General features: G+C 56.3%; 3 protein-coding genes across 12 annotated transcripts in view; all 3 read left to right on the forward strand.

Annotated features, from left to right (window-relative positions):
• The window catches only part of TMEM59L (transmembrane protein 59 like), a 13,515-nt gene extending 2,867 nt beyond the window's left edge, over positions 1 to 10,648 (forward strand). Inside the window, exons 1-11 of one of the 7 annotated variants that reach the window (XM_046672277.1) lie at positions 1 to 21; positions 3,431 to 3,647; positions 4,987 to 5,411; positions 6,244 to 6,403; positions 6,484 to 6,581; positions 7,706 to 7,858; positions 8,029 to 8,043; positions 8,446 to 8,548; positions 9,514 to 9,631; positions 9,732 to 9,849; positions 10,089 to 10,648. The exon at positions 1 to 21 is cut by the window's left edge and continues 184 nt beyond it. In XM_046672277.1, coding sequence (XP_046528233.1) covers positions 5,250 to 5,411; positions 6,244 to 6,403; positions 6,484 to 6,581; positions 7,706 to 7,858; positions 8,029 to 8,043; positions 8,446 to 8,548; positions 9,514 to 9,631; positions 9,732 to 9,849; positions 10,089 to 10,217 — 1,056 coding nt within the window. In that variant the 5' untranslated portion in view covers positions 1 to 21; positions 3,431 to 3,647; positions 4,987 to 5,249 and the 3' untranslated portion in view covers positions 10,218 to 10,648. Of the gene's footprint in view, positions 146 to 1,662; positions 2,849 to 2,884; positions 3,648 to 4,986; positions 5,412 to 6,243; positions 6,404 to 6,483; positions 6,582 to 7,705; positions 7,859 to 8,028; positions 8,044 to 8,445; positions 8,549 to 9,513; positions 9,632 to 9,731; positions 9,850 to 10,088 lie in introns of those variants that run through there. The other 6 variants (XM_046672279.1, XM_046672278.1, XM_046672280.1 and 3 more) reach the window with 6 other exon arrangements.
• Positions 10,649 to 25,078: 14,430 nt separating this feature from the next.
• KLHL26 (kelch like family member 26) lies at positions 25,079 to 53,061 on the forward strand. 3 transcript variants are annotated; one of them, XM_046671498.1, is made up of 4 exons: positions 25,079 to 25,188; positions 26,158 to 26,237; positions 47,738 to 47,920; positions 50,120 to 53,060. In XM_046671498.1, the coding sequence occupies exons 2-4, from the start codon at positions 26,218 to 26,220 to the stop codon at positions 51,699 to 51,701; spliced, it is 1,785 nt and encodes a 594-aa protein (XP_046527454.1). In that variant the 5' UTR covers positions 25,079 to 25,188; positions 26,158 to 26,217; the 3' UTR covers positions 51,702 to 53,060. The 3 variants fall into 3 exon arrangements, with proteins under 3 accessions (XP_046527454.1, XP_046527453.1, XP_046527456.1); XM_046671497.1 differs by lacking the exon at positions 26,158 to 26,237 and having other exon boundaries at positions 25,086 to 25,188; positions 50,120 to 53,058; XM_046671500.1 differs by lacking the exons at positions 26,158 to 26,237; positions 47,738 to 47,920 and having other exon boundaries at positions 25,111 to 25,188; positions 50,120 to 53,061.
• A 7,840-nt stretch (positions 53,062 to 60,901) lies between these two features.
• Positions 60,902 to 68,335, forward strand: part of CRTC1 (CREB regulated transcription coactivator 1) — a 67,757-nt gene continuing 60,323 nt past the window's right edge. The window contains exon 1 of one of the 2 annotated variants that reach the window (XM_046671495.1): positions 60,902 to 61,112. In XM_046671495.1, the coding sequence (XP_046527451.1) occupies positions 60,987 to 61,112 (126 nt within the window). In that variant the 5' untranslated portion in view covers positions 60,902 to 60,986. The remainder of the gene's footprint in view (positions 61,113 to 68,335) is intronic. The other variant, XM_046671496.1, reaches the window with a different exon arrangement.

Genomic DNA, 68,335 nt, shown 5'->3' on the forward strand with positions numbered 1-68,335 from the left:
GGAGGGATTCTCAGGAGAGCGGTAAGGAGGCCCCCACTCCGCACTCACTGACACCCCCCCACGGAAAAATCCGCTCAGCGGCCCGCGGGTGGGGTGCGCCACGCAGTGAGTAATTGCTCCGGCGGCCGCCGCCCGCCGACTCCAGGTAACGCCGGCTGCCCCGAGCGACGCATAGTTTATCTTCCTTTTCTTGCGCAGGGATCCTTCTCCATGTTATTATTTTTGGCCACTGCTTGGCTTTCGGGACCCCTCCCGGCCCGGACGCTTCATCTCCCTCCTCTCGGGCCCCCACCCGATTCAGGCGCCCGCGATAAAAGGACGCCTGGCCTCCCAGGCTGAGGTGGAGGGGGCCTGAAATGAGAGTTCCGGGGCGCCTTCTGCCCTGCAGTTTGAGTCCCAGCCCTGCCCCTCGCCGCCAGCCCTGAGAGAGGAAGGGCTCTAACTCCTCCTTCCAGAGATTCCCTTAGAGAACTGCCCCTCCCTCTGTGTCCCTAACCAGCCAAGGGGGAAAGTGGCTGAGGGGCCTCAGGAATGCCCACCTCCTTTGCTCCAGGCTACCCTCCATCGCTGCTACTTGGGTCCCTAACACACACCCGAGACGGTCAGAAAAGCAGCTTGAAGGACCGGATCCTGGGGGCTCTGCGCACCTCCGGCCAGTCTGGACTACAGATGGGTTTGTGAGGGGAGAGTAAAGCCCTGGAGGGGTGTGCAACTTCACCAGGGCCGAGCAGGCCTCTGGGTCGGTTTCCTTCCCGCACAGCGGAGCCAGCTAGGGCTTCTGTGGGAAGATTCAGTGCAGCAGACGGCTCCACAGTCTAAGTGCTTAGTATAGCCCTGGGCACTGGGGGCGTGTTCTTTGGAGCAGAGGTGGTCCCCAGGCCTCAGTTTGTCACCTCTGAAAAATAAGGCCATAGTCCCAGCTGCCAGGTGGTCCAGAGGGTTAAGTTGAGGTGGCAGTTCTTGGCCAGAAGTGTGTTTCCAGGTTATGTGCCATCCTTCCCCACCACCCCTGCCTCGCAACGTCTGACTCCCTCCTGGAGAACTTCAGCCTTCTGGAGCAAAATCTTGATATTTTTCCCCCCAATCTCTTCTCTTCCCCCAGTCACTCCCCAGTCTGGGGAAGAGGCTCCACCATCCACCCAGGTGCTCAGGCCCGGAGACCTGGAGGCACATGTGATATCTGTCTCCCTCGCTCATCCCCCACGTCCAATCCATCAGCAAATTCTGTTGGCTCTGATTCCAAAACACATCCTCATTCTGCGATTCTGACCCCTTCTCCCCGCCCCAGCTGGGTCCAGGCCTCACCACCTCCCCCCGGGAGGCCACCGGCCTCCTCCTGGGCTTCCGTGACAGGGCTCCTGCCCTTGTCTGCACAGCAGGCAGAGGGAGCTTTTAAAAGAAGCAAAGCGGGTCTTCTCTGCCCCCCCCCCCTTCCCTCACCGCTCCAGCCACTGCAGCCCCCTTTCCTCAAACACATCAGACTTGTTACTATCGCTGGGTCTTTGCACATTTGCTGTTCCCTCTGCAGAGAGGCAGTTCCCTCAGATTTGCCCCCCCCCCCCGTTTGCACCTTCTCTTCCATCAGGTCACAGGTCGTGTCACCTTCTCGGAGGACTCCCCCACCCTTCTCATGCATCCTCTAACCCTTTCACTTTTTAAAATTGCCTTTGTAACACAGCTCTTCCAACGTCATCTTTCTTTTGCTACTAATTTTCTTTAGACAGCAAGCACTCTGAGAGCCATTAGGACCCAGTGCTGGGCCCAGTGAGGGCTGCAGGAGAAGAGCTCAATGAACATTTGTAAAAGAAAGGATGGAGAATTCTCAGTCCCCCCCAAATATCAACAAAACAGTCCCAGCGAATCATGCTGCCTGGGGTCCCAACGAGGCCCATGCCCCAGACATGCTGTGTGACTCAAGCTGGTAGCCACCCCTCTCTGGTCCTTATCCATAGAAGGGTATGGATCGTTTGGATTTCCCAGTTCTGCCCAGCCCTTGAGTGTGCCCTCTGTTCTCTGAGTGACCTTTACCCCATACCTTTGACTTTAAAGAAAGAGATTTGACCCCAAAGTGTACCCTTCCCTGCCCCAGGAGCTCCCAGTGGCTTAACCCCTTCCTCTCCGGTCGCACCACCTCTTTGCGCAGGAAGGGTAACCAGCGTTGATGGAACTTATGGCAAATATTGACCCAAGTCCTTGAAGGTGGCTGGGAATGTACCAAGGGGGCAGATGGAGGGAGGGCCCCACTTGTGCTGGGGGAGCGGCTCCTCCTCAGTCTTTCACGCTCTGCGCCTAAGGACTAGGTTGGTGGGAGACGCTCCAGCCCCAGCTCCCTGCGTAATTCCAGAGCACTGACGGGGCAGCAGGCGCAGGGGGGCGGGGAGGGGGACAGTGGGAGGCAGTGGTAACAGCACCTTCAGGGGTCCGTGGGGACACAGAGTCAGTGGGAGTGAGGAGGGCACAGAGCTGCCTCAAGCATGTGGAGACCCCGAGCTCATGGCCCCTCAGGATGGTAGTAGCTGCCTTGTGCCCCGGGCCAGTATTCCTGGGAACTGGAGACAGTGAGGGTCTGGCCGGTACATGGGGCTGTTGGCAGCAGAACCCAGTTTCAGGACCTGTGCACGGGAGAAGGTGGGGCTTTGTCATTTCCACCCTGGAGGCTGAGCCTGGGGACCTGGGATGCCCAGGTCCCAAGCTTTCTGCCTTCCGTACTTAAAAAATTCAGCCCCCATAGGTACTGGAGGTGGGGTCTCAGAAGTGCCCAGCTGCCTAGGTCCGGGTCAGGGCCAGTTGCACCGAGCCGCCGAGACCTCCCTGCACCTCTGCACCCTGCAGAACCCCGGACGTCCAGGTTCCAGGAGGCCCAGTTGTGTTGTGGGGGGTGGGGGGTGACACACAACTGTGCTCCTTGCCCCTCCCCCTCACGGTCAGCAAGCGCCGGCGCCAGGGTGCCGTGCCTCCTCCCCAGCCTGTACCCAGCTTGGGGGTGGGGGTCAGTGGGGTCGTGGTGAGGGCGGCAAGGGACAAAGGGCGCTTGTCCGATGGCCGCCCTGACCTCCGCTGCCGCTTCCCGGACGCCGGGCCCGCCGCTGATTCACACCCAGGCCGGCCGCAGCGCCCCGAGCCTGCCGCCCCCGTCCGGGCCGCCCCGGGGGGTAGGAAGTGGAGGGGGGGCGAGGGGCGGCGCCGAGTCAACTTTCCCTCTTAAGCCCCGAAGGAATGTCGGCGGATTTCCTGAAACCCGACCCCGGCCGCCCGCCGGTCCTCCCGCCCCTCACCTGGACCTGCTCCCTCGGGACCGGCAGGAGGGGCGCGGGGGCTCACCTGGGGGGCTGGGGTCAAGTCCTCCTTCCGCTCCCACCCCTAGCGGCCTCATGGAGCGGAAAGGGGGGTGGGTGGGCGGCAATCAAACCCTCTCACTCCTTCTCTCCAGCGACCTAGGCTAGCGGCCCAACCTCTCGGGCCTCAGTTTCCCGTTCCGCAAAAGGGCGCGGGATGTCCTTCCTTCCTTTTGCGCCTTAAGCGATTCCTCTAATGCCCGACGCCCCCACCGCCAGCCTTCGCAGGAGTCGGCCCGCCTCTCTATTGCTTCTCTAGCTCGTCACCTGAGCCGGCTCTCTTTGCCACCCCGAACCTCAGTTTCCTCACCTGTAAGTTGGAGAACGCTACCAGTGCTTCCTTATAGGGCTGTCGCAAGAAAATCCCTGGGGAGTGTTTTGCTTGGCGTGAACGAAGGACAGTAACTGTGGAAGGCTTAAGCGCGCGGGGATCCGGCATCGGCATGTGTGGGCTTGAATTCTGGCTCAGCCGAGGGGGCCTGAGTTTCCCACCTGTGAAATGGGGGACAGTATTGGTTATAACCAATGGCTGTTTCCCAAGGCGCAGGCCTGGCACGCCGTGGATTAGACGCGGGGTTCCCTCGCACTCGCGCAAACGGCGGGCGGGAGGCCTCGCCACAGGGTCGCGGCGGCCTAGCCCGGGAGGGCGGGGCGGGGCGGGGGAGGGTCTGCGCCGGGATCCAGATGTTCGGGGTCCTCCAGGCACAGCCGCGCCTGATTAAGCCACGTGGGGGCCGGCGGAGGCCGCGGAGATGAAAGAGCGGCGGCCGGCCCGGGAAGGGGGTACGCCAGGCCCCCCCGGGTCCCCTCCTCCTCCGCCGGAACCTGCGGCGCCCTCTGACCATCCGACCCCGCGTGGCTGTCGCCCGGTCTGCAGGGGCGGAGCGATGCAAGATGCGCTGGCGGCGGCGCGGCCTGGGCAGGCACCTGCGCGGGGCACGCCAGCGAGAGGGGGACATCTTTGCAGGGGACTCTGGCTTAGAGGGGCGCCCCCACTCCCACGCCTGACGGAGAGGAGGCTAGGGGGACTTCCTAACTGGAAATTCAAGGGGCTACAGTCTGTCACCTTGGAGTGTGGCAGTTTTGGAAGCCAGAAGTGTCCCTGTTGCCTCAAGTTTTCCCAGGAGAAGGAGAAATTTTAGCAGCACTCGCCTCACCCCTATCTGCACCTCTGTGTCCCCTCCCACTCAGCCTGAGTCGAGGGAACCCCAGTCTTGGGGGGCAGGGGCAGGATACCCCAAGTCTGTGGATCAGGGCTGGGCCAGAGGGAGATGAGGCTCGGGGAGCCCCGGACAGGCGGGGAGGGCTTCCTGAAGGAGGCCAACTGCGCACAAATTACCTGCCCTCTGACTTGGGTATCAAAGGAGAGGATGCCACAGACCTTCCCAAGGCCTTTCGTGACGCAGACGTGCGAACCTCACGACCCTCCATTTCCACTCTCTGGCTGGGCTCCAGCCCTACTGCCCTCCCACCACCTCTTCCAACAAGCTCCTGCCCACCTCAGGGTCCTCGCTGTTCCCCTTGCTTCTATTGCCCTCCCTGCTTGGCCAGCTCAAACATCACCTCCTCCTGGAGGCCCTCCCTGATCCCCCTGGCGAATAGACCCCCCGCCCCCACCTCATCACCCTATTTGTTCCCTTTTGGCCCCTAGATCTGGCTGAGATCTCCTCGCCCGCGGACAAGAGGGAAGTGTCATGGCACCACTGCGATGGGACAGACGGCGGCCCCATTATCCACCTGCCCCGCCCCGCCCGCATCTCCACGGTGCCGCAGCGCCGCTCCCCCGCCCCCCATTCCCAGGCTGCCTCGCTCGGGTGACGTCAGCGACCTGGTCCCCCCCCGCCGCCGCTGCCGCCGCATCCTCTACGCCCGCCAGGAGCCGGCGTCCCCGCGCCCCTCGCGCCCGGCCCGGCCATGGCTTTGGTCGCGTTGATGCCGCTCCTGCTGCTGCTGCTGCAGCCTCCGCCCGCCAACCCCGCGCCGTCCGCCCGCGACCCCTTCGCCCCTCAGCTCGGGGACACGCAGAGCTGCCAGCTGCGGTGTCGCGACCGCTACCCTGGTTCGCAGCCCTCGCAGGTGAAGCGCATGCGGCGCCAGCCGGAGGACCAGTGATCTCTCTGATGGGGGAGGGGCTGGGGATGCGGTTCCCTCCGTTGGGAACGGGAGACAGGGGTTCCACGCGGGGGGAAAGGGTCGGAAATGAGGGTGGCTCCCTCCTGTGGGGGAAGGGTTGGGGTCCCTTCGATGGGTGCGAGCCCAAGGGTCGAGGTTTCCTTCGATGAGGTAGGATTTGTGGATGCGGGTTCTTCCGATGAATGCCGGGTTGGGGGGGCGTCCCCAGGGTGCGGCGGGGACTGAGGCTCCTGATGTCCCCTCGCGGGATCTGGCTGCACTCTGCTGCGCAAGGACCCTCGGGGCGCCCAACCTCCCCCTCCCTCAGGCCTGACCGTCTCCTCCCCCTCCTCTTCCACCCCTGTGGCTTCCTCATCGTCCTTCCTCCCACGTAGCTTAGCAGACCCCACTCATAGCCTCACCCTCGTCTCCCCGCAAGACGAATCCCAGTTTCCCCAGGCCCAAGGGTGACAAACACCTCCTCCTCTGAGCTCCCCCTCCTTCCTCAGGCCTGAGAATTCTCCTCAATCTCCTCCTCCCTGGAGCCTGGGGTGGGGAGTGGCATTTCCCTCCATCCTCCCCAGTTTTCCGACCATTGCCCAAACCTAACATCCTGCAGCATCCGTGCCGCTTCTCAAGCCTCCTCTCCCTCTCTCCTCCTCAGAGTTAAGAGCCCCTACTAATATTCTTAGCCTCCCCACCTCATCCCAATCTCCCCAGATTTGGAGGGGGAGCCAAATCTTCTGCCTCCCCCCCTGAGTGCTTCCCGCCTGAGAACTGTGCATCCTACTCCCAGGCGGAGCTGGAGGAGGAGGAGGACCCCTCGGAGTCCCCGCATGAGTATGACAGGGCCGTCCTGATCAGTGCTTGTGAGCGTGGCTGCCGCCTCTTCTCCATCTGCCGGTTTGTGGCCAGGAGCTCCAAGCCCAACGCCACCCAGGTGGAGTGTGAAGCAGGTGCGCGCTGGCTGGGTGGGTCAGGGGAGGGAGAGGAGGCCCGGGCAGGGCCGCCTGGTCACCCCCTCCTCCCTCCACAGCCTGCGTGGAGGCCTATGTGAAGGAGACGGAGCAGCAGGCCTGCAGCGAGGGCTGCTGGAGCCAGAACCCCGAGCCTGAGCCCGAACAGGAGCAGAAGGTGGGCGCCCTCTCACCCGTGGCCCTGGGCCCATCGCCTGCCCCCTGCGCCCCCGAATCCGTCCGTTGTGCTCCGGGCCTGCTGGGTATCCTCTGTTGAGCCGTATCACATCTCAAGCCTCAGTGTCATCTCTGTGTCGTCGGAAGTGCTCCTCCTGCCACCCCTGCCCCTGCCACCTTTTGGGGAGTAAATGGCAGGAAGCAACCACCATTTATCAGGCATTTGTCCTGGTCCAGGCCTGACCACAGCCTGTCTTAAATTTCTCATGCCACCCGGAGGCACCTGGGACAGTGCCACTCCCATTTCATGCCCGTGGAGCAGCTGCCCAAGGCCACACAGGCGGGCTCTGCAGAGGTGGGATTTAAAGCCAGTGCCCCCAGGGCTTGTGACTGCCCCCCACCTTACTCATCTTCAGTGCCCCAGAGCTGACTTTACTGCACCTACTGCATGCCAGGAACTGCTGGTCTAAGCACTTTCCTTGTGATGAACTGTCATCTGGAGAGTTCAGAACTGAGGTTCAGGGAGGAGCAGCCTCCCAAGCACAAACACAGTACCCCCCGCCCCGCTGAGAGAAATAACTGCTCACCCGCCATAGTCCTTGAGTGCCTCTAGGCAACGCTGCACTAGGGGAAAACACAGGACCCAGCCTCACAGCCGGAGATCCCGGGGCTGGGATCCCCCAGAAAGCTCTTCCCCCCTTCCCCTATTTTCCTCCACCTCCTCCAGGCTTTCACTGTTCATAAAAGCCCACTGCACTATCGTTCCTTCTTGTTCCGAGTTCTCTCCTGACACTGTCAAAATCCTAACGATGATGGTGACGTTTTAAATAATAGCAGCTACTACATATTAGGCACTTATGCTGTACTATTTTCTAGTTGAAATCTCATAGCAACTCCATGAGGGAAGAGAATCATCCCTATTTTAGGGCTCAGAGAGGGCAATTCGCTTCCCCAAGGGCACACAGCCAGCCAAATGCAGCACTGAGGTCTGTGGTCATTGTATGAAGCCATGTTGCCCCAAATCACTTAGTAAATTCTGATCACAGTGAATTCTCCCAGCTCCTCTCCCATTTGTTAATGCCCTACCTTGGTGACATTTCTGTACCTTGGGCCTCCCCTTTGCAGAGAAAAGTCCTGGAAGCTCCAAGCGGGGCCCTCTCGCTCCTGGACTTGTTTTCCACCCTCTGCAATGACCTTGTCAACTCTGCCCAGGGCTTTGTCTCCTCCACTTGGACATACTACCTGCAAACTGACAATGGGAAGGTGGTGGTGTTCCAGGTGAGGAGTTTGGCAGGGGCCACACCAGAGTGGTGGATGGGTGGTCGGGGTAAGATGTTGGGAGGCATTGGTTCTTGGCTGATGGGATGCAAAGTCCATTGATGTGTAAGCTTCAGGCACAGCTGGATCCAGTGTCTCACCTCACCCCTTGACTCTGCTTTCCTTTGTAGTGGCTTCATTCCCAGGCAAGCACTTCCCTCCTGATAGCAGGGTGGATGCTTAAGGCTCTAGATTACGGCCTTTCTGGAGTTTGAACTAGGTTGGGACTAACTGATTGGCCTTGGCTGGGTCAAATGACCACCTCTCAGCCAATCCCTGTGATTCTCCTGGCCTGGCGTGGATCACCTACATTCTTACTTCAGGAGCTGGAGGATCAAGATACGTCAAGGGGCCCACAGTAGCAGGGAACAACATCCCTGACATCGTAGTCCACAGCCCCTTGGGAGGGTGTTCTCCCTATCCCCAGGGGAACTAAGTGCCAGCTGGGCATGGGATGATGGAGCCTGCATGGGGCACAGAGAGGTGCTTCCCAGGGCCAAGTGGTGCCTTTATAAGGGCTTTTCTGTGCTGTCTTGTTCCCGACCTAGACCCAGCCTGTGGTAGAGACCCTAGGGCACGAGGGGGCCCGTCTGCAGCGAGTAGAGGTGACCTGGCGGGGATCTCACCCTGAGGCCTTGGAGGTACACGTAGGTAAGGTCCAAGCCAGGACCAGTGCTCCTTCTAGGGGTGGCTCCACTGTCATAAGGAGTCCTCCTGTCAAATGAACCTTCCAGGACTGGGATTTCTCTCTCAACTCCTGGAGTTCCTGGGTCTCCCAGTATTCTGTGGTCCTTCTCCCGAACTTCCTTGGTCCGTCTCCCAGGATTCCATGGCCCATCAACCAGAGTTCCTTGGTCCATCAACCAGAGTTCCTTGGTCCATCAACCAGAGTTCCTTGGTCCATTAACCAGAGTTCCTTGGTTCATCTCCCAGAGTACCTTGGTTCATATCCCAGGCTTCCTTGGCCTGTCTCCCAGGCTTCCTTGGTCCATTGACTAGGAGTCCTTGGTCCATCTCCCAGGGTTCCTTGGTCTATTTCCCAGGATTCCTTGGTTTGTCTCCCAGGCTTCCTTGGTCCAACTCTGAGGTTCCTTGGTCCAACTCCAGGGTTCCTTGGTCCATCAACCAGGGGTCCTTGGTCCGTCTCCCAGGGTTCCTTCATCTGTCTCCCAGGGTTCCTTGGTCAAACTCCAGGATTCCTTGGTCCGTCTCCCAGGGTTCCTCAGTCCGTCTCCCAGGGTTCCCTGGTCTGTGTCCAGGGTTCCTTGGTCTGTTCCCAGGGTTCCATAGTCCATCTCCCAGGGTTCCATGGTCCGTCTCCAGGGTTTCTTGGTCTGTCTCCAGGGTTTCTTGATCTGTCTCCTGGGTTCCTGGTCTATCTCCCAGGGTTCTGTAGTCCATCTCCAGGGTCCTGTAGTGCGTCTCCAGGGTTTCTTGGTCCATCTCCAGGGTTCCATAGTTCGTCTCCAGGGTTCCGTGGTCCATCTCCAGGGTTCTGATCTATTCCAGGACTCCATGCTCTATTGCCCCAGGTGTTGGCCTTTTTTCTTCTCTCCATGGTTGCTCTGGCTCTTGTGGAAGGCCTGGAGGCCACTGAGAAGTGGCCCGTCTCTCAGATCCTGTAGGTCCCTTGGACAAGGTGAGGAAGGCCAAGATCCGAGTCAAGACTAGCAGCAAGGCCAAGGTGGAGTCCGATGAGCTACAAGACAACGACTTCCTCAGTTGCATGTCCCGGTCGGTGGCAGGACCCTGGGAGTGGGATGGGGGTGGGACTGGAGAGGAGGGTCTCTCTGATCCCACTAGGGCCACTGAGCTTACCTGCTGGGTGGGGCAGGCGCTCGGGGCTTCCTCGCTGGATCCTGGCCTGCTGCCTCTTCCTCTCCGTGCTGGTGATGCTGTGGCTGAGCTGCTCTACCCTGGTGACTGCACCTGGCCAGCATCTCAAGTTCCAGGTGGGCAGGGCCCCGGGGGAGGGGTGGGAGGACAGTGGCTCCGTAGTCCTGGATTGGGCCACCCTCTCTCCCATGGAAGAAGGGAGCCCTGACTTGCTATGTGACACTGGGCAAGTTTCTTCACTCTCCTGTGAAATGGGGGTGAAAACACTCACCCCGAGTAGGGTGACCTGAGATCAGGGGTGGGAAGAAGCCTTGCCTGGGTGCGGGCTCAGAGCCCCCCCTTCCTCCCCCTGCAGCCCCTGACCCTGGAGCAGCACAAAGGCTTCATGGTAGAGCCAGACTGGCCCCTGTACCCTCCCCCATCGCACGCCTTTGGGGACAGCCCCCCACCCTACAAGCTGAAGCTGGATCTCACCAAGCTGTAGGCCTCGGTCCGCCTGGGGAATTGTTCCTCAGGCCTCCTCGCCCTGTGCTCAGGAGTCCAGGCCAGGGTGGGACCATCCTTGGGCTCCTCCACCCACAAAATCCTTCTCTCTACAGGCCTGCCCCTCTCCCCCGGGTCCTGATGTCTCTAGGGGGTGACATCTGGCCTTGCTTCCTCCCTGCCCCCTCCCTAGAGCGTGCTTCTTCCATCTTCTATTGTGTAGCTTCTTGAGTATTTGAACCCCACATTCCTCTTCCTCCTCTCTCCCCTCTCTGGGGGGCTGAGGCCTCAGGGGAGCCGCCTTGTGCTAGGGCTCCCCCCGTCCCCACCCCACCTCTGGAGATCCAGCCCCAGGAGAGGAGGCCCCTTCAAGAGGAGGCTGTGGGCAGCGCTGAGGCTGGGGCCGCAGCTTGGGGGTTGGGAGGAATAAAGTGTGTGTATAAAAGACGTCTGGACTGAGCCTGCCTCTGTTTGTCTTTCTGTCTGCCCTTGAGGGAGTGGCCTGAGCATGGCCATGACCCCTGCCCCCCAGGCCCTTTCTGAGGTGGGGGAAACCCCGGGAACTCCCTGGGGCTCAAGAGGTGCGAACCAGCTGCCACCTGGAAGGACAGCCCCTCTGCTGCCCAGCCCACATCACACTCCTGACTAGGGGTGCCCCTGGAAAAGTGACCTGTGTCACCTGCTTGGCCCGGGTGGGTCAATGCCCCATCCTGCGTCTCTCTGTCTCTCCTGTGAAATGGACAGTCACATCTTGAAGAGGATGCTCGTTAGTTTTGTGGCCATCTGGCTTCCATCCCCCTTTCTTTTGGGGATGGAGCTCTGCCCCTTGGGGGCGATTTCAGGGCACTGACCATGGGTCTTCTCCCTTTCCCTGTCCAGGGGGTCCAGACCTGGCATTCTTACGCTGCACTTTGCATTGCAGATGAATCTTGCAGGACAAGAGCAGCCTGCCCTGGCTCTCCACCCTTCCTGTCCATTCTGCAGAGTCCTTGAGATCCTTCCAGTAAATCTCCTTTTAGCTTAGTCGACTACAGTTGTTTCTGTTGCTGGCAACCAGAGATTCCTGACCGGCGGGGGCCTCATCTCCTGGGGAGAGTTCGGGATGAGGGGCTTGGTGGTCAATGGGGCAGAGGTTTCCAGGAGCTGATGGAGGCCTGTGGGCGACAAGTGGGTGAGGGGGGGAAGGCGAGTTAGAGGGAGCGAAGTGGACCTGGGTATAAGCTCCGCCACCCTCCACCCTGCCCTGTGTCCCTGGAGGTTGCTCCACTTGGGCCCTCTGCCTTCTGACAGAATCAGCCAGGGGTGGGCGTGGGGGGCACCTGCAGGAGGCAGGAGGAAGGAGCAGGAGAAGATGGGGTGTCTCCACCTGCATCCCCCAACCCAAGGCCCCAGCTCCACCAGGCGGCCCCTCCATCTCTCTGGGAGCCTCCATCTGGATGTGGCAACAGCCCCCCACTGTTGCTCACCCTACGTGCTGCACCACCCTGTCAGGTACCCGACCCTGACCACACCTTTGCAAATAGCCTCGTTATTACACCTCTTCTGAATCGTCTCTTCTGAATGGCTCCTGCTTGCTGCCAGGACCTTGAGCATTAGGGTTCAGCACAAAGGTGACATGGGCCCCTGGGTGTCATCCTGGACCCTCTATGGGGTTTCAGGGCAGCCTCTAGAAACATCACCAGGAGTGAGACCTGGGCAGAAGGAAGAAGCCAGAGCAGGCCAGTGCTGCCTGGTAGAACTTTCTGCAATGACAGAAACTGTCTGCACCACCCCCAGCCGCATGGTGTTCTGGAGCCCTTGCCATGTGGCTAGTGTGACTGAAGAAGTGTGTTTCTCATTTTATTTAGTTTGTGTTGGTGTACATTTAAGGTGTTCCTCTATTTTTTTATGGTGATAAAATATATGTATCATATAATACTTGCTATTTTACCCAGTTTTTAAGTGTACAATTCAGTGGCATTAGGTACATCCAGTGTTGTGCAGCCATAGGCACTATCTATCTAAATGGCCATGAGCTGCTCAGCCCAGCCAAAGGGGACCCTGGTCATCCTTTCTCCTGCATCCCTGCCCTAGCCTCCTCAGCTCAATGGCTTGGACACCTGGGTGGTGTCTTGATTCTCCCCTGTCCTCACTCCACCTTGTCCCATCAGTAGGGTCTGTCCCCTTGGCCTCCAGCCTCCATGCTTCTCTTTATCCCCCTGGCAACCTCCCCAAGGTCCAAGCTGCCACCACCTCTCACCCAACGACAGCGCCTGCCTCCTCTCAGGGCTCCCTGCTTCCCCTCCAGTCACCCTCCAGCTCCACGCAGCAGCTGGGGATCTGTCCGTATAAAGCAAATACAATCCAAGACATCACCCTCTTCTGGAACTTACTGCTGCCATGAGGAGCCCAAAGATCCACAGGTTACCAACAAGGCCCCCCATGATCTGGCCCAACTAACATCTACAACCATTTCTACTGAGGCTCTGCCACTCACCCACTATGCTTCAGGCGCACAGGTTCCCTCTGAATTCCTCAAGCTTACTTTGTTCCTTCCAGCCCCAGGGCCTTTGCACTTACATTTCCTTCTGCCAGGAACACCCTGCTCTGCCCAAGTGTTCAACTAAAAGGGCTTTTGCTCAGTAGAAGACATCCCAGCTTCCCCAGTCTGGGCCAGCATCCCCTGTTATATCCATGTTCAGCTCTCTCTCCATCATCCCTGCACTTACCACATTTATAGTTGATTAATAATTATTTGTTTCAACAGTGGCATAACAATTTTATAAGCTCCGTGAAGACAGCTCCCATGGGTCTTGCATGCAATCTGGCATGGAGCAGGTGATCAGAAATTATTTTTGCTTGGGTGTTTCCTCGTTTCCCTCTCAGACCACAGAAGCTGGCTCACCTAGCCAAATCCATTCCCTACATGGAGTCAGATATTGTCCCTCCCTTGCTGACCCCCCATGACTCCCTGTGGCCCTCAGACATCACCTAATTTCCTCTCTTAAAGGGCTTTTAATCCCTGCCACGCTGGCAGCCACCTCTCCTGTTATATCCCTTCCATCTTTTGGTCTGGAGGCAAAATGAGCTCTGTCCTCACTGTTTCCTGCAGTAGCATCAATGGTCCAGCCTCCAGGCTTTTGCTACAACAACTCCTTCTGCTCGGAACGCTGTCATGTACTTGGTGGGAATCTACCTGGTACCCAGCACCCTCTTCTTCCTTCCTAATAGGACTCTAATTTGGTCTGGTCAAACTTATGCGGCTAAGGGCAAGTTGAGCAGTACGATCCGAGCCTTCTCAGATATTGGTGGGATTTATTGGGAGAGAGCCATGTTAACTGCAGTTGCTGAGCCAAGAAGATGTGAGTCTGGAGCTGCTGAAGGCCATTTGTCACCATGACAACAGAGCCTGCCCAAGGGATGGAGAAAGACAGTGTCTTTGTGCCATTGCTGGAAGTCCTGGATCAAGCTCTGCCTGAAGTCCATCCTGTCCCTTGATTTTTGGCTTAAACCAGTTTGTGTTGCGCTTCTTGGAACTGAAAAGTTATCAGTGATCCCTGTCTCTTGGTCCTTTCTCCCCTCTCTCAAGACTGAATCCCAAGGGCAGAGTGTTTTGCTTGTTTGTTTGTCTGTTCGCTGCTGTGTGTCTAGTGCATTAACTCTTGAGGCCCTGGTGACCAGCCCTGGGCTGGGCCCAGAGTAGATGCCTTGTAGACGTGGAATGAATAACATCAGGTGGTGAGGGCAGTAATCATGAGCTACTGTGGGTGTGTGGAGTGGGGAGAGGAGTCCCTTCCAAGCAGGTGGTGAGTGATGGCTGCCTGGAAGAGGTGGCAGCTGACTTGGGCTTATAGGGATGGAAGAATCTGGGGAGAAGGGGGGATCCCAGGGGCATGGGTGTGTGTGTTGGAGGCATGAGTGTGCATTCAGAGAGATGTAATGCCTGCTCACATCACTTGCCTTTCTGTGGGCTTCACGGGAGGAGGGGCCCTGAGTGCCAAGCAAAGGCCTTTGGAGTCCTCCGCCCAGTCACTCCTGGCTCCTTTTGGAGTCTCAGGAGAGAGAGGGCCCTTGGCCTTTTTTTTTTTTTTTTTTTTGAGGAAGATTAGCCCTGAGCTAACTGCTGCCAATCCTCCTCTCTTTGCCAAGGAAGACTGGCCCTCAGCCAACATCCGTGCCCATCTTCCTCTACTTTATATGTGGGACGCCTACCACAGCATGGCGTGCCAAGCGGTGCCATGTCTGCACCCGGGATCTGAACTGGTGAACCCCGGGCCGCCGAAGCGGAACGTGTGCACTTAACCGCTGCGCCCCGGGGCTGGCCCCCTGCCCTTGGCCTTTTTCTGGGGCTCCTCCCTGGGGTGAGGGCCCACAGATGTGACCTTTGGAGGAGCCCTGACTCACCAGAGCTCTCTAAGCCTCAGTTTCCTTGTCTGACCTCCCCTCCGCTCTGGGAAGCATCTGGGAAGCTGCCTCCTCTGCTGCTTCCTCCTGCACCCGGTGAAGACCTGATGGAGGATGGGTGAGTAGCTGGCGTCATGGCAACATGCAGGAGCGCCCATGTGTCCGGGTAGCTCAAGGTTGCCACGGCAACCAGAGGTCTTGGTTCCCTGGCAACAGGCCTGAGTTCTGGGCCCAAGGGTGGTAATCTGCCTAGGAAGGGAGGGAGGGAGCAAGATGTCCCTGGCGACTCTCCGTAAAGTCTTGGAGGGAAGGATGGGGACTCACGTCTTTCCCTTCTGTGGCGGGGAGGTTCCGGCCAGGCCCCAGCTGGAGGCTGCCAAGGTGCCTGCTTGGCGCTGGGCATGAGTCCAACGGGGAAGCTGAGGCTTCCAGGGGTCCTGCATCATGTGACGCTGCCGCCACCCCCTGCGTACCCAGCTCTGCCAGGCTCCACACGGCTCCTGGTACTCTCCCTCCTCAGGGTCCCCAGATAGGCTGTTCCCTCTGCCTGGAAGGCTCTGCTCTCTTCCTGGCCATCTCTTCAGCCTGAATGTCCCTCCCTGACCTCCTGGCTCAGCCCGGCCCCCTAAGTCACTGTGCCCCAACTCAAGCCTCTATCCTGTTGACAATTAAGTTACTGCTTCTTTGCTTGTGTGATGATTGGTTTAATAAATGTTCCCTCTGCCAGACAGGACGCGCTTGCAGTCTCGGTCACAGCTGTGTCCCACACACCGAGGAGCCTGCTCTCAGTGCATCTCTGTTGACACTCTCCTTCCTTACTGCAGGCCTTGCCCACGTTGTCTCAGCCAATATGGTCTCATCTCTGTCCCTCAGGCACTTTCTGGCACCAGGCTTGGGTCCTACACACTGCTTCCACCCGGAATGTTCTGGAATGTCCTGGAACATCCTAGAACATCTTGTTCCCTGCTTTTGTTAAAGCTGGGACACCACCTCCTCAAAGAAGCTCTCCCTAACCTCCTGTCTGAAGCAGGCCATCCCTGCTTGGTCACTCTCAGCACTGTGCCTTCATGGCAGTTGTCGCCATCTGGAAAGGCCTCGGTCATTGCTTGGTTTATGTGTCTCAACTTTGTCTTTCCCATTCGAATACACATTCCAGAATATTCTGGAACATGAGGGCCAGGATCTTGTCTTGTGTGCTTAACAGTCGAATCTCCAGCACCTGGTGCATAGCAGGTGTGTAACAAGTGGAAGTTGGCTGAATGGAGGGGGCAGTGATGAGACGAGGAGGTGGCGGTGAGCTCCAAGGCAGGACAGCTTTGACACTCCCCTGCTGGGACCTCAGGCACGCTACTTACCTCCCTGAGGCCCAGGGTCTTTCTTTTTACTTGAGGCATGCTTTATAAATAGTATTGTGCACCCATTGTCATTGTACAACTCCATGAAAGTTTACACTTGTTTAACCCAGGTGCAGAGCCCCTCGAGCCCCTGGGGCTCCTCATGTCCCCTTCCAGTTGGTCACTCCCCAGAGGTAACCCCAGGTCTGGCCTCTATCACCTTGGCTCCATCTGATCTGTTTTATTTTTGTTTATTTTTTAATAAATCAGCTTTAATGAGGCATAATTGATATCCAGTAATATAATCATTTTGAGTGCCCAGTTCAATGAATTTTTTTTTCCTTCTTCTTCTTTTCCCCAAAGCCCCCCAGTGCATAGTCGCATATTCTAGATGTGGGTCTTTCTAGTTGTGGCATGTGGGACGCTGCCTCAGCATGGCCTGACGACTGGTGCCACGTCCACACCCAGGATCCGAACCGATGACACCCTGGGCTGCCAAAGCAGAGCACGTGAACTTAACCACTTGGCCACAGGGCCGGCCCCTCAATGAGTTTTGACAAATGGAAACCCCTCTGTTGCCCCATAATCAAGATATAGAACATTTTCGTCACCCCAAGACCGAGTGCCCCTTTGTGGTCAATGCCTTTCCTGCCTGATGGTCTGCCCCAGGTGGCTCCTTGCCCAACCTCCATCGCCATAGACCAGTATGGCCAAAGACTACCATAGACTGTTGGTGAACGTCCCCTAAGTGGAATCACAATGTGTGTCCTCTTTATGTCCACTTCTTTCTCTCGATGTCGGGGAGCTCACCTGTGGGATGCAGGTAGCGGCGGGTGATTCTTTTTCCTTGCTGCGTAGTACCCCATTGTGTGAATATGTCCCTGTCTATTTATCTATCAATGGACCTGTTGACGGACCTTTGGGCCGTTTCCAGTTTGGGTCTGTTATGACCATTTATGTTTACATTTTTTTGTGAAACCATGTCCTCTTTCGTGTTGGATAAATACCTGTAGGGGTTGAATGATAGCCTTACTCCCCTCAATTCATGTCTACCTGGAACCTCAGAATGTGACCTTATTTGGAAACAGAGTGTTTGCAGGTGTAATTTAGCTAAGAATCCAGATGAGATCAAACTAGATTAGGGTGGGTCCCAAATCCAATGAGAGTGTCTGAATGAGAGACAGGAAGAGCACACAGAGACACAGAGAAGGCCGTGTGGACGGAGGGAGCGACTGGAGTGATGCAGCCACGTGCACAGGATTGCAGACAACACCGGAAGCTGGGAGAGAGGCATGATTCTCCCGCAGAGCTCCCAGGAGGAACCAACCCTGCCAGCTTCTTAATTTTGGCCTTCTGGCCTCCTGAATCATGAGAGAATAAATTTCTGTTGTTTGAAGCCACTCGGTTTGTGGTCATTTGTTACGGCAGCCGCAGGACGCTCAAACAATGCCCCAGGGTGGAACTCTAGGCCACAGCATGGACATTCTCCTTCAGCAAATGTTGCCAAACGGCTGTCCCAGGCAGTTGCACTGACTGACACTCATGGCAGCTGAGTGTGAGCGCCACAGCTCCTTCGTCTCCGAATGGGGGTTGTAACAACCATTCCCTTCCCATCAGGACTGTGGAGAGAGGACATCAGAACGCACCATTCTGGGCAGTGAAAACATTCCGAGCCAACATTCAAACTCGGCTCCATCTCTCTTCAAACTTGGGTCTTTCTGTTCGTCCCCAGCATGACTCACACACGGGAACTCAGGGGGACCCTTGCCTCCTCCTGGGGTTAGTGGGGGCTGGGTTTTGGGGTGATAGTGGGGACACCGCGGGGCCTGAGAGAGGCTGCAGGGCTGGAAGTGACCAAGGCAAGCCAGAGCAGAGTCAGCAGAGGAAAACCTCATTCATTCATTCACTCATTCACCAATAAATTTGCTGCCAGTTGATGCTGGATGTAGGAGGCTGGGACCCCAGCAAGGCCCCAATCTGGACACAGGCTGTGCAGCCAGGTTGGGCAGAGGGGAAATGGGAGCTCTGCTGGACAACCAGGAAGGCTTCCTGGAGGTGGAGACCTGCAGTGGGTGTAAAGAATGTGGGAGGGTGCACAGGGACCACTCTGATGTTTCTTTCTGCCATACTGAGCATATGAGTTTCTTGTGGCTAAAATAACACATGACCTCAAACTGGGTGGTTTAAACAATAGAAATTCATTCTCTCACTGTCCGGGAGGCCGGAAGTCTGAAATCAAAGGGCTGGCAGACGCTTACTCCGTTTACTCCGTAGGCTCCAGGGGAGGGTCCTTCCTCACCTCATCCAGCTCCGCGAATGCAGGCGCTCCCAGGCTTGTGGCAGCATCACTTCAGTCCCAGCTTCTGTTGTCACGTGACTTGGTCTCACTGTTTGAACTTCCTTCTTCTTATAAGGACACTAGTCATTGGATTTAGGCTCCCCCATCCAGGATGATCTCATCTCGAGATCATCACTTTAATTATATCTGCAAAGACTCTTATTCCCGAAAAGGTCCTATTTTGAGGTTCCAGGTGGACATGTCTTTTGGGGGACACCACTGAACCCAGTGCACTGAGAGTGTTTGTTCACTGTCCTTTCAGCAAGACTGCTCACTGGGGGCAGGGTTGTGTTTGTCTTGTCTGGCACATGTGCCTGGTGGCCACCACAGGGTGTGGTGCTCAGGAGGCTGTCAGTAAATACTCGTGGGGCTGGCCCGGTGGCGTGGTGGTTAAGTTCGTGCACTCCGCTTTGGAGGCTGGGGCTTTGCAAGTTCAGATCCCCCACTCGGACCTACACACCACTCATCAGCCACGCTGTGGCAGCATCCCACATACAAAATAGAGGAAGATTGGCACAGATGTTAGCTCAGCGGCAATCTTCCTCACAAAAACAAAACAAAACAAAAACAACAAAAACTTCTTGAAGGCCTGGATAAAGGAAAGGAGAAAGGGAGTTAGTGCAGGGTGCTGGAGAGGGTGTGAGCCTTGGGGTCAGAGTGGTTGGAGAGCATGGGGGTTCCATTTCCCACTCCTGAGACTTGGCAAGCTGCTTCCACTCTCTGAGCCTCACTTTCCCCACTCTGCGAGGTTGTGAGGACAAAGGCCAAAGTCTTTGGGGGTCACCAAGCATGTGGTAGGACCCTAGGAGCTGTAGCTATGGTCTGGGCAGAGGGTTTGGGAGGGCGCCCCAGGCAGGTAGTGTTCTGGACTACAGGGAAAGTTAGAGAAGGTGGACCCAGTGCAGACCTGACTTCAAGGGGGTGCCGGAGGTGCTGCTGGCTGGGGTGACAGCCAGAGAGCAAGATCAAGGGCCACTGTGTTTATTTGTCCCTGAGCCCTGCTCATGGTTCTGGAAGGAGTGGTCTATATGTCCCCCTTTTTTTTTTTTTTCATTGACGTGAGATTCACATAATGTAAAACTCACCATTTTAAACTGCACAACCCAGTGACATTTAGCACATTCACCTCTATCTAGTTCTAGAACGTTTCCATCGCCCCAAAAGGAAATCCCATCCTTATGAGCAGTCACTCCTTATTCCCCCTCCCCCAGCCCCTGGCAACACTAATCTGCTCTGTGTCTGTGTGGATTTGCCTGTTCTGGACATTTCACGTAAATGGAATCATTCAAAAACTGACCTTGCGGCCGCCCCCATGGCTGAGTGGTTAAGTTCACCTGCTCCGCTTGGGTGGCCCAGGATTTCACGGGTTCGGATCCTGGGCGCGGACATGGCACCATTTGTCAAGCCATGCTGAGGCGGCGTCCCACATAGCACAACCAGAGGCACTCACAACTGGAATATACAACTCTGTACTGGGGGGCTTTGGGGAGAAGAAGAAGAAGAGAAAAAAGATTGGCAACAGGTGTTAGCTCAGGTGCCAATCTTTAAAAAAAAGAGTGACCTTTTGGATGTGGCTTCTTTCACTCAGTATCATATTTTTGAGGTTTATCCACGCTGTGGCGCGTCAGAGCTCCATTCCTTTCTACGGCTGAGTAATACTCCAGGGTGCGGATGGACTGTACTGTGCTCATCCATCGATCAGCTGATGGACGCTTGGGTGGTTTCCACCTTTTGGAGATTGTGACTGGTGCTGCTGTGAACATGGGCGCACATCTATTTGTTTAAACAGTGATTTCGGTTCTCTTGGGTATACACCAATCTTACGGATGAGAAAGCTGAGGCTGGGAGGGGGGTGAGAGAGTGGTCAAGAGAGAGAATTTGGAATGAAGTGAGATTTGGATGTGGTTTAAGGCTGGGCTTTGCCGGACGCTCACATGTGGCCTTGGGCCTGAGGGGCTAGCGGGACCCCTGGCTCACAAGAAGAAGCCCTGGGAGGCCCCTTGTGAGCGCTTGGTCCATATCAGGTAATCTTAGTCACAATAACAGGGGGAAGACGGGACTCCTCCCCTTGCCCAGAGCCCACTCCCGCAGAGAATCAGTCACTGGGGTCTGCTCTGACCCCACCCCCGCAGGAGGTTCCCCTGAGGTTGGCTCACCTCTAGGCAGCAGTCCTGGCCCTGCCTAGCTGTGGACGGGCATCAGCCCTCAGCACCCAACTGAAGTGGGGGTCCCCATGAGCGGCCTCTGACTCAGCCTGTTGTACAGCCAGCTCCCTAAGGCCCAGAACCCAAAGCCTGCCCCGTGTGACTGCTGAGCTCCTCATCCTTTCTGCATTTGACCTTCTTGGCTGTCCAGGGCTCAGCCCTTGACCAGCTGTGGAGGCAGGAGTGGGAGGAAGGAATGCAGAATTGGTGATTCTTTTCTTGGGGATAAATAGTGGCCCATGGCACGTACACTGTGGACATCCAAGAGTCTGGCTCAGAGCGTTTTTGGAGGAAGGGGGAGAAATTCTTATAAGAGAAAGATTGAGTTCATTCCTATTTCACAGGCATGGAAACTGAGACCCAGAGAACCTGAGAGTTATTGCCAGTCAAGAGTCACAGTGAGGGGCCGGCCCTGTGGCGGAGTGGTTAAGTTCAAGCTCCACTTCGGAGGCCCAGAGTTTCGCCGGTTTGGATCCAGGGCATGGACACAGCACCGCTCATCAGGCCACGCTGAGGCGGTGTCCCACGTGCCACAACTAGAAGGACCCACAACTAAAAATACACAACTATGTACCGGGGGGCTTTGGGGAGAAGAAGAAGAAAAGAAAAAAAATTAAAACCAAGAGTCACAATGATTTGTTCCTGCGTCACGTCTCTCCCTAACGAGCCAGGTGCTGCCCAGGGCTCTGTGGAGCCAGGATAAAGCAGAGTCCCTGTCCCTTGGGGAGCTGACACACCAGGGGGAGGATGGATGGTAAGCAAGAAAAGGAAATGCGTAACAGCTCCTCAAAAGGTTCCTCATAGAGCTGCCCTGTGACCCAGCAATTCCACTCCCAGGTATGTGCCCAAGGGAAGTGCGAACAGGGACACAAACATATCCATGCACGCATGTTCACAACAGCACTGTTCACAACAGCCCAAAGGACAGCGACCCAGACGTCCATCGACCAGTGAATGAATAAACAAAATGCGGTCCAACTATACTATAGAGTATTATTAGGTCATGAAAAGGAATGAAACACTGACACAACGTGTTGAACAATTGTGCTACAATGTGGATGAAGCTCAAAAACATTATGCTAAGTAAAATAAGTCAGACCCAGAAGGACACGTATTGTATGTTTTGTATGTTTCCATTTACACAAAACGTCCAGAACAGGCAAATCCATAGAGACAGAAAGCAGAGTAGTGGTTGCCAGGGGCTGGGGAGGGGGGAGGGGGGAGCAGAGTGGCTGCTCATGGGCATGGGGTCTCCTTTTGGGGGGGTGGACATGTTCTGGAACTAGATAGAGGTGATGGTTGCACAACATTAAGAATGTACTAAATGCTGCTGGATTATTCACTTTAAAATGGTGAATTTTATGGTATGGAACTTACGTCTCAATTTAAGACAAAGAAAATGAAAATACAGAGCTTGTTAGATAGGGAGAAAAATCAAGCAAGGCTGGGGGAGAGTGGGTGTGGGAGAGGAGACGCAGTAATACCAACAGCTGGTGTGGACTTCGGGCCCCCTGCCTGAGCTGTCCTGAGTGTTGTATGTTGTTTATTTCATCCTGGCTTCTGCTCTGTCTCACAGGGACATTTTAAAGATGGGGAAACTGAGGCAGCAAGAGCTGGAGCAAGCCTCCTGAGCCCTCGCAGCTGGTAAAAAGTGGAGCAGGTTAAGGGGAGTAGCACAGAGAGTGAACGCTGATGACTGTTGGCCTGTGCAGTGTACAGAGAAGCACAGGGGGGCCCTGGGAGCACCAGCAGCTTGCTCTGAGGCCACTCAGTGGGGAAGGGTAGACAGGGTGGGCGAAGGCCACAGCATGAGGCTGCCGGAAAGCAATGCATCCACTCGTCCCCGGGCCTCCATCTCCTCCTCTGTAACACCTGGGGGTTACAAAGAGGCCTCCGAGCTCTGACCTGGGGCCGTGAGGCCCACAGCTGGTCCAGAGCAGAGAAGCAGGTGGTGAGGCCCCTGCCTCTGAGAGAGCCATGCCAGCTGTAGGCCAGATGGCGGCCAGGCCTGCGGACGCTGCCTGCTATGTCCCTCCCTGTAGGCTCCGCCAGACCACAGGTCATCATTATCGGATGATGACATGCAGGAATCTTCATGGCCCTCCAGGTCCTCCACTTGCCTGCGCTCCAAACTGGGTATCGCAACTGCTCAGGATCAGGCCAAGAACCCTGGGTGTAGTCCCTGGCCTTGCTCTGCCTCTCCCCATATCTCATCTGTCACATCTCCTATTGGTTCCACCTCCATCCTAGCTAGGACTACCTCCCACCACTCCTCAGCTACCACCCTGGGACAAGCCCCATCATTTGGCCTGGAATATTTGGCTATGTGATGTCCCTAATTCAAGATATTGCCCCTGATTGTCCGTGTTGGTTACGTTCTCTCTGCTCACAAGCCCCCCCCTCTCTCCTTATTTCATGCACCGTGGTCCACAAGGCCCTCTATGACCTAGAGGACCCCTCATTGTGCTCAGGCCATCTTTTCCTCCCCTCTCCCTCATTTTTCCCTGCCAGACAACACTCCAGGCATGTGCCCGCTTCAGCGCCTTTGCACTGGTTGCCCTGTGCCACGTGATCTTGGAGTACCCAGTGCGTCCATAGCACCGTCCATATGTAGTGCGCTACATGTAAGCACACAGCCAGGGGCCTGGTGAACCTCTTCTTGCTTCTTCTTTGACTGTGTGCCTGTGTGTTTGACATGTGGGTTGAATCTGGGTGTTTATGAAGTGTGCGTGCATATGGATGCCATTGACTGCAGCTGTATGTGTGGCGGGCGTGTGAGCTGTATGTCTCTGCTGAGTGGAGTTTGATGCCTGCATGTTGTTCATCTGCAACAAAGGCTCAAGTGGCAGGCCGACTGCGGGTGGGTGAGGGTGTGTGCGCAGAGCTTGCTGGAACTCAGAGAGAGCTGCTCAGGCATGTATGCATTCAACATCTATTGAGCAGTTATTGCGTTCTGGAGAGGTCAGCAGGTCTGCTCGTCAGCATCTGGTCTCTGTGAACTTTTACAGTGTCAACTCCTGAGCATTTTACACAAATGATTGAGCACCTACTGTATACCTGGCCCTCTGCTGGAGATGGATCAGTTGGGTCTGGTTCTACCTGCAGGAGCCTAGCCAGGCGGGCCCCTTGCTCCCTTCTCTGGGGTCTCCAGACCCATGTCCACCCCCTTCTCCCAATGCTGACTGGAGGGAGAGCTCTGAGCCCCACCTGGACCCCTGGACCCTGCATGAGGCTGCACAAGGGGGAGTTTCCCAACTCAGAGGGTGAAGAAATAAATGGGCTCAAGGCTGGACCCCGGCATCCTGGGAGCTTGGACACTTTCAGGGTGGAGATTCTGGGTTTTCAGTGGGTTGGGGGTGGGGGGTGACCTCGAAGGCTCTGGAAGCTTTACAGAGGCTTTGTTGGCCCTGGGCTCCATGGGGTCCAGAGCAGAGTGGGAGGCAACAAGAGAGAGGAGGAAAGGAAGGAAGAAGAACAAAGAGAGGAAAGAAGGACGCAGATGCAGGACTCTGAGCCCTGGCTGAAGATTGGGGTGTTTGGGGGGTTGGAGCTTGGGGGTCCAAAGGGGTTGGGTCTGGTGGAATGGACTTTGGGGGTGGAAATGTGGGTTTGAAGGGTCTGCCGGCAAGGATTTGGGTGAATGGGAGCTGGAATTTGAGCAGAGGATGGGGAGATCATCTGAGGGCAGGGTCTTTGGGGTGTGAGGACCAGAATTGTGGGGGAAGCAGGAGGCTTGGGGATCTGTGGCAGATAATTGGGGTCTGAGGGTGGCGGTTCTTGGGTGTGAGGGTGGAGGCTCCGGGAGGTAGGACAGGGGAGGGTTGGAAGTCTGAGGCCTGGGCACTGGGTGAGTTCCCAAGTCTGAGGGAGGTCTTGGGGAAGGAGTGATCCTGGGAGGGGGAGGGGGATTCTCAGAGCTCCTGGATCAGTTTCTCATGCCCCTCCTCCCATCTCGGCCCCGCCCCTCCCCCTTCCCAGAGCACACCCCGCCTAGACCTGCCCCTCTTTACTATCGGGCTCGCCCCTACTCCTAACCCGCCTTCCCACTCCATCCACTCTTCTCAGTCCCACCTTCGTCTCACTCCTTGCCACAGGCCACGCCCCCACCTCACCCGCTGCCTCTGCCCAGCCCCGTCTCAGGACAGGCTCCGCCCCTTACCCAGTCCCCGCCCCCTCCGTGGACAATGCCCCCGCCCCTCCTCCCTGTCTCGCTAATCCCACGCGCCTCCTCAGACCCGACCCTGCCCCTCATCCAAGAGTCCACCCCTCGCTCTAGGCCTTGCCCTTCCTCTCCCTTCAACTGAACGGGCCCCACCTGCTTGTCCCCACCCATCTACGGACTCCGCCCCTTCCCCGACAGGACCCTCCCCTTCCTAAGGATGGTCCCCGCCCCTCACCTCAGGCCCTGCCCCCCTCATCCCCTCAGTAGAACTGGCCCCTGCCTTCGCTCGGCCCCGCCCATCGACAGGCCCCACCTCCCGATCAGGTCCCGCCCCTAAGACCGTGCCCCGCCCATCGCCCAGGGCCCCGCCCCTCAGCCGAGCAGGCCCCTGCCCCGCCCCCCGCGTCTCTGTCTCCTAGGTCGGCGCGCGCGGCTCCCGTCACTCGAACGCGCGGCGGCGGCGGCGGCGGGAAGATGGCGGAGTCCGGCGGCGGCGGCGGCGCTGGTGGCGGCGGCTTCGGCGCGGGCCCAGGCCCCGAGCGCCCGAGCAGGTGAGACCCGGCCCACAGAGTGGGCCCGCACCTGCCCCGGGCCAGGGTAACCTGTGGGGAGTCCTGGGGTTCTGAGGGGCTAGGGAACGGCCAGGGCCGGCTCGAGGGTCTTTCCGGGGGACCAGGCTGCTGAGGCGCCTGCATGCGGCCCTAGGGACCTGAGGGGGCATTGAGGGGCATGTAGCTCTGAAGGGAAACCAGGGGCTCCTGCCTGTGATGGGGCCCTGCGGGAACTGGGGATGCTCAGGGGTCGCGGAGGCAGAGAGGGCCTGAGCAGGGGCCAAGCGCAGTCTTGAGGTTGTTAAGGCTCTGTTGGGGACTCTGAGGAGGAGACTGAGGGGAGCTTGGAGGGGCTGAGGCACAAGGCTTCCTGGGGGGGGGGTGCTGAAAGACCCTCAGGTGTCTAAAGGTGGTCCTGGTTCTGAAGGCAAACCTGGGAGGGATGAGGGCTGTGGGAGGCTAGGGATAGGGGGCTCAAATGAACCTGAAGGCCTGAAAGAGGCCTAAGGGGCCTGGGAGAACCTGAGAGAGGCTGAGGGGTCCTGGGGGTCCCAGTGAATCCTTATGGGCAGGGAGGGGTCTGAGGGACCTGGGGGATTGCAGGGGTTCTGAGAGCCTAGGGTGGGTCTTTGAGAGCCTGAGGATGGTGAGAGAGCCCTGAGGTTCTAAAGAAAATACAGGGAGGATCTATCCTTGGGGCTTCTCCCTACCATCCCCGTGGGATCAGATTCCCCCTCCTCAGGCTAAAGAACTTGAGGCAATATCTGCCCCTCAGACCAAGGAGCCAGAACTCACCCCCACTTTGGTCAGAGGGAGGCCCTCTTTCCCTTTGGCTAAGTCCTGAGACTGGTTGCTTGAACACCAGATTGGCATAAAGAGTGTAGGTCTTTGTATGTGTTGTTCTGAGTTCTCCGAGGGGAAGAACACCTGCTTTAGGGAGCACGCCCTCCCTCCTCCTTCCCATTGTAGAACACCAGCGTGGCCCAGACCCACCCCTCTCAGCCTCCCAGGACAGCCCGCCACCCTTGGATGGCCAAGGAGGAAATTTGGTGAGCTTACGGAAGCAAATGATTTCAGTCAATGTGATAAATGATGAAGTTAGTCGATACTGATGTGCTTTGGAGTCAGTCCTTGTCTTGGGGACCTGGGCTGGTGCTGGTAGGAAAGGCCTGAGGGCCCGGGTGGGTGAGTTGGGCTTTGGAGGCCTGCAGTGGGGAGCAAGGAGAGATCAGAGGATTTGGGAAGATATTCAGGAGGTAGACTCAGAAGGACTTGGTGACCAGGCATGAAGTGGCAACATAAGGGAGAGAAAAGAAGGGACAGCAGACCCTAGGGCCTGTCTTGTGATGGGATAACTTGGGGCAAGGGTGAGGTATAGTTAATGACGTACCATACAATTCACTCATTTTAGCTGGACAGTTCATTGAGTTTTAATACATTTATAGAGTTGTGTACCCATGACCACAATCCAGTTTTCTAGAATGCATCCATCACTGCAAAGAGTTCCCTCTAACCAAGTTGCAGTCAGCCCCGCTCCCAACTCCAGCCCCAGGCACACCCCGATCTGCTTTCTCTCTCTATAGTTATGCCTTTTTAGAAATTTTATATTAACGGGATCATACAATACGTGACTTCTTGTGTCCAGCTTCTTTCCCTTAGCAGAAAGTTTTTGAAGTTCATCCATATTGTCGCAAGTATCAAAACTTTATGCTTTTCACTGCTGAGTGGTATTCCATCTTATGGATGGACACAGTTTGTTTATCTGTTTACTGGTTGAAAGACACTTGTGTTGCTTATGTTTTGGCAATTAAAAATAAAGTTACTGTGAACATCTGGGTCTGCATCTTCATGTGGACATATACTTTTATCCTCTCGAGTACCGACCCAGGATGGAATGACTGGGTCCTACGGTAGGTGTAAGGTTTAACTTTTTAAGAAACTGCCAGGCTGTTTGCCAGAGTGGCTGCACCATTTTGCATTCCCATCAGCATTGTACGAGAGTTCCAGTTGCTCCCTGCCCTTGCCAACACTTGATATGGCCAGTGTTTAATATTAGTCATTCTAAGTGTGTGCTGGTATCTTATTTGCATTTTAATTTGCACTTCTCTAATAGCTAATCCTGTTGAACGTTTTTTCCTGGTCTCACTGGCTATTCGTATCTTTAGTAAAGTGTCTTTTCAAATCTTTTGCCCATTTTTAATTTGGGTTGTCTTCTTGAGTTTTGAGAGTTCTTTATATGTTTTGGAAACAAGTCCTTTATCAGATATACGATTTGCAAATATTTTCTCCCAGTCCCTGGCTTGTCTTTTCATTTTCTTTTCTTTTTTTTTTTTGTTTTGAGGAAGATTAGCTCTGAGCTAACATCTGCTGCCAATCCTCCTCTTTTTGCTGAGAAACACTGGCCCTGAGCTAACATCTGTGCCCATCTTCCTCTACTTTGTATGTGGGACGCCTGCCTTAGCATGGCTTGCCAGGCAGTGCCATGTCCGCACCCGGGATCTGAACCTGTGAACCCTGGGCCACTGAAGCAGAACATGCGAAATTAACCATTATGCCACTGGGCCAGCCCCTCATTTTCTTAATGATGCCTTTCACAGGGAAAGAGTGTATCATTTTGATGAGGTCCTATGTTCTTTTATGGATCATGCTTTTGGTGTCATATCTAAAAAATCTTTTCTTTTTTTTTTTTGAGGAAGATTAGCCCTGAGCTATCTACTGCCAATCCTCCTCTTTTTGCTGAGGAAGACTGGCCCTGAGCTGACATCCATGCCCATCTTCCTCTACTTTATACATGGGACGCCTACCACAGCATGGCTTTTGCCAAATGGTGCCACCCCTACACCTGGGATCTGAACCGGCGAACCCCGGGCAGCCGAAAAGCAGAACGTGTGCACTTAATCACTGCACCACCAGGCCGGCCCCTAAGAAATCTTTTCTAAATGGAAGCACTTTTCTTTTTGCTGAGGAAGATTAGCCCTGAGCTAACATCTGTGCCAGTCTTCCTCCACTTTGTACGTGGGTTGCTGCCACAGCATGGCTGAGGAGTGGTGTAGGTCCACATCTAGGATCCAAATCCATGAACCCAGGCTGCTGAAGTGGAGCATACTGAGCTTAACCCCCATGCCGTGGGGCTGGATAGAGGCACTTTCTTAAAAGACGTCTTCCCCATTCCTGAGATGCCCATTTGTCCCCTTTCCTCCATCCCAGTGAACAGTCACTGTTGTCTGGAGCAACTGTTGGGCGGTCTTGTTCCTGTAGTGCTAGTGTAGAGAGAGGGGTGAGTTCCCCTAATATGGCAAGATGGAGCATACAGAAAGAGGATCAGATTTTGATGGAGATTGTGGCACACCATAGTCTTCCAAGGATCCTTTTGAGATGTGGAGGCCTTTGTAGCATTGTTCGTTTATTTGTTCCTTCATTTATTCCAAATGGCCCGGCCAGACCTCGTGCACAACCTGCCCGTGACTCATTCCTCTTTTTTTTTTTTGAGGAAGATTAGCCCTGAGCTAACTACTGCCAATCCTCCTCTTTTTGCTGAGGAAGATTGGCCCTGAGCTAACATCCGTGCCCATCTTCCTCTACTTTATATGTGGGACGTCTGCCACAGCATGGCTTTTGCCAAGTGGTGCCATGTCTGCACCCGGGATCCAAACCGGCAAACCCTGGGCTGCTGAAAAGCAGAACATGCGAACTTAACCACTGCACCACCAGGCTGGCCCCTGACTCATTCCTCTTAATCCTTCCACATGCCAAAGTCATGGCCTCTCACAGCCTCTTGCCTGACCACCCGAGCTCAACTCGCCCCCAGAACACTTTTTCTGGTTACCTTATTCTGTTGTTTTTTTGAAATGCAACTTATATAACATAAAATTCAACATTTAAGTTGTACAATTCACTGGCGTTTAGTACATTCACAGAGTTGTGCAACTGTTACCTCTATCTAGTTCCAAAGCATTTCATCACCCCAAAAGGAAATCCTGTAGCCATAGCAGTCATAACCTATTTCTCCTCCCCCAGGCCCTGGCAACTGTTTATCTACTTTCTGTCTATAAATTTATCTGTCTCATAAATAGAATCCTGTAATATGTGGCCTTTTGTGTCAGGCTTCTCTCACTCTGTGTAATGTTTTTGAAGTTCACCCGCATTGAAGTGTGTATCAGTACTCCTTTCCTTTTTATGACTGGGTAATATTCTGTTTTGTGGACACACCACATTTTGTTTATCTGTTCATCAGCTCATGGACTATTAGGTTGGTTCCAGCTTTGGCAGTTGTGACTAGTGCTGCTGTGAACATGTGTGCACAGATTTTTTCTGAACACCTATGTTCAGTTCTTTGGGCTCTATACCAGGAGCAGAATTGCTGGATCACGTGGCTGTTGTGTGTCCTTGATTGCACTATCATCACCCGACCTTTCTTGGTGTGTTTATTTGGGGAAATGCCTTGAGGGTGGAAAGCATGTTTGTCTTGTGCCATCCTATGTGCCTGGAGGATGGCCCACATGGAGGAAGTAAATGTTCAACAAACATGGCTGGGAGGGAGGGTGGATGGAGGGATGGAGGGATGGGTGTGGGAAAGCTCTCCAGGGCTTGCAGTCTGGTGGGTGGGCAGTCCCTTGTATGGGATCAGGTCTGTCCCTTGCCTTCTTGGGGAGACTTGTGGTGCTGTCAAAGGCTGGGGGGAGGCTGGCCTAGTCTCTGAGGCTGTTTTCCAGCCTGCCAGGAGGGGCCTGCATCTGCCTTTTTGTCCCATGAAGGGTTTTGTCATTTGGCCAGGGGTGGGGGTGCTTCCTGTTTCCCCCTTGGCCCTTCCAGTGGTCCCACAACTCAAGAAACTGTCCTCAGGAGGGACTGCAGTCCCCCCCCCCCCCCAAACTGGCCCCAGTGTTACATAACTTGTTTGTTCCAACTTCTCTTTTCTGCAACCAAGGGGGAAAAAAGAAAGAGAAAAGGTTATTCTCCTTCTTTCCTATCTCGAGGGATCAACAAAAAACCCGTTGCCTAGTAGAGGTGGTTGTTAATGACTGAGCAGAACCTCTGGGATGGGATGGATGGAGCGTGGCCGCCTCGGCCGGGGGCTTGCAGAGGGGAGGTGGGGTCTTAGTGGCAGGCTCACTCGCACAAAAGACACTTGTTCTCCAGCGGGCCCCCTCCTAGCTCCACCTCAGGCCCTCTGCCGGGTCCAGGCTCCTGGAGGGAGAGGAGGTTTGCGGCCACACGGGGTGTTGGGAGGGGGAGGTGGAATTCTCGGGAGAGTCGCACCTCCCCAGCTCAAATTCCATCGCTGTGAGGTACCCGGCTGGCCGGCCGAATTCCGCAGGAACCTTCTCGCCACAGAGACTCTTCAGACGTTGGGCCTTTGGCATCCTTGCTCCTCAGCCCATCTTCCCTAAAGGTGTCTGGACGAGGCCCAGGTTCGCTGACTCACACTGCTCTTGGCGGGTGAGGCGGGGTATCTGAGGGAGGGACATGCCGGCCACAGGTGTTTCTGTGGGAAGTCATGGCTGGGATGTAGCGTGAGTGGGTTTGGCACAGTTCAGCCGAGGCATCTGCTCCTGGCTTGGTGGTCTTTGCTTTTTTAAACCTTCTTAACAAGCCCTCTCTGGCTATGCCCTAGATTGTCTTCACTAAGCCCCAGGGTTCTGGAGGAGTTCAGCCCCGAACCCCTGTGTGAAAGACTGGGGGACAGTTTGCCCTTCTGAGAAGATTCTTGTTCTTCTGGCCTGTCCTCTTTTCAGCCAGGAGGGGGCCTGAATTTCACCCTTCAGAGATGGGGACTCGTCTCCTCCTGTTGGGAATTCTAGGAGATCAGGTGCCTCATCAGACCCACGTGTGTCTGTAGTCCCTCCTTCTGGTGAGCGGGTGGCCCCACATTCTTGCTGCACACCTTCGGTGTGTCTGTAACCCTCTATGTGTTAGATTCCTCGTCTGGGAAGTGGGACCCAGGGGCCCACTGGTCAGGGTAGTGGGGAAGAAGTGAGCTAGGGTGAAGGCATCCAGCTCCTTGCACGTGTGTCTAAGTGTTAGTGTGGAGGTGGTGATGTTGCCCTGTGGTCCTGATGCTGTCAACGTTCTGTCCACTGTGCCTGTGTGGGCCGAGAGGGGATCCGAGGGTGTTGACAGGTCTTGCTGACAAGTCAGTGTGGCAGGTGGGGAAAAGAGAAAGTTGCTGTCTTAGTCCGTTTGTTCTGCTGTGACAGAGCACCACAGACTGGGTGGCTTATAAACAACAGAAATGTATTTCTCACAGTTCTGGAGGCTGGAAGTCCAAGATCAAGGTACTGGCAGATTTGGTGTCAGGTGAGGCCACTTCCTGGTTCATAGTCTGTGTCTTCTCACTGTGTCCTTGAAGTATGGGGGGGGGTGCGTCTAGGGAACTCTCTGGAGTCCCTTTTATAGGGGCACTAATCCTGTCATCGGGGCTTCACACTCATGACCTAATTACCTCCCAAAGGCCCCACCTCCTAACTCCATCACAGTGGGGATTAAGTCTCAACATATGAATTTTGAGGGTACACAAACGTTCAGTCTATGGCAATTGGCCTGAGTAGTTGGGAGGATGGTGGCACCATTTCTTGGTGGCCATGAGTGGGAAAGTGGCAGGGGCAGTAGGGGTATGGAGCATGTCAAGTCTGAGCCACTTCTGCAACATCAAGAGGGCAGATCCCACTGCTTGAGCCCAGCATCCAGGAACAGAGTGTGCTGGATCACCTGCCAGGCGTTCGGGTGGGGCCAGTTGAGTCTGGGACAAGCTGGAGGGAGTGCTGGGCTGGAGGTGCGTGGGGGCCAGGCCATCAGCTCAGCTCCTCCTGCGGTAGTGAGACATCACGTTCCTCACCTCCTGGCTGACGGGGTCCCCCGAGCTCATGATGTGAAATTGCTCTGGAAACTGTACACTTCACCCCGAATTGTGCAGCATGATTGTCTCACAGCTGTATCGCCTCCACCTGGTAGCTGTAACCCCTGGGGACGGCCTTCTTGTCGTCTGCCATAATTACTGGGGTAGAAATTTTATTAGCCTCCGCTATCATTGTGCCGTCTCCAGGGAGCCCACATGGTATGTCATCCCTCTTTCCTTAGGCGGGTATTTTTTATTACCGATCTACACGGGAGAGCTGAGTGAGGCCAGGTCTGGAACTTTGCGTCTCTGTGCCCCTAGATGCTTTAATGGTGCGGCTTCCTCTACATTCCCACCCTTTGGTCTTAGGGGATGTTTCAGACTTGGGGCTGAAGGCCCTGGAGGAGAAGGGGGGAGGAGGGGATGGAGAGGAGAGGGAGGAGGGGCCCAGAGAGATCAATTCACTGCCTTGGGTGACATCCTGGCATCCCTGGCTCTTTTCTCCTCTGGCCAGGACTCACTGGACACGTTTCTCCTCCCCTGGTGGCTGTTGTGTGCCTCCTGTGTGCCTGCCGTTGTGCTGGGTGCTGCGCTGTGGCCCAGGACAGATGGCCCTGCCTGCGGGACTCGGGCGTGCCGCGGGAGTCAGTGAGACAGCGCGCAGTCATTTCCCTACACTGGCTGCGCGTGACCTGGAGTCCAAGGTGGAGGTTCCTGGCCTTCTTGGGAAGGTGCCCACAGCCTCCTCCCGAATGAGTCTGCAGGTCAGCATCAGCAGTGGGTGGAGGGGTCTCTAGCGGCAGAATGTTTTCTGGGCACGTGCACGTTCTGAAGAGGGAGGAGCCTGGTTTTTCAGGGCTGGGGGGCGGTGGGCAGAGAGGAGTGAGAGAGGGTGGGAGGGAGGAGACAGGGAGGCGGTAGGCCTGGGAGCCGGTGCAGGGTTTGAATGAGTGGGCACCTCCGTCAGATTCGTGTTTTGGAAGGATCCCTCTGGCGAGAAATGAGGGGCTTGGACCAAGGTGGGGGCTGTGGAGATAGTGAGGCGGGCTTGGGTTTTGGGAAGATTTGAAGTTGAACTTATGCAACATGCTGACCAATGGTGGCAGTTGGGCAGGGAGTCACTGGCTCTCAGGTTTCCGCCAGGGACTGAGGGGTGAGTGCTGGAGCAGGACCCAGAGCAGGGGAGGTGAAGCCCCGCTTGGCCTGAGAGGCTGCAACTGCCTGTGAGCATCTAGTGGAGATGGGGGCAGAGGTGCTCATCTGGCCTGGAGGGCTCACAGTCCCACCTCTGTTCCAGAGGCCCTCAAGCCTCTCCTTGCTCAAGGGCCTCAGGTCTTCCAGAGTGGAGGAGTGGTTCCAGGAATGTCCCTCCTGAGAAAAGGCCTTGGTCTAGTCATAGCTGCCCCCAGAGGTCTCCCCAGTTTAGATTCTGCCCACCAACTCTGAGCTTTGCCCTGAGAGCACTCACCACACACACTTCTTTGCTCTCTCCTCCTCATCTGTTGGCACATTGAGTTGGTTCCACCTTTGAGCCATGTCTCCGTCTGGCCCCTCCTTGCACCTCCTCCTCCTCCCAACATCTGCCCTTGCCCTCCCAGCCACTGTCACCCCACTCCAGCTGGTGGGACCCCCCAAGGCAGGCATCAGACCATGCCGTGCCCCCGCGCCCCCCCACCCCCCCACCGCCTGACACCTGCGGGGGGGATTCCTCATTCTCAGACCAGAATCCACTTCTCCATATGAGCCCCCGGCCCCCACAGTGAGCCCCTGCCCAGCCACTGGGCCTCTCCTCACTTTTGGAGCCCGGCTGGTCTCCAACAGCATGATGGCACCGCTCCTGGCCCTTTGACCCACTCTCCTTGGCTGGAGTGCCCTGTCCCAGCGCTTTGCACAGCTCCAGCATTGCCTCCTTTAGGCCTAGCTGCTCTGTCCACCATGGCCCTGCCGCCTGCCCCTCTACCCTGTGCTCATGGTACGTTCTGTGTACTCAAGGACTTGTGTCCCCTAGAAGGTGCTCTCCCTGAGGGCAGAGCTTCGCCATGGTGGCTCTGATTTGATCCAGTAAATACCCCAGACGTGGTCTGTGATAGGTTTGCGAGGGGAGCTGGCCCGACCTAGAGGCTTCTGGAACAGCCCTCCACGGCCCTGCCGGGCAAGGGTCAACCTTCTCCTCCTTAGTGACAGGGTCCAGGTAGAGAAATGGAAATTCACAGGCATGTTGTCAGTGAATCAGCCCATTAGAGAGAAGCCGGTGAACAGTACCCTTTGATGCAATGTGCATCATTTAGTTAATGAACAGGATCTTAGTGCTGTGTGTTGAAGACGGGAAATGGCCTGCAGCTCTCCCTGTCCAGCTGCCTGCAGCGGGAAGTGGGGGCCCGGCCCACTGGGTCCCCAGCGCGGCAGACCCGCCCTCCTCCTGTGGTAGCCAGTCCACAGCTGTGCAGACGAGCTCTTAACACTTGTTAACCCTGAGTCTCCAGTCCCTTCCTCCTCTCTGGCCCCTTCCCATTTCTCTCCAGAGAGGGCTGCTCAGAATTCACAGAACTTGCCCCCCACGGCCAGGAGAGCCTTTCCCTAGCATTCCTCCTCTGCAGAGTGGGTTTTGGGGCACATCCAGTGTGATTTCGGACCTCTCACCGAGCAGCCGAGCGGCTGATCTCTTCCCTGCACCACCTCGCTGCACACTGAAAATATTGTGACTTGGGAGGAAGTAACTAGAACCTTTGGGGAATCGCAGACCTTTCCTGTGAGGGAAGCAGCTTCCGGAATTGAACACGCTTGGCCTGGAGGAAATCTTGAGGAGTGGACCTTTGGGTTTTTAAAGGCCTCGAGGGGGATCGCTCGAGGATCAGGCTGAAGATGTTTTCTGAAGCCACAACTGCGAAATTCCACAGGGGTCAAAGATGGGATAGGGCGGGCAGGAGCGGGCTGGGCTGGATATCCGGAGAGCTCTCCTTTCAACGGGATGTTAGAATTTGAAGCAGTCTGCTGAAGGAAGCAGGAGCCGGGAGACGTGATCACCTGGACTCTTCTGTGACTGGAGCTGCGTAGGGCATTCACCTGAGGCAGGGTTTAGGAGGTGGCAAGGTGCCCAAGAGGTGACAGGCGTGTAAGGGAGCCCCACTGAGGACCCCCATGGCAGCCTCCATATGGAAAACTTTGAGGATTGTAGTTAAAATCCTAACCGTGTGCTTGCCTTGGTGAAGGCTGGTCTCTCCCAGAAAGGCTCTTGCTCTCTCTCTTTTCTCTCCCATTCTGTCACGCAAGGAGGTAATTGCAGCCTGCCCGTGTGCCCGTAAGGCAGGGCGGTTGGGAGCACACAAATGTTTATGCTCCACGTGAGTCACTTGCATAAACGATTGGTGGTGTTTTCCTTGCTGAGGCTGATGGCATTGGGCCGCCCTGCAGCTCCAGCCTTAGGCATGCTTCCAGCATTTTAGCATTTAGAGTTGCTGAACTTTCTAGGTGGGGGGTGCGGGTAGCTTGCTGACCTTTCACAGGGAGCTGACTGTCTCGTCACAGGCATGTGGGGCTCAGGCTGAGTATGGCCACTGCCCTCTCCTCGCAGATTGCCCAGCATGGCCTCCTTGTGCCCCTCGCCCCTATCCCTGGGGTAGGAAGGGCGGCAGCTGGAGAAGCATTAACTCCACTGTGGTTTTTTCCAGAGGCTCATCTGGAATATGGTGGACGGGAGCCCCGAATCTGAGGCTTCTGACATTGAAGGCCCCCTTTGGTTATGAGAGCCAGAAACTCAGCTCACTGCCTACAGTTATGAAATAAGAATTCGTTATTCACGTAAAAAAAGTTAAGGGAGAGTTTTAGGTCTGTTGAGATTCAGGGCTCATGATTCCCTTGGAATCTGTGACTCCCATCTCTCAGCTCTACCTTCCTTCTTGGCTGGGCAAGGTGACCATCCAACAACCCGAGGGATAAGGCAAGTCTCCATTTTGGGAGCTCCAGCAAAAGTCCCAGGGAAGGCTCTGATTGGCTCAGACGGGTCCACCCCGCATCCTGGGACCAATCAGCCCGGCTCTGGGCCTGGGAGATTCTGGATAGCCAGGCTGAGTCATGAGTCTCCCTTTTCAGCCCAGGGGTGGAGTCTTCTGATCCCCATCGTTGGGGCTGAGACTGGAGAATAGGAGGTTCCCTGAGGAAAACAGGTGGCCCTTATCAGAAGCAGGGAGGGATGTCAGTCCCTTCTAAAATGAAGATATTCAGGACAGGCTCCTTCTGTTACCTTATTTTGTGCTGCTGTTGGAAGGGCCCCCCGAGCCATCCCCACATCTCTGTCTTCCTCTGACTGGCCTAGCACCCTGGGCATGAGCACATGCCATTTGGCAGAACTGTCCCTTTCGGGGCCTCAGCACCTGCCCTGCCAGGGGAGGCAGCCAGGCTGGGCCTCCACGTGCTGGAATTTGGCAGTGCTGGAATCTCACTGGGTTTTCGAGCAGTGCTTTGGGGCCGTGTAGTCATGCACCTACTTGCCTGGCCTGCAGAGTGAAGGGGTTTTGCTCGGTCAAGTGGCCCCATCTCCAAGCCCAGTGTAGTGGGGATAATGTGGGGGGATGGGCTCTTGTTGGGATCAGCCTCATGTCAGTGGGTGGGAATGAAACAGGCAAAGCCTCAGCCTGAGACCTGCCCACCAGTCTGCCCCTGCTGCCCCTGGCATGGTGGCCCTGGCTGGGCCTTGAGGGCAAGGAAGGCCATGGGAGAGACCTACTTCGAGAAGCCTCAGAGGTGAAGGTGGTGAAGGAGCACGGAGGAGCTGGTGGACCTGGGAGTGTGGCATAGGGAGGAGGGTTAGTGGGGTACAGAAGTCAGCCCTTCAACACAGAGACCAGCGTGAGTAAAGTGTAGACACCACACATCCCAGAGAGAATCCTGCCAAGGGCTTCCTGGTTGAGCCCAGTCAAAGGATAACATACCCAGTGCCAGGACTTATACCGGGAGGTCACATGAAGAGGGTGAACAAAGCAGATATCTGCAGCAAGCAGAGATATAAGTCAGGTGCCAGCCAGTGTTGCCACCTAGCAGCCATCCACTTGCCACATCACCTATCCATCCACTCACCCACCCACCCATTCATCCATCCATCATCCATTCACCCATCTATTTGTCTGTCTGTCATCCATCTATCCGTCTACCCTTCTATCATCCACTCATCCACCCAGACATCCAGCTATCCAATTGACAAGCATATATGAGCTCTGAGCACATGCCAGGCATGGTGACAGGTGCCAGAACACAGCAGGAGACAGAATCCACCCAGCCCTGCCCTGGTGAGGCTTCTGTTCCAGCCTCAGGGGGATAGACTAGAAATAGACAGATGGTGTCCCAGACAGAGTGATGAGCAGGGAAGACAATTAGAACGGGGTTGGGGGGTCAGAGAGGCATGAGAACCTGGGCAGGCCCTCCCAGCATGACCCTGCAGAGTGAGGTTACCTATCTCGTAGCAGCTGGAGGGTCAGTGGGACAGTCCGCACCCTTGCCCTGGCCGGCACTGAGGAGCCATGTCCTGCCCTTGCTGCTGTCCAGCTCCAAGTCCACCTCCAAACTCGGCGTCCCTGGTGAGCCATCTTAGCTCTCCCAGCCTTAGTCTCCTCATCTGCATCATGGAGGTGATCATGGGTCCACCCACCTGGGGCTATGAAGAGTCTGGCCAGGCCCGTTGTGTGCTGAGTGGCCTTGGGTGGGTGCCTGAATGTCCCCGTCTGTAAGATGGTAATGATAGGGGTATCCCCCTTTCTAGGCTGCCCACTGAGAGGTGAGCTGAGAGCCAGGTCTGTGTCTCCCCAGGCCACAGCCCTGCATGGAGGGGGTGTTCACTCACCAGGACGGGCAACGGCAGGGGGTACCATGGAGGCAGAGCTTGCTGCTGACGAGGGAAGTGAGGTCTGGGTGTCTTCTTTCCTTCTTCCCAGCCTTGAGAGGTGGCTAGGGTTGGGCAGGTCTGGGATTGGGGGCACGCTGCTCACAGGGTCCTCCTCTCCTTCAGTAGTAGCCAGACCCCCATGCATCCTGGACTCTCAGGGGTATTGCTCAGAGGCTGGAGTGAGGGCACAGAGCTAGGGCAGGAGGTCATGGACCAGCTCGAGGGCCACTGGGCTCCCGGTGATCCCTGAGGAGCGAGGCTGTGGAGAGCCATGGTGGGGGGCTTAAGCAGGGGAGTGATAGGGTCTGACGTTGCCTTGCGTTGGTGGGAGGACAGGCTCTGTCTGCAGAATGTTCCACTCTGACCCAGTGAGTATTTGGGGCGCACAGGGATCTGTGCAATTTGTCCCCATCCCAGCAGGGCAGGGCCACTGAGCTGGCAGGGCCTGCCTTGAGTGGAGTGGGCACCCCGCCCAAGGCTCTGTGCACCCAGGATCTTGGGTGGGCCTCAAGGTTGGCTCATCGTGGGGCTGGTGATGTGACCCCACCTGTACTCCCAACCCTGCTAGGTTTGCCTCTCCAAGACAGGAGCAGTGGCTTCCCTCACCTCACTAGGTCCTTGCGAGGATTCACAATGGTTCTTTCAAGGTGAACGTGGGTTCCAGAACCTGCCTGCTTGCCTGCCCTGCCGCGCTGCCCTTTCAGCCCTCAGCCTCCCTGGCTGGCTGTCACGTGGGGGCTCTCAGGGAGGTGCCAGCCCCAGGTGCCAGGAGGTTGCATGGTTACCTCCTGCTGGGTGCTGCCTGACACCCCCTCTGTTCTGTTACCCTATCACTGTCTAGCAGGCACAGAGCGACAGGAGCCACGGATGTACATTAGGGGATGGTTCCAGACAGTGATGCCGTGAGGAAGATGAGGCGGGCAAGTGCAGCCCAGGCTCCTTCACAGAGCTTGGGGAGGGTATCTCTGCGGGCAGCATGGTCCTGGGGCAGGCTGCAGTGGGCCCGGCTGTGTCCACAGCCCAAGGATCTTGCAGGAGGGAGAGTGGATGGAAGGGAGGGGGTGAGGAAAAGCCATCTGCCCTCCCAGGACACACACAGATCCGTCCACGGGGTGCACACACTGACCTTGAGCCTGGGCATCCAGTTTTAGATTATCACAGAAGATGTAGGAGAATAACCACCGTGATGACCAAGAGGGAGAAATAAAGAACTTAACTGCTGCTGCCTGTGGAGAGACCAGGCTCGGGGGACATGGGATCTGGGGCCCTGGCCGGGTTTTCTTTTTCTCTCTCTCTGTCTCTCTCTGACTCTCTGTCTTCCTCTGGGTCTCCCCCCGCCGGTCGATGTCTCTGTGTCCCTCTCTGGATCTCTGCCCGCTCTCTCTGGGTCTCTCTTCCCCCTGAGTCTGTAAGTGGTTTGGTGTCCAGGCCTGCCCGGACACTGCTGTGGGGACTCTCATCTGCTCCTGGGCTGCTCGCTTGTCCACTGAGAAGCCCCAGTCTTTGGTCTGCTCCCTGGGAGCCCAGGGAACAAGCCCTGCTGGAGAACTGCTGGCAGGCATCTTGGCAGGAGCCGCCCCTTATCAGGAGGGGGAGCCCCAGGAATGGGCCTACTGCGCCAGGGGGTGAGGAGGGTGGGGCCGGCCTTGGAGGCAAGCAGTCCCAAGAGAGCGTGCTGACGTGAGCGTGGGGGCCGCTGGTCTGCCTGAGCGTTTGAGGGCCAGTGCGAGGTGCCAGAACGCGGTGACTCTATCCTTTGGGCTGGGAGCACAGTACCCGGAACTGTGAAATATTGTGGGAACCATGGCAACAGTGGCTCGAGGGTGTCTGCCTTTGTGGGGTGTGTGGGACCCTGGCTCTGATGCATCTTTTGTCCATGAAGCTGCGTGCCCAGGAGCCAGCGCCGTAGGCTTGGCAGAGCCAGCAGGCTGCAGTGTAGTGAGAAGTAGGGGCCAGCACTGGAGCTGCCTGCAGCTGTGGGGGCCGTGCTGGGCCTCGGTTTCCTGTCTTGAAGGGTACACTTGGTGCACGGACCTCCTGGGCTGGCGGGGATTCATGAGGTTGCCTGTGAAGAACCATGCCGAGCATGTGCTCCGTCAGTGGGCCTGCCTTGTGAAGGATCAGAGGTGGGTGGGAGGGGGAAGGCAGAGAAGTTTCCAGTGTGGCTGGAGGACAGGAGGTAGGGGCGTGGTGGTATGTGAAGTAGAGTGGAGAGGTGGAGCAGCCGGCTACAGCGCTTCTCCATCTGCAACTCTGGAGCCTGAGTCCCCCTGCATTCTGGGCCTCTGTCCTCCCACCCTGGGCCTCTGCCCTACCCCACTCTGGGTCTCTGTCCCACTCCATGCTGAGTCTCTGTCCTCCCTCTATGCTGCGTCTCTGTCCCTCTCTCCATTCTGGGTCTCTGCCCCCCTCCATTCTGGGTCTCTGACCCCACTCCGTTCTGGGTCTCTGCCCTACCTCTGTTCTGGGTACTTGTCTCCCGTCTATTCTGGGTCTCTGTCCCCGCTCCATTCTAGGTCTCTGTCCCCTCCTCCATTCTGGGTCTCTCTCCCCCCTCTCTCTGGGTCCCTGTCCCCCAAAGGGCAGCGTTTTCCTTGCTGATGCACCTAAGACCGTGGGGCCCAATGGCCTAGAGCTCCCTCGTACGGCATCAGCCGGGGCGCGAGCCAACCAGCTGTGCTGCGCTGCTGTGCTCCATCGAGCCACATGGACAATAAAACCAAAATTGGCTTTGAAAGTGGAAGTGCTCTCCGTTTTGAGGGGAAGTGAGGGAATTTGCATGTCAGAACAGTATGTTAAAGGGGCAATACTGTCAGACTCTGTTCTGGCCTGAGCTTTGGGCTCCATGTGGGGGTGGGACAGGACTTTACAAAACCCCAAAGAAATGTTTCCATGAAATTCTTTTTTGTTCTTGCCTTTTCCTTTTTTTTTTTTTTTGGACATTCCAATGAAAAGAACTGTTCTGGGGCTTCAGATGTCTCCTGTAGGGTTGGGAAACTGACCGTGGAGATCAGGGCCAGCGGCCAGGCAAGGGCAAGAGGAGGCGAGTGCCCACCCTGCTGGGTGTTGCTCCCCTGGGAGCCCCCGCTTCCACCACGGGCCCCATCACAGAGGCACTGGGGCTGCACTGGGTGTGGCTCTGTGCTTTCTGTGGCTTCCTTGACTAGGCTGTCCTGCCTTGGGCTAGGACCCCCCAAAGCAGACCCTGAGGCGAGGACTCCAGCCCATGGTGTGTTTGAGGGGTGACTCCACCAAAGAGTAGAGGTGAGAGGGAAGGAGCCCCCACAGAGGGGGCCAGCGATGAGCCCGTGACAGCATAGGCAATGGCCTCGGCCAGCTGGAGACCCCCAGGAGATGGCAGGGATCCTGCCACAGGTGGTCCACCTGGGACATTTATCCCACCCAGTCCCACTGGATGTCAGCCCCTGTGCAGGAAAAGCCATGAGGGAGGCAGTGGCCATGTCCCCATGTCCAGCACAGGCTTGGGCCTGGTTAGGGGTGCCTGATGACAGTGCTGGGGGGATGTGGTGCAGGGGACGGGGGTCAGGACGGCCCCGAGCTCAGGCCAGGCCTGCAGGGGGCACGTGTGGCCCCTCAGAGGCCAGATCCAGGCCAAGGGAGCAGCCGGGGCGGCAGTGAGCGGCCTCCAGAGACGCCCCGGCCCGGCTGCTGACGCACTGGCTCCAATGACTCAGTGCAGTGACCATGGCTTGGGTGGCCGTCTGGAGACTCGGACTGGCTCAGGGCTGCCGCCGCCGCCTTCCTGGGGGCCCATGGCCCCACCGTGCTGGCCGCCCCCTGTCTGGGCTGGCCTGAGTAATGGGTCCTTCCCTTAGTCATCGGTCCCAGGCCCAGCCCTCCCTCCTTCTCCTGCCCACCGCCGCCCAGCCAAGCCTCTCTCTGTCCAGGCTGGGGACTCTGGCCCCTGCTGGCTTTTTCTCTTCCTCCCTGAGCTCCCCAGAGGGTGTGAGGTGTGTGTGAAGGTAGTGGTGGGGGCTTCAGGGCCAGTTTTCCCATCTGTGAGATGGGAGGAAGGAAACAGCCTTGTGGGGTGCTGTGAGCCTTCCTGGGGGCACCAGGAGGAGGCCTAGGGGAGGGGGAGGTGTGGGTGGAAAGGGGCTGCTTCCTTCCTGCCCAGTGCAGCTCTGGGCCCCACACCTTGTGAACAGCTAGCCCCTCAGTGGGCTTGGTTGGAGTTTCTGGGCTGGGGCCTCCTAACTCCCACATGGGAGCATGGCCTCCATGTTCAACTGAAGGGAGCTCTTTGTTGGAAGGTACCATAATTCTCTTCACCCCCTTAAAGGGTGTTTAGCTCATTTCCCATCCTCAGTCCCAGAAACAGTATTTGGTGAATATCTTCATGCATCTCTCATCTTGTATGTGTGAATATATCTCAGATAAATTCTAGAATTAGACTTGCTGGGTTGAGGATGTGAGCCTTTAGAATTTTGTTAGGTCTGCCAGACTGCCTTCCTAGAGGTTGTCTCACTTCACACTCCCACTGGGAATGGACATGAGCGTCTGCTGCCGGACAGCCTGATGACTCTGCCCACCTGAGGAATGATGCTACTTCCTTGGCAGGTGTACTTCTCTTATTGTGAGTGAGGCTGCCTCTTAGGTTGTTCCAGCCAGCTGTGCTTCCTTGCCTATGAACTGTCAGCCCACATCCTTTGTGCACCTTTCTGTGAGTGTAAAGGCTTTGTATTGATTTATTGGTGCTCTTTATATATGGAGGACCACAGTAAATGTATGTCCAGGGACTGAGCAGCCCCAGGATGAAGCTGTCCCTGGTATGGAATCTTAAATGTGCACGTGCATGCTAGTCCCCAGGGCTTAGAGAAAACAGTGGAAGTCCCCCTTCCCTGCCTTGCAATTCGAGGAACTTCTAAAAAAATCAAGGCCAGCTGAAAGCAAAATGCCAAACGCTTGGTGGGTCTGTACACAGAATCTGTGAGGCAAAGTGTCCATGGAGAGGCCAGCCAGGCTCCCTTGGCACCTGCCGTGTGCCAGCACTCTGTGGGCAGTTCCAAGCATCAGCTTTCCAAACACCCAGTCCTGTTTGAGGGCACACGAGTGGCTCGTACTGGTGACACTGGGATGTAGACCCCCAGTGGACCTTGCTGCCTCCCCAGCCCAAAGGGAAGCAGAGGAAAGTAGGTATGTCTGTGGTCCCTTTCTACCAGGAGGTGATCGGGGCCAGGGAGCCTCACTGCAGCCCTGTGACATCTGTGCTCCTGGCCGGCCCCATCTGACAGCTGAGAGAAAGAAGACCCAGAGACAAGGGAACGTGTCTGAGTCACACAGCTGGCCGATAGCAGGGCAGGGGTCAGAATCCTGCTCTCTGCTCATCACACCAGATGCCAGAGCCTGGTGAGGCCAGGGCTGTGGTACAGCCCAGCCCAGGCAGGCTTCCTGGAGGAGTGAGTCTCACTGAGCTGCATCTCCTAGACTTTGGGTCCTGGCCCGACCCCTAGACACTCCACTCAGGGCCAGGCTCTGGGTTTAGGCGACTCTAGGGGATCCTGGTGACGAAGGCGGCACGCTGGTGCTGTCCACGCCGGTACTTGGACCTGCCGAGTCCAAGTCTGTGTCCTATGCAGTCCCTGGCAGTTCACACACACAATGAAGTTGAGACTCACCTCTTCTCTGCCTCCCTCTCCTCCTGTCCCTGAGAGGGAGGCTCTCAGGGGTCACACCAGCTGTACTTGACCCCCGGGCCACTGTGCTGCACAGAGAAGGTGGAGCACCTGGCGCCAGGCAGGAGGGGCCTGTAGTGGTGGGGAAGGCGGTTCTGCACACTGTCGGGTGCAAGCAGGGCCCCAGGCGGGGCTGCAGGGATGGGGTTGGCTTCCCAGGGCAGGCCCTTTGTAGAAGCCTGGCCTTCGGGGCTGGCATCCAGGATGCAGCCAAACTCTCTGCTCCAGGGAGAGGCTGGTGTCACTGTTTAACTGTAGGGCTGGGGGGAGAAGTTGGCGACACCCCCACTTTCTGGCCTCCATGCCTCTTTGTCCCTGGCTCGTGTCCCCTCTCCCTGGGGAGCTCACAGCTGCAGCGTGAAGCAGCTTCTGGACAGTTTGACCACTTTTGGTCCCCATTCCCTGGACAGTGTGCCTGGTGAGGGCAGGGCCACTCCATCTTGTTCACACTGTGTCCTTGCACCCGCGAGCAAGGGATGATGGGCTGACAAAGCCAGTGAGGCCGGTGGGTGGGGTGGGGAGTGGGGACAGGCCTGAGGGCCTCAAAGGTCTTTGGAGACTCGTGCAGGATACAGCCCTGGCTCAGCGGCCAGAAGACTGTTGGAGGGTGTTGGTGAGAGGATACAGCGAGGCCCCGTCCCTGGAGAGGTTCCTGTAGGGGCTGAAAAGCAGAGGGCAGCCCTGGCCAGAGGGTGGGCACACTTTGAGGCCCTTTGAATCCTAAGGGTTCGGGAACCAATGACATTCTCTTCATGATCTTCAGAACTTGGGGTCTTGGGAAACTGGAAGAGCAGAGACTTGGGTCACAGCAGTGGCCTGGTCAATCAGGATGGGCTGGATGCAGCGGCACTGGCTGCCCAGTGCTGGGGAGAGCAGGGGGCCGTGTGAGGTGGGTGTCCCCTCCACCTGGTGGGGAGCAGTGACTGGGCTGAACTAGAGACTTGGGGTCCTCCTGCATCTGTTTCCTTCCCTCGCTCTGTTGCCTTCAAGAGGGCTGTGCACCCAACCTTCCAGGCAAACCCTGGGTCTGGCTGCCAGCACCCCAGACACCCCGGCATCGCCACCCCAGACGACCGTGGCCCTGGGCTCTGACTCACCTGTGTTTCTGCCTCCCAGGAGCAGGCAGGCTTTCCACCAAGTGCAAGCCGTGTTCTCCCATGTCGGGTCCCCACACCTTTGGGACCCTGAGCACCTTGCAGGCCTGTGGTCGGTGCCTGGGGCCCTGCAGCCCCTCTGCTTATCAATTAGTTCAGCCCCCTTTCCTGAGGCTCTCTGAAGGGCCACTGAGGTGGGCGGCCTCTGCGTGGTCAGGGATCTCCTGTAGGCAGCAGCTACCTCCCTCGATTGAGCACCATCTGTGTGCCTGTGCTTGGCATCAGCTCCTTTACCCCCGGGAGTGTTCTGGGAGCTGGTGGGCAGTGGGGGCCGAGCAGCCTTCTTTCTCCTCCTGCTTTCTTGGAAAGACCGATGCCCACATTCCTGTGCCTCATTTGTGGGCAGGCATCAGTTCCAGGAATGGGAAAGCAAGTTCCAGAGAGCTGGAGGCTGTGGGGAGAGAGCAGAGTGCTTGGGAGGGTGGCCTTGGCCCAGGGCAGAGCTGGGTGTGGGCTGAGAGAGTCCTGGGGGGCTTTTTGACCCCACGGGGGCCTGATTCTGGAGCTGTTGGCATGTCCCCTCCTGTTGGGTTTGGAGGATGAAGGGATGTATAGGGCCTCTTGAACCATTCATTCACTGATGCATTATACAGAAGTTTTCTGAGATGAAACAGCAAAGGGAACAGGGGCAGGAGGGGAGGGGATGAGGGTGTGAGTTGGGGGATGGGGGCCTGACCAAGGAGGGCCTTATATACTCTGAGGTGCTGGGGGTCATGGCAGGGTTTTACACAGGACCTAAGAAAGCTCGATGTCCTTTCATTTTGTTTTGTTTTTTTATTGAAGTGAAATTCACATAACATAAAATTCACCATTTTAAAGTGTACGATTCAGTGGCATTTAGTGCTTTTATGGTGTTGTGCAACCACTACCTCTGTCTAGTTCCAGAACACTTTCATCACCCTGAAAGGAACCCTGTCCCCATGAGCAGTCACCCTCACCCCCCACCCCCCCCAGCAACCTCCAATCTGCTGTGTGTCTCTGGATTTGCTGTTCTGGGCATTGCATATAAGTGGATCATACAACATGTGGCCTTTTGTGTCTGGCTTTCTTCACTTAGAAAAATGTCTTCAAGGTTCTTCCATGTTGCAGCATGAATCAGCTTCATTCGTTTTTTATGACTGAGTAATATTCCATTGTGTGTGTACACCACATTTTGTTTATCCACTCATCTGTTGATGGGCGTTTGGGTGTTTCCACCGCTCTCCTTTCTAAAACTTTATTTTTATTTATTTTTTTCTGTATTTTGTTTTCTTTCTTTTTTTTTTTTGAGGAAGATTAGCTCTGAGCTAACATCTGCCACCAATCCCCCTCATTTTGCTGAGGAAGACTGGCCCTGAGCTAACATCCATGCCCATCTTCCTCTACTTTATATGTGGGACGTCTGCCACAGCATGGCTTGACAAGCAGTGCTTAGGTCTGCACCCAGGATCCAAACTGGTGAACCCCAGGTCGCCAAAGCAGAATGTGCGAATTTAACCGCTGCGCCACCAGGCTGGCCCCTAAAACTTTGTTTTTTATTCTAAAACGACCTTTGCCTCCTGAATCCTCATTTTGAGGCACAGGGATCTCTACTTGTCCCCGTCTTCCTGGCAAGCTGCCCCTACAGGTAAACCCATGTTCTTAGGGCAGAAATTCTTGGTTTTGTGCCTTTCCCACAATTTGCTATGTTTCCCCCCTATGTTGACCATAGGGTGACAGGAAGATCCCATGCAGCCTGCTGTTCCCCAGATCCAAGTTCAAATCCTGCTGCGTGCTCTTGTAGCTCCAGGGCTGTGGACGAGCCACTTGCTGTTTCACTGTCCCTGGAAGGTGAGACAGGCCTTTCCCTCAACAAGGTGGCCACTGATTGCAGCCCAGAGCCAAATTCTTCTGAAAATGGCCAGAGTGACTTTGTGGTTGTGTGGCTGCCCTCCCTTGGGGTGGTGGGCACAAGAAGTGGGCTGGGCAGCTGTTGGTGTGGCTGGGCCTTGAAGGCTGGCCCCTCCTGGGGGTGGTGCTCCCTCTCCCCCAGTGAAAGGCTGGCCCATGACACCCCAGTCCGCAGGGCCCAGTGCTGCCTGGGAGGCTGCAGGTCATTGAGTTCCTTCTCTGTACTGTGCTGTGGCTCTGTGCAAGCACCTTAATCGCACTCCGCCCTCTGCAGGGGAGAGAAGGTGGGTTTACCTGTGGGGGCAGCTCACTGGGAAGAGGGACAGCAATGTGATGCAGAGAGTCCTTCACCTCAAAATGAGTGTTCAGGAGGCACTTTTAGAATGAAAAATAATGGAATAAAGTTTTAAAAAGGGGAGGAGTGGAAGCAACCCAAATATCCATAGATGATTGAAGGGATAAAGAAATGTGATCCATCCACACAATGGAATATTACTCAACCATAGCAAAGAATGAATCTCTGACACATGTTACAATGTGGATGAACTTCGAAAGCATCATGCTGAGTGAGAGAAGCCAGACACAGAAGGCCACACAGTGCGTGATCCCATTTATGTGAAAGGTCCAGAACAGGCAAATCCCCAGAGACGGAAGGCAGATCAATGGGTGCCAGAGGCTGGGGGAGGGGGATGGGGAGTGACTGCTCATGGGGATGGGGTTTCCTTTTGGGGTGATGGAATGTTCTGGAACTAGATAGAGATGATGGTTGCACAACATTGTGAATGTACTAAATGCCACTGGATTATTCACTTTAAAATGGTGAATTTTATGTTATGTGAATCTCACCGCAATTGAAAAAAAAAGGGCCAGCGTGGCCTCCAGGTTCTTATGAACCCCTCCCGTTTCACAGGCGGCAAATGGAAGCGTAGAGGCCGTGTCCACTGCCAGGCGAGTTAGTGGGCAGCTGGCAGGTGTGGTCAGGATTCAGGTCTTGTTTCTGCTTCTCAGGCTGGTTCTGGCGATTTCGCCCACGCCTGGGGCACCTTCAGAGCCTGCCCGTGGGCGGAGACCAGACAGCCCTGAGGCCTCTGAGCCACACCCCATCCCTGCTCTCCCACAGCCTGGCCGACAAGAACGGAGCCCTCAAGTGCACCTTCTCGGCCCCCAGCCACAGCACCAGCCTCCTGCAGGGCCTGGCCGCTCTCCGCGCCCAGGGCCAGCTCCTGGACGTTGTGCTCACCATAAACAGAGAGACCTTCCCCGCACACAAGGTTGTCCTGGCCGCCTGCAGCGACTACTTCAGGTGAGCAGGGGCCCGGGGCAGGCTGGAGAGCGCCCACCCTTCTCAGAGGGAGCCCTCTCAGGGCCAGCCAGCCAGGGATGGCTCTGGGCAAAAGCGGCTGATGTTGGCCAAATGTCCAGTAAACCTGCAGGTTTTTCCAGGTTTGCAGCTTTATTCAAACTTGTTGTGGAAGTTCTGTAGGCAAATGGGATATGCCCGAGAGTCAGAGGTGGCATGTGGGTATCCAGTTAGCAGCTTCTACCCTGAGGGTCACCAGATTTTCATTCTGTCAGGGCTCCTCCAGGTTTTCATTCTGAGCCTTTATTTGACAGCTGTGTGTGTCAGACACTGTTCTAGGCCTCAGGGATCCAGCTGGGATAGGACAGGCACTTGTCCCTGCTCTCATGGCACCTGACCTCAGGCCGAGGGACAGGAGAGTCTTTCCAGTCCCCATGTGACAGGGGAGGTCTTGCTGGGTGTACGGGTCAGTCCGCCACCAAGGCCCTTTCCTAAAAGTTCCTTCTCTGTGCCCAGCTGGGTGGGGGCACCGGGGCCCCAGGAGCAGGGCCAGGGGCCATTCTCCTTGCCAGCTGGGGCGGTCATGGGCTGGGGATGGTCTCCCTCATTTTCTTGGTGACCAGGTGGCATGCATCCTCCTGCCAGGTGGCGACCCCACCAGAGAGAGCTGGGGGCCATCCTGAAAGCTGTTCTCTAGCCCTGCTTCGCCAGTGGTGGCAGAGATGCCGCTGCCCACCGTCTCACAGAGCCCCAGCCCAGGCGCATGCCGCGGGCTGCATGCTCTTCCAGCCGAAGTGCTTTGCCTGGTGCGCCCCCCGGCTGCCCGCCCCGTGGGCTCAGTGAGGCCGTTCTGGGGAGTCGGAGCGGCCAAGCCATCTGGGGCGCCGCTTCTATTTTTATTCTGGATTTGGGGACGGGCGGGCCGGCCCAGCCAGAAATGCCCTTTAAAGGCTCCTCTGCGCTGGCATTGCAGCTGGCAAGGCCTTAAAAGGCAAAGCTCCCTCCCGTCGCCGTGACTGCCTCTGCCTTCGATGGGCTGAGGGGACTCACGGGGACAGGAAGGGGCAGCGTCTGGGGGGTGGCAGTGCGCTGCCCTGGAAGGCCCTGTTGCTCTGCGTGGAGAGTTGGGCGGTTGTTAGTTGGTGCCCCCACAGCAGCACCAAGCTCAGCTATCCCTGCTCTGGGGCCTGAGCCCGGCCCATGCTGGGTGTGCGATGGGGGACGGGCATCCGCTGGGTGAATGGACGAGTGAAGTTCCCTCCCCTTAGTCAGCCGTCACGATGAGTGCTGTCGGCAGTTGTAGTTGTGATGAAGTGCCAGCTTGCTCCATGAGAGGAGCCTCCCATGCACCATCTTCTAGAACCTCCCACAGACTCTGAGGGGGCACTGGGGTTCTCACCCCTTTTCCTGGTAGGGGGCCCCCGAAGGCCATAGGGGGCTGTGACCCAGGTCTTGTGTGTCTCACTGGTGCTCACGTTAGCGCCTGCCACATTAGAGCAGGACAGCATGGCTGACAGAGCTGGGGTCATCACTGGAGGTCTCAGGATGGGCTGGGGCTCCTGTGGGCCATTCTCGGGGGAGCTTCACTGACCTCCTTGGCGTCTCTCTGGAGATGGCAGTGACACAGCGGGGCCCCCTGATGGGCATTCCCACCTGGGGGCCCTAACTCCCTCCCCTTCCCTGTGTGACAGCAGCTGAGACCCAGGCTGGAAAGTGGAGCTGCCTGCCCAGATGAGCGTGCCGCTGAGGGCTGGGCTCTGTGCACAGGGGTGCTAGTGCCTTCGGGTCCCCGCCTTGTCGCCTCAGCTTTCTGCAGGCGCGGTCTTCCAGGGCCAGGCGCCAAGGCAGGGCTGGAGACCTGTCCCCAGAGCCAAAGCCAAGGTGTGGTCTCCTCTTGTATAGCCACACCTGTCCCTACATGAGCGGCCCCTGGCCCCCACCCTCCAAATCAGCTGGGCCCCAGCCATGTACACCTCCAGGTGAGGCCAGGTGGGGCCCCTTGTGGAGGGGCACAGTGGGGACTTGCTGTTGGTAGGAAGATGCATGGTTTAGAGTGGATTCAAAATCTTTTCTTTTTTGCATGTCTTTAAAGAGCATTTAGTTCTCCTCCCCACCCACCCTGCTATCTGGGGCCAGGCTCGTCTGGGCCAACCATGATGCTCCTCAGCCGCCCAGAGCCCACACGCTGTTTCCCACCTTCAGGGCCATGTTCACGGGTGGTATGAGGGAAGCGAGCCAGGACATCATCGAGCTGAAGGGTGTGTCAGCCCGTGGCCTGCGGCACATCATTGACTTCGCCTACAGCGCCGAGGTGACTCTGGACCTGGACTGTGTGCAGGACGTGCTGGGCGCCGCGGTGTTCCTGCAGATGCTGCCCGTGGTGGAGCTGTGTGAGGAGTTCCTCAAGGCTGCCATGAGCGTGGAGACCTGCCTCAACATCGGCCACATGGCCACCACCTTTAGCCTGGCCTCACTCAAGGAGTCGGTGGACGCCTTCACTTTCCGGCACTTTCTACAGATCGCCGAGGAGGAGGACTTCCTGCACCTGCCGCTGGAGCGCCTCGTCTTCTTCCTGCAGAGCAACCGGCTGCAGAGCTGCGCCGAGATCGACCTGTTCCGTGCTGCCGTCCGCTGGCTGCAGCATGACCCGGCCCGGCGGCCGCGCGCCAGCCACGTGCTCTGCCACATCCGCTTCCCACTCATGCGGTCGTCGGACCTGGTGGATAGTGTGCAGACGCTGGACATCATGGTGGAGGACGTGCTCTGTCGCCAGTATCTGCTGGAGGCCTTCAACTACCAGGTGCTACCCTTCCGGCAGCATGAAATGCAGTCTCCGCGCACGGTTGTGCGCTCGGATGTGCCCTCGCTGGTTGCCTTTGGCGGCACGCCCTACACTGACAGCGACCGCTCTGTCAGCAGCAAGGTGTACCAGCTGCCTGAGCCAGGTGCTCGCCACTTCCGCGAGCTCACGGAGATGGAGGTGGGCTGCAGCCACACATGTGTGGCCGTGCTGGACAACTTCGTATATGTGGCTGGGGGCCAACACCTGCAGTATCGCAGCGGCGAGGGCGCAGTGGACGCCTGCTACCGTTACGACCCCCACCTGAACCGCTGGCTGCGCCTGCAGGCCATGCAGGAAAGCCGCATCCAGTTCCAGCTGAATGTGCTGTGTGGCATGGTCTATGCCACGGGCGGGCGCAACCGAGCTGGCAGCCTGGCCTCGGTCGAGAGGTACTGTCCACGGCGCAACGAGTGGGGCTATGCCTGCTCACTGAAGCGCCGCACCTGGGGCCACGCGGGCGCCGCTGCCGGGGGCCGCCTCTACATCTCAGGTGGCTATGGCATCTCGGTGGAGGATAAGAAGGCCCTGCACTGCTACGACCCGGTGGCCGACCAGTGGGAGTTCAAGGCGCCCATGAGCGAGCCCCGTGTGCTCCATGCCATGGTGGGCGCCGCTGGCCGCATCTATGCCCTTGGGGGTCGCATGGACCACGTTGACCGCTGCTTCGATGTGCTGGCCGTGGAGTACTACATGCCTGAGACGGACCAGTGGACCAGTGTGAGCCCCATGCGGGCCGGCCAGTCAGAGGCTGGCTGCTGCCTGCTGGACAGGAAGATCTACATCGTTGGGGGCTACAACTGGCGCCTCAACAACGTGACAGGCATTGTGCAGGTCTACAACACTGAGACAGATGAGTGGGAGCGCGACCTGCACTTCCCGGAGTCCTTTGCAGGCATCGCCTGTGCCCCCGTCCTGCTGCCTCGGGCGGGGACCAGGAGGTAGCTCCCGGGGCCCCTGGCATGGCCTCTGCCGTCTCTGCCTCTGCGAGAGGCTTAATGAGCACATGTCCGGGCGAGAACCATGGATGTCTTCTCCCCCGGGTTGGCCTCGTGGGGCCTGCCTGTTGATAAGGTCCCTCTTTCCTTCCTGAAGCAGATCTTGGCTCAGTGCCTGCTGAGGCTGTCTGCCAGCAATGAGGCCAGTGTGTTGTGGCAGCAAATTCGCACCCGAGGCGGTTTCCTGGCTGTGCGTTGTCCTTGCTCCTGGGGAAATTGGGGCTCCTTAGGGTGGTGTTATGTGGCTTTGCCCCGCTTCTCTCCCCTCCCACAGCCTGGCTGTCTTAGACATTCGGATGTGAGCTCATTAACACGACCTCAAATCCGTGGTATGCAACTTGCCCCACTCCAGGTTTATGCGCCTGTATTTTTTAAAATAAACGCACCCCAAATCTCTGTAACATATGGACCTCTGGGAGTGGAGAGGGGGCTCAGAAGCTCCCACGTGCTCCATATGCCTGAGCTGCTGGGGTGAGAGGGACCCCAGAAGAGGGTCCGCACGCTTCTCCATTTCTATCCTTGGTCCTCACACCTTCAGGATGTTCCCTTGTCTACTTTCAGGAGCAAAAACACAGCCAGCTCTCAGCTGACAGGCCCCGGGCCTTCCATTTGGCACTGGGCGTCTCATGGGCCCTTCATGAAGACTGGGCCAATGCCCCTGTCCCTGTCCCTGTGCCACAGTTGAAGGGGATGCCAGCTTCAGAATCTCGCAGTGCATCTGCATTCCACAGGTCTGTCCAGTGACTTTTATTTCTTGCCATCTTTGCAGCCCTCTGTTCCCCCATCACCCTGTGTTCAGGTTGACGAGCCACTGGGCCTGTGCCCACCCGGCGTGGGAAGTCAGGCGGGCCGTGAGGCCTCTCACTTCAAGGGCTTCAAGGCATTTCCAGCTCCATTTGTTTTGGTTCTGTTTTGCTTTTTTTTAAGAGGCCAGCACCACTATCTTATAGATGGGATTTGTACCCTTGGGACAACTTAAAGTGTCTCTTCTGCTGCTAATGGACGATTGATGTCGTGTCTCTGTGACCCACTTGCCGTGTAAAGAATTAACCTCGTACCTTAGCAGACGTCGTCTCCTAATATTTTCTTTTTATTTAATAAAAATATTATGGTGAAAAGATGAAGCGGGCCCAGTGCTGAGCTTGTGGGGCCTGATGGGTCACAGATTCCTCCTGTCCTCCACATGTTTGGGGCCGCTCTTCCCACCTCGCCCTTTTCCAGCCTTGCTGAGGAGCTGGATTGGGGGCCCACCTTTGGCTCAGGGGTGTGGGGGCAGCAGGAAATGTGACCAGGACTTCCTCCAGACCCTGGAAGATAGAGGGCAAACCTAGCCTATGCCAGGCAGCCTTTGGCGACACTCTCTCCAGCTCGTTCCATGCACATGGTGGCCAGGCCCCCCGCCACCAGGGAGCCCCCAGGTCCCGGCAGGTTCTGTTTCCATCTGCTCGGTCCCGGGGCCCGAGACTGGGTCACTCGGGAGTCCCTGTCCCTGGAGGCCGTGATGAGGGAGACGCAGGGCTGGTCCTAAAGGAAGCATGAAGTCATCATGCTTCCATATGGGCCCACAAGCTCCGAGCATTGCCCCCAGGCCCCACTCTTATGTCAGGCCTCGCCGCAAACCGGGCTTCATGTTGGTGGAGAATGCCTGCCGTTCACAGACAGCCTTCTGAGAGGGGAGGCTTCTGGAGTCACACTCAAAATACACTCGCAGGCCTGGTGACCCTGTGCAGTGGCCATCGGGGCCCAGGTGCAGCTGGGTGTGGGGGTGGTGAGGTTGAAAGAGGAACTTGGTTGGGAACCAGGAAGGAGCCCATGCCTCCAGGGGTATCGGAAGTGAAAGCAGCGGCTCTTGGGGACTGAGCAGAACATTCCAGACCCTTCTCATCCCCCCCAACCTGAGCTCCCCCAAAGAGACCCCCATCCCTGCTAGAGGCACGGCCCCTTCAGGGGAGCAGTGAGAAGCCTTTGCCAGCTACAAGTCCCCCCAGATCAGCTCACACCTCACAACATCTTGTCCCCAATGAGCTGGCAGGGGTGCCGGGGCGGGGGGTGCTGCTGTATCTAACTGGGTCGATTGTGCATAACCGTCTGGGCTGGTTCATGGAATGTTCTTGGGGCCCCCCGCCCCTCCCTCTCCACTGCCCCCCCACAGAAGAAAGGAAAATTATTTTTCTTATTGTAAACTTTAAACACGAAAAAGCTGTTTTTAATTTAGCAGAAACTGGCTTGAATCTTCACTTTGTGAACATTTGTGTCCTTCAGAGAATGGCGGAACATGAGTGCACACACATGCTTGCATGCATACACGCATATGCTCACACGCACACCTGCACTTGTGTATCTCTTTGCACACATTCACGTGGTCATATCTGCGCTCACACACAGCCTTGCTCATATGCTTTGTAATGCGCCCCTTTGCTTACACGCAGGTAAACACACGCTACACTCACACACACCCCTGGATCAGCCTGGCCCTCTCTACACGACACACTGAACGGGTCTGAAACCCGTCACTTCATCACCTCCCTTCACCTTTTGCCCAGGGTGGTTGGGCCGGGAATGGCTGTCCGCTGTGCATAGGGGCTGAGGCTGGGGAAGCCCGTCTGCTTCCAGATGTCCTGCTTCCCTGCCGTGGCTCTGGAGGGGCCGGCAGGAGCCTCCCTCCACACCTGGGCTCGGGCTGTGGGAAAACACTGTCTCCTGAGACGGTGGGATGCAGGCCCGTGAAAGGGATGCCAAGTGTGACTTCTGGGGCCTCGCAGTGAGCGAGGGCCAAGGGGGCCTCTGGGGAGCCGTGTGAGGTGGGAATCTGCCCCGGACCTGGCCAGCTTGGAAACCCGCCCCTGGCTTCATCTCCGAGAACGCATTTCCAGCTCCTCTGTTCTCACGGGCCCTGGAGACTTCGCTTCTTGTGGTGGAGGCTCCGTGAACGGTTTTATGAGGGGCACCTGGCTGTGTATCCCAGGAGGCACAGCCCGAATGTTTGCTGCGTAAACGAGGTTCTGGGGTGGGGAGGTGGGAGCAGAGCCTCATCCACTCCAGCATCTGTGGGCACTGTCTGTCTGTGGACCCCAAGGGCAGGAGGGACACGAAGCCCCTCTCCTGTGGGCTCGTGGCTGACCCTGCTTGTTGCCATCCCAGCAGCTATTTCTCCCTCTTCACCAAGAGAGCTATTATTTTGTGCCAGAAGCAGCGTGCCCAGCCTTGGGGGTTAATTTAGGATTTGGCTGAGCTATTCTTGGCAACACCTTTTGCTGTGGTTGTTTTCGATCTGGGTGCGTGTCCTAGCTCTGGCCAGCAAGCTTTAAGGGGAGGTTGTGGGTGGGGGTTTCTGGACACAGGAAAGGCCTTGTTGCCCACTTCCCTCTCTTACTGCTTTCTGTGAGGACACAATGCCAGGAGCTTCTGCAGCCATCTTGTGGTCAGGAGCAGCAAGTTAAGAGGCACAGAGATGCCACCTCCCAAAACCCTGAAATCATGGGGCCACCAGTCCCACCCTGGGACCTCTGACTTCTAGATTCTTTTTTATGAGAAATCGCAGTGTCTGTGCTACTTAAAAGACTAGTGATCAGGTATTCTGGTACTTGTAACCCAAACAGTTCCAAAATTATAATATAAATCTGACAGATGCTAGGGTTTCCCCATCTTATATAAGTCAGGGTTTTTCTTTGCGAGCAACAAAAACTGACTCTGCCCAATTTAAATAGAAAAAATGTGCACTGGAAGGCTGTTTGGTTGCTCATAGAAGTGGCAAGAAGGCTGGAAAACCAGGCTCAGAAAACAGTAGGTAATCAAGTGGGGAGGCAGCCAGGGCGGTTGTGCCAGGGAACTGGTTGGTAAAGACACCTCTGCTACCACCCCAGAATCCAGCTGCCTCATTTGGCACTGCTGCCTGCCCTTGAAACCAGATGCTCCTGTCCCAGTGCTGTTTCTTTGCTCCACTTGTTCCTGAGTGGGAGCATCCCGTTGGCCTAGTCTATGCCCTGTGCCAATGTCCTGGCTGCCTGGGGAGCGGGGGAAGTGAGTAGGGCAGTGCATTAGGCAACTGCTGCTGTGTAACAAACAACCCCAAGTCTCAGTGGCAAGCAAAAGTGTTTTTCATATGTCTCTGACTCAGCTGGGGGTGCCTGTTCTAGGCCGCCCTGGGCTGTGCAGCTCTGCTTCCAGGTGCAAGGCCGTGGCATAGCCAGGAGGCTCAGACCCACCAGTCTCACATCCTCCAACCAGCAGAGTCACCTTATGTTCTCCTCCTACAATGGTGCCAGAGGACAAATGGAATCACAGGAGGCCTCCTAAGGTCAAGATTCAGAACTCCTATGCTGTCACTTCTGCCCATATGCCTTTGGCCAAAGCAAGTGACATGACCAAGCCCCAAATCAGGGCTGGGGAAGTATCCACCACCTTAGGGAGGCGGGACACGGGAATGGACAGGGAACTGATGCCCATAGTTTGATCAGTCACATCGTTGGCTTTGGGGCTTCTCTTTCAGCAAGGCATTGCCTTCCTATTGTGGAGACTCCCCAGACTTGCATGGGGCCTCCCATGCTGGGCAACAAAGGAGAAGAAGCCTGCTCCACCTCTCCTGCAGGACTGCCCCCTGGGGGTGTGGAACCCTCATCTTTCTGTCCCGCAGATCAGGCTGTAGGCGTCCTGGCTTTTGGACAGTGGGGAGGTCTGCAGCTCAGCCAAGTCCTAGGCACTGTGGTGTCACTGGGAGGCCCACCCAAGAGGTCCCCTCAGCACAGTGGTTACGGGGGGAGGAACTGGACTGTTGGCTCTGCGCCTGTCTTGCCGTCCCCTAGAGCCGTCCCCCTGGCTCACTGCCCCCTCAGCTCTAGCCTCTTGCTATCCTCTTTGGCAGTCCTGCCCTGCCCTACCTTCCACCCCACACTCAGCGCAGGCTGGGGGCCCAGGGACCTGGGTCCTCATCTAACCTCTTCCTATTCAATTGTAGGGTGTGGCGCCACACTTGGGACTTCTGGCTTCTGCTGGATCCTCCCCTTTCACTTCATAATCAGACCTGCCTCTTATTTGCCTTTCAAAACTGAGATGAGCGCCTGGTTTGGAAGTCACAGATGGGCCCTGGATGGTATTCTCTCTGCCCACCCACTCCGATGGCCCGAATTTACCTCCATGTGCTGGGGGTACCCTGGATTGACCATATTCCATATAAGGCAGCACAGAACAGAGGTGTGAACACCAGCATCTCGAGGTAGGGTTTGCTTCCATAACATTCACTCAGTGCTTGTGAGGAAGCAGGCGCTGAGTGCTTCACTCGTGTATCTATTTCATCTCCCCAAGAGTCTGCAGGAGGAGCCACTACCCACATTTAACACAGGAAGGCAGTGAGGCACAGAGGGGCAAAGTTACTTTCCTGTTGTTGCACAACTGGAGAGTCAGCAGAGGCTGGGCCATGCAGAAACACTCAGGAGTTTAGGTTTTCATTTGGCTTCTATTTAGAGGTTTTATGTTGAGGAGTGCTATGGTCTGGATGAAGGGAAAGGGCATTCTAGGCAGGGACACAGCTTGTGCAAATTCCCTGAGGCAGCATGTAGCAAGGCTGGAGTGGAGGACGCGAAAAAGGGAAGGGTGGGAGATGGTGCAGGCAAAGCTAGCAGAGAACAAATGGAGCCAGGCAGAGCTAGGGAACAGAGGAGAGAAAACTATTCTGGAGGCAGCAGGAAGGGGCTTATAAGGACTTGCCTCTTAGCTCACACTTGGATGTGCTCTGTAACTAAAGTGAAGCTAAACTATTGGATACCCGCAGCTCCTTTGGTGACGGCAGGCTGGAGAAAGACCCAGGGCTAGGTGAGCCTAGAGTGAGGAATACAGCTCTCCTTTGGAATCAGGATGGGCTTTCTGGAGGAGGGACATTTGAGGTGGGTTTTGAGGGATGAGTAGGAGTTTTCCAGGCAGAAAGTAATCCATTCAACAAACACTTCCTAATTCCCTCTTTTTGCCTAGTCTTGTGTTAGCTCTGGGGATCCAGAGAAACAGAATGGACACAGAGAGTATAAAATGAGGCCTAAAGTGCTCAGAGCCATCAGGGGATGAACAAGTCTTAAGAGTAGGGAATTGGGTGTGTTTGTGTCTTTTCTGCTTCACACAGGGAACTCAAACCCTGGAATGTTTGGGAAGGGTGAACATACTTTTAGCTTCTGATGTCAGCTCAGTCTATGGAGGAGCGGACAGGACATTTGGTCATAGCTGCCTTCAGAGAGTTGCCTATTCCCAGGTCATGGAACATACACGGAGGAGTGCACTTCAGATAGGGCCCTCAGGGAGGGTCTCTCGGAGGAGAGTCCTGAAAGATGAGAAGGTGCAAGCCATGAAAGGCTCTGGAGGAAAACAGTCCGGGCAGAGGCAACAGCATGTGCAAAGATCTGGAGCTGGAACAGCAAGAAGGCTGGAGTGGCTGGAGTGAGGGCCAGGGGCGAGGGCCTTGCGGTCTGCCCTCCGGGAGGAGGGTGGATTTTTTCCTAAGCGCGATAAGGAGCATGAGATCCGCCCGCTTTACAAGACCACAGGCTGCTCCAGAAGCCCTGCTCATGCCACACTGGGTGGCAATAGCTTCCTTTGATGAGGGAGGAAAACGAAAACATCACAGCTGGGTTCTGCCCGGGTCACCAGACGCCTTGGCCTCGGCCTCCTTGGGGCTGGGGGTCAGTGGAGCCGGAGGAGGGCCTGGGTCACTGTCTGGCCATTGCGAAACAAGCAGGCTCGCGGCTTCCTCTGACTCATCACCAGGGTTGAGGACAGATCAAGTTACCGCTGGGTGTGGGGTGAATAGGGGTGAGTAGGGCGAGCACTGTCCCCTTACCTCTGCCCTGTGGGCATGGCCCCTTTCTGTGACCCGATAACCCCTGCTACCCGCTAAATCTTTTCTCCTCTATCTTTCTGTGCCCAGAAACTGGCTTAGTGCAGGCATGTGTCAGGGATCAGGGTAACTAGCATTTTTCGAGCACTTATCATGAGCCAGGCACTTCAGACGAGTTATTGTCATTTAAACCTTACAAAACCTGGTGTGGAGACCTTGGCGGTCTCTGAGCTCTGCTGTCAGGCCTGAGTTCTAGTCCTGGCCCTGGCACTTAACTTGCTATGGGCAGCTGCTGCCCCTGCTCTCGTCTCTATTTCCTCCCCAAACTCACAGGGCAGTGGTAGGAACTAGAAGCCACATCCGTAGAATGCCCAGCCCCACACCTGACTCCCAGAAGCTGTGGTCTCACAGAGTGCTGGGGAAAGAAAATGGACTTCAAGTTGACTTCAGCAAAAGAGAGAATAAATTACTGGCTCATATAACTGAAAAGGCTGAGGTGTTCAGCTTCAGGCATGGCTGGATCCAGGAGCTCAGACAGTGTCTCTCTCTCTCTCTACCTTTGGCTCTGTTTTCCTTTGTGTAGGTTTACTCTCTCAGGCCATCTCTCTTCAAGTGGTGACCTCTGGCACTGCAGACTTGTGTTATCCTTCAAACTAGCTGCCCAGGCAAAGAGGGTGCTTCTCTTTCCCATGGTTCAAGCAAAAATTTCAGAATTGCATCCCATTGTGCCAACTGGGCCACATGCCTGCCCTGAACCAATCATGATGGCAGACCAATGGGCTCTGCTGATTGGCCAAGGCTTCCAACTTGGGAAGGGGTGTTTGTGGGGGAGAGAGAGTAGTGAAGCCAGCCCCATCTACATATCATGGACTGAAAGTTGCAAAGAGTGTTCCCCAAAGGGCAGTTGGCTGTTGACACCCAAAGGGGGGGGCAGGTATTTATTATGCAAAAAGGTTACAAGACCATAAAAGTGCTCAAAACCATATGAACAGGAAGGATAAAACAGAGCAGTGGCAGTGTGCAGGGCACTCCAAACTAATACATACATATATATGTATTTAATATGGACATTTCATTAACCTGTTGTAAAGTGCCGATAAAAGCATATCCAGAAAATGTTGATGTTGCCCAATGATCTCCACCAGCGTCCAGCCATCCCTCACCTTAGTAAAAAGTGTACTTGTTGTGAAGTTAGAGCTGTCCCACATTCCCCCAGCCACCCCTCCTGGCTTCCACCCTGTCCATGCCCCCACATCCCTGGAGGGTCCTGAATGTGAACCTCTGATATTGGTGGTTGTGGTCTCTCTACTGGAGGAGGGACAGCTGGATGTCAGAACCCCTCTTGCTTCCCTGGGTCACCCCCCTGCCACTGGGGAGAGTCTGATACCCCTTTTCACTGCTGGGTCTGGTCTGGGTGGGATTTCTGGACCTTTCCTCTAGCACCCCATGGCAAAGCTGAGTTCCTTGAGCAAGACTGGAGTGGAGAAATTCAGAGAGGAGGCTGCAGCTCAGCATTTCTGAGAATCAGAGAATAGGAGCTGGTCAAATGTGAGGTGAGAGGGCAAGGAAGGTAGTAAGGTCGACGCCCAGGTTTTTAGGGCTGGGAGCTGCTCAAGAGGTTCAGGCCTCAGCTCAAATGTCCCCTGCTACCGTGAAGGTGGTGGCCGTAGGTGTCTCCCTCCCTAACATGCTCTCCTGCCAGCCCAGCACTGGTTTTATTTTCCACATATGTGTATCTCCATCTGAAAGGTTCTCGGGTCATTTGTTGGTGGGTGACGTCTGCCCCTCCCCGACTGTGCGCCCCCTGAGGGCAGCGGCCACTCCTGCTTGCTCACTCCTTTCCCCCACTGTCCCTGGCACATACAGGCGCTCAATAAATATTCGCTGAATTGATGAGAGCATGATCCAGCAACGCCCTAAACTGGCCTCAGAGCCGAACTGGTCCGAGCCTAGGCTTAGCCTCGGGGTGCTACCTGTCCTTGCTGGGGTGCTGGCCCCATCCTTGTGACCTGGAAGGATTTGGGTCCAGCTATCTCTCTCGGGGGCTCCAGCACCCCAGCCCGTCCGCGGATCTTGCCCAACAGCCAGGCGGCCGCTGTCCAGCGGGCCAGGAGGCGGCTCACTGCGCCTGCGCCGAAATTCCCACTTTCCCTTTCTCGCCTCCACGGCTGGCCTCGAGCCCGCCGCCCGGGCGCGCGCATGCGCTGTCTCCCCCGCGCCGCGCGCCTCTCCCGTGCGCCTGCGCCGCGCTCACGACCGCCGAGGCGCCTGCGCACTGCCCGCCGCCCGCGGCCCCGGCCGGCGCTTGCGCGGTGGCACCGGTGAGTGGGGGGGCGAGAAGGTGGAGAAGGAGGAGGAGGAGGAGGAGGAGGAGGCGGCGGCGGCGGCGGCGGCGGCGGCGGTGGTGGCGAGAAGATGGCGACTTCGAACAATCCGCGGAAATTCAGCGAGAAGATCGCGCTGCACAACCAGAAGCAGGCGGAGGAGACGGCGGCCTTCGAGGAGGTCATGAAGGACCTGAGCCTGACGCGGGCCGCGCGGGTAAGGGGGCTGTCTGCGCCGACCCCGCAGGGCCGGGGAGCGAGGGAGAGGGCTCCTGTCCGGCGCGTGCACGGGGCGAGGGGCGCGCGGCGGGGGCGGGGCGCGGCGGGGGCGGGGCGCCGCGCGGCCGGAGGGGACAGGTGTCCCCGCGCCCCGGGCGTCGTGGGCGGGACAGGTGCTCCCACATCGTCGATACCTGCAGGGGTACAGGTGCCCCCACATCATTGCTACCTGGAAGGAGGGACAGGTGTCACTGCATCATTGTTACCTGGAGGGGCAGGGGCCTCTATATCCTCACTACCTGGAGGGAACAGGTACCACTACATCATTGCTCCCTGAGGGGGGCAGGTGCCCCCCATGTCACTGCTACCTAGGGGAGACAGGATGACACTGAGGTGTATGAACCAGGTGCTGCTTGCGAGCATCATTGTTACTTGGAGAGGGGGGATAGTTGCTCCCACATCATTGGTACCTGGTGTGGGATAAGATCCCCCCATCATTGCTACCTGAAGGGGCCAGTGTCTCCACCTCATTGTCACCCGTGCAACACTCCCTGGGTGTTGGGGGAAGGACAGGTGCCCCCACTTGCAGACCTGACGTGGTATAGGTGTCTCTGCTCTTTGGACTCCTGAGAGCAAGGTCAGGTGTCCTCCCCTATGGAGACCTGAGGGGTTCAGGAAGGCAGATTGTACTCAATCCTGGAGCTTGAAGTGGAGACAGCTGCCCCTTCCCCATGCAGCCCCTATGGTGGGGACCGGGTGATGTTCCTCTCTCTAGGACAAGAGACAGCTGGCCACAGCTGGCCCCTGGCCCCTCAGGACCAGGGTGGATGGACAGCTCTCCCTCAGGGGTCTGGGCATGTTGGGCATGCAGGGGCAGGCCACATTAGCTGCTAACCTCATCTGGGAATCCTCTGTGGGCCCAGAGCAGGGGCCTGGTTGGGGTTGGGGTCGGAGACCTGGCTTTTCTTCTGAGCTCTAGTTCTGTGGCCATGTGACCACAGCGAGGTACCAAGCTTCTCAGGCCTTGGTGTCCTCCGTTGTCAAATGTGTCTAGCAAGTCCTTCCTCATGGTTCAAAGAGGCGAGCACGCTGTGCACAGGTGGCAGTAAATCTCTGCTCCCTTCCTGAAGAGGGGAGACCCACACCCTGGGGCCTTGGGGAGGGCTTGGGTGGGAGCTGCAGACACCCACATTGCTGGTTTCTGGATTTGGTCTCTGATCAGACCATCCCTGTGGAGCTGCCTCTGTGATGTGAGCCTCAGGTCACACGTCTGGTTCTTCAGGTGCAATTTTCAGGTCACGTTGTTTTCTAATTAGTTGCTTGTTTCTCCTCAAGATCACGACCTTATAGACTAGAAGGTGTGTCTTCATTTCTGTGCATTCGTTCTGCACTATTGATTGGGCGCTCAGCGTCGTCCAGGTGCTGCCTCTGCCTGCTCCGGCCACTCCTGTTCTCATGCAGGACGTGGTTGGTGAATGAATGAATGAAAGAAAGTGTGCAACTTGAGTGTCCCCCATATGTCAGGGCTTCTGTGGGCAGGAGTGTCCACTTCATCTTGTCACCAGCATGCAGCATGTGCTAACATGCAGTAGGTGTCAGATGTATGTAGTGTGACACTAGGTTTGTGGCTGTCTTCTTGATTGGAGGTCCGGTTTCTGTGTTGGGGTTGGAAATGGATTACTGTTGTTGAAAAGATTTCTTTAAAATAACAGCTTTGGGGCCCACCCAGTGGCCGAGTGGTTAAGTTTGCGCGCTCTGCTTCGGTGGCCCAGGGTTTCGCCGGTTTGGATCCTGGGTGCGGACATGGCACCCCTCAATAGGCCATGTTGCGGTGTCGTCCCACATGCCACAACTAGAGGGACCCACAATTAAAAACACACAGCTATGTACGAGGGGGCTTTGGGAGAAAAAAAAGGAAAAATAAAGTCTTTAAAAATAAATAAATAAAATAACTTTATTGAGATATAATTCACATACCATATAATTCACTTGTTTAAAGTGTACAAGTCAGTGGTTTTTAGAGTTGTATGACCATCGCCATTAATTCCAGAACATTTTCATTTCCCCCAAAAGAAACTTTGTACTCACCAGCAGTCACTCCCCATTCCCCGCTTCCCAGTCTTTGGCAACCACCGATCTTCCCAGATTTCTAAATCTTTATGTATTTGCCTGTTTTGGACATTTCATGTAAATGGAATCATATAAGATGTGGCCTTATGTGTCTGGCTTCTTTCACTCAGCATAATATTTTCAGGGTTCACCCGTGTTTTAGCATGTGTCAGTGCTTCATTTTTTTTTATGGCCGAGTAGTATTCCATTGTCTGAGTGGACCACATTTGTTTGTCCATTCATCCGTTGATGGATTTAGAAGAGATTTTTAAGATATGCAGACAGCAGTTCTCTTGGTCCTGGAAACCATTTTGCATCTCCTTCCTGCAGCTCTGTTGCCTTCTTTTACATCGGGAGCTGGGGAGGTGGGTGCATGTGGGCCCAAGGCAGAGGTGAGCTTACACTAGATCTTTAGAGACAGAGCAGTGTTCTCTGCAGGGAACGATTCTGTCCCTCAGTGGACGTTAAGCAATGACTTGAGACATTCGTGGTTATCTCGACTGAGGGAGGGAGTGCTACTGGCATCTGGTGGGTAGAGCGCAGAGATGCTCCCATAACAGAGTGTGCTCCAGCCCCAGCTGTCAGCAGTGCCAAGGCCAAGAAGCCTTCAGGTGGAGGAAACATTGAGTGGGCAGGGGTGCACCCTTTGCATCTTGCCAGATAGAGTTTCAAGCTCTGTACCTACCTGTATGGCTATGCCACCTTGGTCAGGCTGATGGCTTTTCCTGCACCTGGGACCAGGATGGGCAAGCTCGTTCCGAGCTGCCTGGTCATTGCACATGGTGAGTGGCAAATCTACAGTGTCTGGTGCAGGTGGGTGAACCCACCTGATGGAGGCTTCGCTCCTGCCCTCCCCCCGTTGCTGCAGCCTTCCTGTGCTGCCTCCCCCTGTCATAGACATCAGGGTTTCACCTGTACCTGTGAACAGGTGGGACACGACGCGCTCGGTACCTGCTCCTCTGTTGTGAATTCCACAGGCCTGGAGCAAACAGGGCCACTCATGTGTCTACTCACAATCCTCGGGGGTGATGGGCATGCCCGCGGTGCCTTCCCGCATGAAACACCTGTCAGCAGGTGTGGAGGCTGATGAGTAAATCCATGCTGTCACCTCTCCTGGGGGCAGGGACCGCAAGGGCTGCGTTGGGTTGGGGGACAGGGTATGATGTGAGGGAGACTACTCTCGAGTCGCAGGTTAGAGGGGTGAGAGCACGAGCGATCCTTTCTCTTTCTCAGACTTGAGACAGCCCAATGTGCAGGGAGGGCTGTGGCACTCTGCTGCATGACTTTGGACAGGTTTCTTAACCTCTCTAGGCCTCAGAATCCTCACCAGGAAAGTTGGAGTAGCTTGTTCATCCCACAAAATGACATTTTTCATTGCTCAGCACATCCCAGGGACTGTGTTGGGTGCTGGGGAGCCAGCAGCATATGAGACATGTGAGGGCCATGCTCTCAGGGAGCCACTGTGGTTTTAGAGGGGTCAGGAGAGAATCATTGCAAATGAACGAAGCAGACACTGTTGGAGACAAGCAGCCGAGTGATGTGCTGGGACTGGCTAGGGCATGGGGCTGACGTCCAGGCAGCGAGACGGAGCCCCTCACACTGGAGAGGAGTGCCCCAGGTGAGGGGCAGGCAGGTGTGGAAGCCCCGAAGTGGGAAGGGTTTGTCGAGGTTGAGGACAGGTGGGAGGCAATGAGGCCATCGTGTGGGGAGAGGGTGAGGCGGGTGAGGCAGGAACAGCTTGACGAGCCCTGGATTCCCTTGAGGAGGGGCCCTGGGAGAGTTTGTGATGGTGAGTGGCCTGATCCTCGCCTTGTTTTGTAACAGCTTTATTGGGATATAATTCCCAATACATTAAAAGCACGCATTTAAAGTATACCATTCACTGTTTTTGGCGTATTCACAGAGTTGTGTAGCCGTCACCACTCAACTTTAGAACATTTCCATTCACCCCGAAAGGAAACGCTGTCCCCATGAGCAGTCCCTCCCCATCCCACTCCCCCAGACCCTGGCGACCACCAGTCTGCCTTCTGTCTGTGTGGATTTGCCGGTTCTGCACGTTTCGTATAAATGGGATCATGCACTGTGTGGCCTTCTGTGTCAGCTTCTCTCACTCAGCGTGAGGTTTTCCACGTTCATCCATGTTGTAGCGTGTGTCAGGGCTTCACTCCTTTTTTTCAAATTGTGGTAAAATACGCATACTGTACAATTGACCGCCTTAGCCATTTGTAAGTGTCAGTTCAGGGGCATTAAGTGCATTCACACTGTTGTCCAACCACCACCACCATCCATTTTGTCACTACTTTCTAAGGCTGAATAACATTCCATCATGGGATATCACGTTTCATGCATCCATTCGTCCGTCGGTGGACACTCGGATTGTTTCCACCTTTTGGCCATTGTGGGTAGTGCTGCCGTGGACATTCGTGTCCAGGTGCTTGCGTGGACGTAGGCCTTCCTTTCCCTTGGGTGTATCCCAAAGAGTGGGGTTGCTGGGTCATATGGTAACTCTCCATTTAGCCATTTGAAGATGCTTGTGTCTTCCAAAGATGGCTCTGAGCTGCACGGGCATGGGGGTGAGAAGAGAAGCAGGCGGACTGGGAGAGGCCACAGCGGCGTCCAGGTTGGGGAGTGGGGGAGGTGGCTTGAGCAGGGAGGTGGGTTTTGGTGATTTCTCAGACAGTAGAGACTCCTGGACATGCTAGTGGATTGGTTGTGAGGAGAAGGGATGGGGCATGTCACCCGCTGGTCAGGGGCTTAGGACACAGGAGGCTCTGCATGTGACTGGTAACTGAGCATCCCAGGGAGCTACACCTGGGCCGGAAGAAGCCTGCATGCAAAGCAGTCCGCGGTGGCCTGGCCCGGCTGCTGGGTCCAGCTGTACCGACAGAGGGTGTTCTCCCAGCCCTGCCCTTTGGCGGGGGTGGCTCTGCACAGGCTGGAGGAAAATGGGTCCCTGGGCAGCAGGCCCAGCACAGTGGTGGCTCAGGTTAGCTGAGCGTGATGGCCGCCCCCGATCCTGGCCCTAGTCCTGGCTTTGGCAACGGTTGCCTCTGTGCCGGCTGCTTTGGGTGTGTGGTGCCATCTGTAGCCTTGGCACGCACGCATGTAGGACTCCCCAAGCTGCTCGGCTTGAGAGGATGGGGTAAGCCAGCCTCTGCCCCCAGAAAGCCCCGCAGTCTCAGTGCTCTCCTGGTTGTGAGCTGCATGCCTGGTAGTGGGTTGAATGGGGGCCCCTAAAGAGCTTTGTTCACATCCTGATCCCCAGAAGCTGTGACTGGACCTTATTTGGAAAAGAGGTCTCCATAGATGTAGTTAGGGTAAGGATCTGGAGATGAGCTCATCCTCGATTTAGGGGTGGTCCAAAATCCAGTGACTAGCGTCCTTATAAAAAGAGAAGCCACAGACACTCACAGGAGAGGCCAAGTGGAGATGGAGGCAGAGACTGGAGTGATGCGGCCACAAGCCAAGGACGGCTGGGACCCCCAGAAGCTGGAAGAGATGAGGAAGGGCCCTCCCCTAGAGCCACTGGAGGGAGTGTGGCCCTGTGACACCTCGATTTCAGGCGTCTGGCCTCCAGACTGTGAGAGAATAAATTTCTGTTGTTCTGTGCTCCCCAGTTTGTGGTCATTTGTGACAGCAGCCCCAGGACACTCTCCCCAACACTGAGACAGAGCCCACAGAGTCCGGGCACCTTCTGGAAACCCCCTTGGGACGGTGGGCCCTGGGGCCATCTGCAGATGCACTCGTCTGTCCTCCTCTGGCAGCTCATGCGGGTTGTGCGGCATTTACTGTCGAAGGCTGGAGTGGACTCTTCGTTCACTTGGGAGCTGAGGACCCTTCCTCTGTCCTGGGCCTGGCAGTGATGGTGAACAAGCCAGAGGGACAACAGCAGGAGCAAGGCCCCAGGGCAGGAGGGGGTGCCTCGTCCTCAGGAGCTGACTGAGAGCGCAGCCCGAGCGCCATGGGGCACGGGGACGAGGGGTGAGGATTCTAGGTTTATACTAAGGTGGGGGTGAAGTTTGCCCTTTGCCCCCTCAGTTCCTGCTCCCTGCTGGGCCCTGTGTAGCTTTCACTCAACCCCTGATTCTTGTTGCTCACACTCCCTTGGAGAGGAAGTGGCACTTCCCCATTGTGCACATGGGGAAACTGAGGCCCAAAGCAGTGTCCTAGCTGGGAAGAGGTAGAGCTGGTGCTTAGCTCTGGGACAAGCACACGTGGTGTATCTGAAACAGGGAATTAAAAGCACAAACTGGAACGTTTTGTCGGCTGCTTGGGCCTTGGTTTCTGAGATGTGACTCAGTTTCTCCAGTTAAGCCCATGTTTCTCCTGCAACTCGGACCTGGGAGTCCACATTTCCTGCCGTGAACTGTTGTCACAGAGGCGGTGGCCATGGGGCATCCCTGTGTGAGTGGCCCATGGCTCTTCTCCCCGTGAAAGCTGCGGTCCAGGCCAGGCCGGGTGCCTGCGTGGGACAGGCTTCTCCGTCGGGGTGACGGGTTCCACTTGGGAGGCTTCTCTGGGGAGCCCCAGCCGTGTTCTGATCCTTTCCATGCACGCATCCCACAGGTGACTGTTGTGTGTCCCCTGCCAGGCCACGGTCCTGTGCAGAGAACCCTTCCCAAAGCTCAGGGCCAGAGCCATTCACAATGACCTTTCTTTTTTTTTTCTTACTTTTTAAAAATTGAGGTGAAATTCACATAAAAATAAACCATTTTAATGTACCATTCAGTGGCATCTAGTCCATCACACTGTTGTGCAGCCTTTGCCTCTGTCTAGTTCCAGAATGTTCCCACCCCTGCAAGAGGAAACCCCATCCCCAGGAGCAGTCACTCCCCCTCCGAGCCCCTGGCACCCACTAATCTGCTTTCCGTCTCTATGGCTTTGACTGCTCTGGATGTTTCCTATAGATGGGATCGTGCACTATGTGGCCTTCTGTGTCTGGCTTCTCTCACTCAGCAGGAGGTTTTTGAGGTTCATCTACTCTGTTGCGCGGGTGAGAGCTTCGTTCCTTGTTATGGCTGAGTCCTGTTACCGTGTGTGGATGGACCACATTGTGTTTATCCTTCACCTCTTGATGGACACTTGGCTGTTTGGACTTTCTCACTGTTGTGA

The sequence above is a fragment of the Equus quagga genome, chromosome 9, assembly GCF_021613505.1.
Source record: "Equus quagga isolate Etosha38 chromosome 9, UCLA_HA_Equagga_1.0, whole genome shotgun sequence".
Taxonomy (NCBI): Eukaryota; Metazoa; Chordata; class Mammalia; order Perissodactyla; family Equidae; genus Equus; species Equus quagga.

Coding starts and splice junctions, on each gene's coding strand:
- KLHL26 (XM_046671497.1), top strand. CDS start 25,112: ATGGCGGAGTCCGGCGGCGGCGGCGGCGCTGGTGGCGGCGGCTTCGGC. Junction 25,189..47,737: donor GGCCCCGAGCGCCCGAGCAG/GTGAGACCCGGC, acceptor GCTCTCCCACAG/CCTGGCCGACAAGAACGGAG. Junction 47,921..50,119: donor GCCTGCAGCGACTACTTCAG/GTGAGCAGGGGC, acceptor TCCCACCTTCAG/GGCCATGTTCACGGGTGGTA.